The sequence below is a fragment of the Phyllobates terribilis genome, unplaced genomic scaffold (assembly GCF_046119375.1).
Source record: "Phyllobates terribilis strain yellow unplaced genomic scaffold, ASM4611937v1 Scaffold_1__5_contigs__length_1240528914, whole genome shotgun sequence".
NCBI classification, from domain to species: Eukaryota; Metazoa; Chordata; class Amphibia; order Anura; family Dendrobatidae; genus Phyllobates; species Phyllobates terribilis.
The window spans coordinates 145537248-145609336 of record NW_027362761.1 but is presented as its reverse complement, the minus strand read 5'-3'; positions in this window follow the sequence as shown (position 1 = coordinate 145609336).

Sequence of the window (72089 nt, the reverse complement as noted above, 5' to 3'; positions counted from 1 at the left end):
TTCCGAGGCTTCAAACATCTGCCCCAGCCATCTGCTTAACCTCCGCTAGAGACTAAAATTACGGGGAACCCCACGCCAATTTTTTTTTAATAAATCCTTTATTTTAACACGAAATGACAAGTACCGTAGTCAACACTATCACTGTACTTATTATATATGTGACTGACATGTTTCTATCTATCTAATCTATGTGTGATGCTCTATTCTTTCTGTTCTAAATTGTCTGGTATATGCCACTGATGAATTGCCGGCGGCTTTTTTAAAGAGATGGGTGCATGAAAATCGGAGGGCACTAGTGTGTTCCAAGTGCCCTGCTATGTTTTTCATGCACCCTCCTATATACCCTGCCTGCCTGTCTGCCTAGATATTCTGCCTCCCTGACGTTTAATTGAGCACTGTTCCCATCGATTTGGGCAATTTTTGACCTTCTGCAGACCGCCGGGGGGGGACCACCAGAAAAATATTTTCCATTGCGTTTCCCATAGACTTACATTGGGCTCGTTGCTCAGGTCGAGCACCCGAGTATTCCAATGTGCTCGACCCGAGCTTTGAGCACCCGAGCATTTTAGTGCTCTCTCATCACTAATATTGACTTATTAGAGATGGTTCCTACCGAAAAATGTTTTCTTTTCCTTTTCATGAAACATTTTACATAATGCGATGGGGTCCAAAGTCATGCCCCTCTGTGCTAATTATCTTTATGTCTTGGTTTGAAGAGCAATTCATTTACACTAGTCCCCTCTATCATCAATAGCTGGATTTATGGAAGATATAGACTATATTTTTTGTATAAGGAATGGTCCATTGGATGCATTACATGATTTTCGTCATTATTTAAATTTGATCTGGCCTGAACTACAAATCACAATGCATTTCAATAGCAACTGGATTTCTTTCCAGGATACTGTAGTTATCATGGACACCGTTGGGTCCCTGTCAACAGACCTCTTTGAAAATTAAGCAAATTGTTACTGTTGGTATTTTTTTCAAAGTTGTCATCCTATGACCACCAAATGATCCCTGCCCCATTCTCAATTTCAACAAGTCGAACAAATAGTCTCAAACACCATGGTGCACTAGACATGGTTAAAAGATATGTAAAACAAATTCAGAGACAGTGGGTATCCAGATTGCACCCTTGCCCCATTCTACAATCCCGGTCACTGTCAACACAACCGGCTAACCTCTGGTTCTTTTTTACAAATACTTATGGTCCATTTGTATACCGGATACACAAAACAATTAGGCACCATTGGGGTATTCTTCAGGATAGTTATCCTGAAATTCAGGAATTTCAGCAACCATTCTTACTGTGTTTCGGCTGGCCTACTAATCTTAGATATTAACTGATACAGGCATATGAGGGTTCTCTTATTAAACTACCACAACAGCAGTTCCTTTGCACACAGAGACAAGGTACTTTTCCTTGTCTTCAGTGCTATCAGTGTAATAAATGCAGAAGGGTAATACCCTCTACCACCCCCACACAGGTAAAGTTATCCCATCTGGGATTATTTTAGTTGTGATTCATCATATGTTATCTATGAAATTGTGAAAAAGGAGCAAGCAGCTCACCTGTCCAAGTACATAGCAAAATACTCCAGTAATAGCAACAGTCCAAACGATAGCCAGCACTCACATGTTTTTAAAAGTGTTAGTGATGTAGTGTTAGTAATGCAAGTTCGCGTCACTAAGGGGGCTGAGTCGGCTGGTCAGATGATGCATCATATTGGTTACCCAGGTGTCAGGTGAGGCTGGTGAAAGTGTCCTGTCAGTGTAAACAATGGAACAGAGGTAGAAAAGGGATGATGTTTCTGACTTGGGGGGACAATCTGAGGCACACATGGGAGTACAATGAGACAGTGGAGTGGGGGAGGGATGAGATATAGTGGGAAAGAAGTATGTAGGGGATGGTGAGAGAGTCCATAGAAAGCCTTGAGAGAAAAAAAGGAGAAAAAAGGCAAAAAGGGAGAAAAATAGGAGAAAAAAAAGAAAAAAGTAAGAGCAGGAAAAGCATGGAACAGAAAGGATAAGTAGGTAGGATGTAAGCAGTTTAGTGAGAAAACATAAGTGGAGGTAGTTGTGGGGAGTAACTTAACATTTTGGGAAGGAGGGGACCACATAGAAGGGAAGGAGGTCCTAGTGGCTGGTAATTTAGCGGTTGTGTGGAGAATGCAAAAATAAGTTAGTTATATTATTTAACTGCTTTAGGTTAAAATATCCAGTTCTCTGTTAAGGCCCAGAGGGGCCAAGGGTTGGAGTTTGTGGATCCAGAAGGCCTCTCTTTGTTTAAGTATTTTTATGTGAGGTCTGGGAACTTGTTTCAGGATCTGAAAACATAGTTGTGAAATTGTGTGTCTGGCATTGGAAAAATGGAAGTGGGAGAAGTAACCAGGTTTTATCACAGCAAATGGTGGACTTGTGGCTAGCTATATGGTCTCTGACATGTTGTGTGGTTTCCCCAACATAGAGGAGCCCGCAGGGACATTTAATGACGTACACCGTGTGCAGAATTATTAGGCAAGTTGTATTTTAGAGGATTATTTTTATTATTGATCAACAACTATGTTCTCAATCAACCCAAAAGACTCATAAATATCAAAGCTTAATATTTTTGGAAGCTGGAGTGGGTTTTTTTTAGATTTGGCTATCTTAGGAGGATATCTGTTTGTGCAGGTAACTATTACTGTGCAGAATTATTAGGCAACTTAATAAAAGCCAAATAAAAGCCATCTCACTTGTTTATTTTCACCAGGTAAAAGAATATCAGTGCACAAAATTTAGAAATAAACATTTCTGACATGCAAAAACAAAAATAATTAGTGATCAATATAGCCACCTTTCTTTATGATGACATTCAACAGCCTTCCATACATGGATTCTGTCAGTTGCTTGATCTGTTTTCAATCAACATTGCGTGAAGCAGCCACCACAGCCTCCCAGACGCTGTTCTGAGAGGTGTACTGTTTTCCCTCCCTGTAGATCTCACATTTTATGATGGACCACAGGTTCTCTATGAGATTCAGATCAAGTGAACAAGGGGGCCATGTAATTATTTTTTCTTCTTTTAGACCTTTACTGGCCAGCCACACTGTGGAGTAGTTGGATGCATGTGATGGAGCATTGTCCTGCATGAAAATCATGTTTTTCTTGAACGATACCGAATTCTTCCTGTACCACTGCTTGAAGAAGCTGTCTTCCAGAAACTGGCAGTAGGTCTGGGAGTTGAGCTTCACTCCATCCTCAACCAGAAAAGGTCCCACAAGTTCATCTTTGAAGATACCAGCCCATACTAGTACCCCACCTTCACCTTGCTGGCGTCTGAGTCGGAATGGCGCTCTCTGCCCTTTACTGATCCAGCCTCTGGCCCATCCATCTGGCCCATCAAGAGTCACTCTCATTTCATCAGTCGATATAACCTTTGAAAAATCAGTCTTAAGATATTTCTTGGCCCATTCTTGACGTTTTATCTTATGTTTCTTGTTCAAAGGTGGTCATTTTTCAGCCTTCCTTACCTTGGCCATGTCCCTGAGTATCGCACACCTTGTGCTTTTTGATACTCCAGTAACGTTGCAGCTCTGAAATATGGCAAAACTGGTGGCGAATGGCATCTTGGCAGCTTCATGCTTGATTTTCTTCAATTCATGGGCAGTTATTTTGCTCATTTTTTGGCCCACACGCTTCTTGCGACCCTGTTGGCTATTTGCCATGAAACGCTTGATTGTTCGGTGATCACGCTTCAAAAGTTTGGAAATTTCAAGACTGCTGCATCCCTCTGCAAGACATCTCACAATTTTGGACTTTTTAGAGCCCGTCAAATCTCTCCTCTGACCCATTTTGCCAAAGGAAAGGAAGTTGCCTAATAATTAAGCACACCTTATATAAGGTGTTGATGTCAGTAGTCAACACCCCTCCTCATTACAGAGATGCACATCACCAGATTTACTTAATTGGTAGTTGGCTCTCAAGCCTATGCAGCTTGGAGTAGGGCAACATGTATAAAAAGTATCATGTGATCAAAATACTCATTTGCCTAATAATTCTGCACACAGTGTATATAATGAAATTAGAATCACATGTGAAGTCTCCCTTAATTGGGAAAGAGTGACCTGTTCTGGGGTGCAAGATTTCACTGGATTTAATTACATTGGAACAGGCTGCACAGCCAAGACAGGGAAATGTGCCAACTCTTCTGGTGCCCAAGAACTGTTGGGTGGGTAGAAGTCTAGTGCTGCCTATGGCGGCTTTGACTAGGTGGTCCCTGTTGTTGCGGGGTCTTCTGGTACTCAATAGGATGGGTGATGTGAATGACTCAATAGCTAGGTAGGCCCTGTGTAGAAGTGGCCAATGTTTGCGATTTATTGTGTGGATTTTGGGCATAAGACAGTGGTGTGTACAAATGGTACTCGTTCAGATTTAGGATCTTGGGTGTTTGACAGTGATGTGGTTTGTAACCAGTCTTCTTCATTTTTGAGAAGGTCGGGTGGGTAATCTCAGTCCTTGAATTTGTTGCACATGTCATGTGATCTAGTAGAGAGCAATGTTTTGTCCAAAACTATTCTGGAAATCATATGAAATTGTGATTTAGGTAAGCTGTTTTTGCTTGATCTGGGATGACAACTGGAATCATGAAGTAAGATATTGCAATCTTTGGGTTTAGTGTATAAGTCTGTGGAGATGCAATCATCATCCACTACTTGGACAACTTCTTGTCATACCCCATGCTTGGCCTTGATTAAATAAAAAGCCTATATGCCCCTCCTGTGCTTATGCCATTCCAGCGGTGTCGGCACCCATGGCTCCAAGGCTCCCGTGTGGTTGTTTTAATATGTGAGCCAGGCACCTATTCAGTGTCAGCTTAACTGTCCCCGCCTTCATTTGAACATTAACTGAAGAGATCAGCTAAAGCCCGGACTTTCCTCTTCATGTTCAATTCAAAAGAAAGTGGAGACAGTGACGCCAGCGCTGAATGGGCACCTGGCTCACGTGTCACAACAGAACGGGAGCCCAGGGACCGCGAGTGCCAATACCACTGGAATGGCACCGGCCTGGGAGGCGAGTATAAGATTTTTTATTTTATTGGGGCTAAACATTTAGATCAAGAAGGGAATTTCCTATTAACACTAGGACTACTGGACTCGTGACCCCGCCTAGAACTACTGAAAGGAGTCATTTTGACTCCTTGCTTGTTTTCGTTTATTTTTAGAGTTTCATTTGTGGTTATTTATTAATAATTATATTTTTTGTAATGTATTATTATTGTGAGATCCAACAGTAATGCTTTTGATTGTTTTTTTTCTGCTTTTCTTATTTTTCTACAGAAAATAACAATAATTATAATAGACGTTTTTCAAACATTTTTTTTTATTCAAGTGCACACATATAAACAACAACTGAAGAACAAAAAGCAGAGAAAATGTAGGTGGAGGAGCATAAAAATGAAAATATGGCGCAGAATTCACCTTCTAAACATTTGGTGTTTCGCATTTTAGGCATTGCCTTTGATTTATGGCAGTACATTGCCCACACAAAGACTTACCACAAGTCTTACAATTGCCGACAGATCTATTTTTCTTGCACTTTTCTTTGATCTGGCAAAATTTTGTTTGAACCATCACTTCTGAGCATGTAGAAACTTGGGACGTGGAACCCTTTTCCTTATCTGTGACATAAGGACCACTCAACTCTCTCACAAGCGTTTGCAAAAATGCCTTGCGTGACATTTTTTGGTGGGTAATCTCCTTGAATATTATCCATGCATTTATACCCGCAAAGTCTAAGGCATTTTCAAATGCATGAACAGGCCATCTCCTTGTGCATGTTCGTGTGGTATATTTTTGTGCCATCTGATCCACTACATCTACTCCATATTTTGGTTCATTGTAAAAGTTTACCGTTTCTGGAGTTTTTTTAGCGGAATCAGACGCAACAACAACATCTGGATGGACGGAACTCAAAATGACAACATTTTTGTTGGGCTTTCCTTGATATACTGTAAGTGTAAAATTGTCTTAATTTCTAAACACTTTAGTGTTGTACAATTCCTCTTTCATGGATTTTATTTCTTTAGGCACTTCTCGCCTTATCTTGTTCAGTGTTCCCACAATGGTTGTTCCTTTGCTTTTTAGCTGTTTAGCTAATTTTACTGAAGTAAAATAATTATCGGTTGTAAAATTGCGACCTTTTTTCAAAAACGGGTCCAATAACTTCATTACCACATGGTCAGCTAAACGGTCCTCAGCACGGCGTGTGTCATCTTTGCCTAGATAAGGGAAGCCATTTGCCAGATATTTGCTCTCCTTATCAACAGCTAGCCAATATTTGTGGCCATATTTATCTGGTTTGGAAGGCATGTACTGCGTGAATGGACACCTAGTTTTGCTTGGGAAAAGTTGCTCATCCACAGTTATGTATGGGCCAGGTTTGTAACACGCAATACAATTTTCAATAAACCTGTCCCACACAGTAGAAAATAGAGCAAACTTGTCCGTTTGCAGTCTCTCCGATCGAGTAGATTTCTCATCAAATCTGAGAAACCTCATAATTTCAACAAAGCGGTCCCTAGACATTGTCGCTTTGCAAAACGGTATTCCCCAGTCATTACACCAAATACTGCTAATCGAGTGACGGTTCGTGCCAGATATTCCACGAGCATAGAATATCGCAATGAATGCATCTAGCTCTTCATCAGATAGAGTAAACTGTAAATTATTGTTCCTGCATGCTTCTGAAAGCGTACAGTTCTTTATATGTGTCAATATATATGAATCAAAAAATAAACGCCATGCGCTCAAAGGACTATCGATAATGATATTTCTTCTGGCGTATCCTGTAGGGCCAGGTGCTTCTCGAAGAATATTTTGGCTGTCACGCCTACCAGGCAAGTGTTCTCCAATTTCAACAGGTTTCCATTGAATACCATCCGCTGAAACTAGTATTCCTTCAGATTCGCCTTCTCTGGTGTTTGTTGTTGCATTACCTTCGCCGCCATCGTTATCTGTTGTTCTTTCATTTCTGGGACGTTTTGCTGATTTTTTCTGTCCACGACCAGGAGGATGGTCACGAGGCAACATAACTGCATGAGCCCGATCCCCAGTTGATGTGCTTGGAATATCTGGAAAAAAGTTGATGAATATTTAGAATTTTTGTTTTGTAAGGGTCCGTGCACACTGGCTGGATTAGCGGCGGAATATCCGACCGGATATTCTCACCACAATCCGGCCCGTACCTGCCCGCTCAGGTACAGAGCGGAGTTTCATACCTGAAGCTCCGCTCCGAACCCCGGGCTGGAGCCGCTGTCTGGGACGGAGCCGTGCTCGCGCGTAAGCAAGCGCTGCTCTGTCCCTGACAGCGGCTCCAGCCCGGGGTTCGGAGCGGAGCTTCAGGCATGAGCGGGCAGGTACGGCCTGTATTGCGGCAAGAATATCCAGATGGCTATTCAGCCAGAATTCTGCTAGTGTGCACAGGCCCTAACTCAGTGTGTGGAAGAACAAATAAATACACATAACTACTTACCTTCTGGATTTGTTCCTTCTGAGTCTTCAGATTCACTTGATATGTTCTGAGGAATGAAATCTTCATCACTGTCAGAATCAAATACATGTTCCTGCAATTCGGATTCCGATTCATCCTCCGGTATGGATTGCAAAGTAGCCAGAATATCCTGAGGCTTTATCAAACGTCTTCTCTCCATATTCCTCACAAATTCCATGATTCTATATAGTTCCCTGCTGAAAAATAGAAATGAAATGAAAACTAAAAGAAATAATAACTGTTCTGCCACCTTCAAAAGTAGGTGGGCTGAATCAGTTGACAGACAGCTAAACTATTTCATAACAATTCATACCTGTATGAGTCTTCAGAGCTCGTATGTCTGCGTCTGTTCTCTTTGTCTCTTCAGCTGAACTGAAAGTAAAGTTACTATCCAGAATACTGTCTCCTGCTAGGACCTTAGAAAAACACCACCCTTCATTAGCATAAGATAAGAGCCTAGAGTAAACAAGCTATTTTGTTCAGCATTACACAGTAATACAAGCAGGTAAAACACAAGGAAAATGTGAAAAGTTGACATGTAAATTGAACTACATCTATATGAACATCAGGGTAAATAAGACAGAGTGAAAAAATTATGCAAAAAACTTTATAGCAACATTTAGTGACAAAAGGACCTCAAAATATAGTAGGGAGTCAAAATGACTCCCTTCAGTAGTTCTTGGTAAATTTTGAAAAAAACGCGCAAATTTTTCACCAAAATTATTTATTCTCACAAAATCTTTTTCACATCATATTTGAGGAAAAGTCACCGAGTTTCAAGCCGGAATTCTGAAAAATGTAGTCACAGAAGAGAAATAAAAAACGAAAGGAGTCAAAATGACTCCATCAGTAGTTCTAGTGTTAATGCACAACCCCTTTAAGTACAAGGGTGTCCAGAAAATGAATTTGGCTGAGGTCATGATCAAGGGAAAATTTGAGTTCAGGTCTCATGGAGTTCAATGTTGTGATGAAGGAGTTAAGCGTGTCAAGGGTGCCGTGCCATATGCAAAAAATATCTTCAATGTATCTGAACCAGTCCTTGGAATGTTCTTGAAATAGTGTATTGGTGTATACATGCTATTCTTCAAATAGGCTTATGCAAGCATTTGCTTAGGCCGGATCTACATTGGAACCCATGGCGGTCCCACATGACTGTTGGTGGTATGTGTCTTCAAATAGGAAGAAATTCTCATGTAAGACAATAAATAGACAAAACTGAATAGACTCCCTGTTCACGTGTGAACTGGAAAGTAAGTGTACGGCAACCTCCAGGCCTCTGACATGTGCTATGTAAGTGTAAAAACTGTTCAAATCAAGAGTCACCACTGGACTGTCGGGGGAATTGGGGACTGGCTATGTAGGGTCTGCAGGAAGTGTCAAGTGTCCAGAAGGAAGGATCGTGTATTCTTGGTGAGAGGTGTTAGTATCATCTCAAGATAGACAGATAAAGGAGATAAGATAGAATCGGTAGAGGCCACTATGGGTTGCCCTGGTGGATTGAGAAGAGATGTGAATTTTGAGTAGAATGTTGAATACAGGTGTGACTGGGTGTGTATTGGTCAAATAGGTCAATGTTTTCATGTCAATGACATTCTTGCGTAGGTATGAAGTGATAGTATGTTGAATCCTGCTTCTAATGGTGGGGGTTGGGTCCCTGGGAATAATTCTAAATGTGGAAGTATCTGACAGCTGGTGGTGTACTTCGTTTAAGTACTGTGTGCAATCCATCAATATAATGGCCCCTCCCTTGTCAGCAGGTTTTATAATGATGTGTTTATTGTACTTTAGTGATCTAATGGCCTGTTTTTCTATTGTTAAGAGATTCTGATGTGTGGCAAAATGGCCCTGTTTGTGGAGTTCAAGGTTCTATTGGACATCCCTACTGATAAAGTTAATGAGGATTTAAATGGCATGATGGGTGTGTAATGGATTGATAGTGCTGGGGTTCCATAGGTCTAAGCAGATGATGGAGAGGTCTGGAACAGGAGGTCCCTCTGATTGCAGATGTTTTGCCAAGTAGCCCAAAATGCATTCTGAGTCATATTGCGGTAAAATCGCTGTGGGTCCTTCTCAAGTTGGAACGAGTTCCATTTTGGAGTGGGGCAGAATGAGAGTCCCTTTTATAGTACCGTAATTTCTGTAGGGAGAGGGTATATCGGGAAATGTTAACTACCAGGTTTGGTGTCTTACCTGGGAGCGTGTTGTCATCTGCAGAAAACAACAAATGAAGATGCTGCTGAGTACCCTATTCATCGCTGTTTACACACTAGTAATATACCTGTTACTGTGTGACCTGGCTTAGTTTAAACAATGCAATAAATAATTTGTTGTACATTGCTGTCTATATAGCTGTAGATGCTTTTCCTAATTTGGGTCTATGTACATAATGTAAATATTGTTTTCTTGTACATATTGTCTCACTATGTTTTTTTATATGTTATTACTTACGTTATCTTCATCTCCCCCCTCCACCGCGATTGTACGAATTAGACCCGGGATTGGGTTGAAACGTGACTTTTGTCTCCTAAATATCCTGCACCAAATAATTGTCTCTGAACATACATCTGCCTACTCACACGTGGTTTGAAGTAAATGAATTAGCATTTTGGAATAAGAATGTGGGGTGAATTTTCCTGACTTCTTTTCAGAGGTGCACAAAACTGTGCCTGACCGCGCTTTTATGCTTGTTTAAAAAGAGGGACACAGTTGGATCATAGGCCAAAGTCCACAATGCCTCCATCTGCCTCATTATAGGGAATCATCTGCCGAGGATTCCGTGTGAATCACGTATTTCATAGATTTACACGGAAACCCTGATGTAAGCGCTTAGTGTAGAGCACAGAATAAATATAAGCTGAGCCTTACTGCGATCTTTGGGAGGCAGAATGAACATGAACAAATCAACAGCAGGTGAAGAATGGGTTTATTTATTTTTTTACATCATTCCTTGTTCAGTATAAGTGATTAGAAGACTTTATTCTTTGGATCGGTGCGATTATAGCGATACCAGACTTATACCTTTGTCTTCACAGTTCTTCTGTGCAGGCGAGTAACTAACTGGTGCCTGTGCATAACAATAATGAAGCCAAAGCTCGTAGCAGGGCTGAAAAGGTACGCATAATAACGCGAGTGCACAGTGCAGGAGCAGGATTCCGGCCCTACTACTGCAAATCACATGGTACTGTGTTGTGCATGGGAGGGTGGGTGGTTCTCAAATTAACACCAGAGGCAGAATTTTCTTCTAGATATCGCACGCCCTGGAGCCTGGAAGAACTAATTAAAATAAAAGATTAAAAATCTATTTCTCAGCAACAAGACCAAAGCTATGAGGAATACAGGTGGGATTATTTTAACAGTTCTATCACTTGTATGCCCATAGTAATAGTTTAAAACCTTCCCAGGTGGTGACAGGTTCCCTTTAAGTTGTATTTTTTACTATATGTAAGTAAGATATAATATAAATAAAGGGGGTGACTTGGACTTTTATATTGATGGCCTATCTTTAGGATATATCATCAATGGCTGATCGGTGGGGGTGCGAGCCTGGCACCTCCGACGATCAGCTGTTCCCAGCAGCCGTGTTTAAATGTGCTCAGTTGTGGAGCTGCACAGCAATGTGAACTGTTCAGTGGCTGCAGCTAGGCACTACACATCTGCCCCTATTGATTCAAATAGGGGTCAATTGTGCTGTACACAGCCATGGCCACTACATAGCTGACGGAGCTGTGCATCTCCGCAATTGAGCACATCTAGCTGCTGCCGGCATCGGAAACAGCTGATCGGTAGTGGTGTCGGGTATTGCATCCCCAGCAATCAGATATTGATGACCTATTCTTAGGATATATCATGAATATAAAAGGCCCAGACAACCCCTTTAACCAATTTATGTAATGAAAGTGCCCTTGCCTTTTTTACAGTCCACTATTTTACTCTTTTTTGAAAACTATCTCTAAAGTTAACAAGGAAAAAGAACTTTGGAAATGATGAGTAAAGCATATTTATAGAAAAAGCACCTTGTCAGAATTTATGAATGTTCTGAGTTTCAGCACTGTGTAGGTAAATGACCTACTATAGCAGGAAAGCACTGAATCTATTTAATTCACTGCAGTTTGCCATAACATACAGTTTGCTATATATCCCACTTTAGTATAGATCTTCAAAAACTTCTGATAGAAATCTAATGTGTGGAAAGCTGAAACCTGAAAACATAAAATACTTCTAGATTTTATGCATGTACATAAACAATGTACTTCTACAAATGCCAAAATAGCATATAATAAATTGACTTTGTGATTTGGAAAAACAACATACAATGTCTTTTATCCTTCATTTCCAAAATGTAATTATATTTATTTACTGTTTCAGTTAAAAACAGAAGTTTCTTGAAAACAGAAGGGAATATTTGTTTCTGCCAAAACACTATCCCATAGCAGCCATAGAGAGTGCTATTTTTAAGTGCAATGTTAAGATGAGAGCCTGAAACTTAATGAAATTTTCAGAACTGACTGCAGAGATTTCTGTTCCCAGTTACTGATCTTCCTGAAAGATTGCTGACATACAGTAAATAACGAAAGAACATTTTCAGATGTAACAATTCTTAATATGTCTGTACAATGACACAAAACAAAACATTTATACTAAATTGAAAACAACATTTTTAGGAAGGAAAACCATAGTCACTTCACTGAAAGTAAAACATAATTATTCCATTATATTAATAAAAGGGTCTTTCCAAAAAACACAATAATGGCAAAATCATATTTATTTACATAAGTGCTTGCGTTCACTACAAAACAGTTTGAACTTGCATTCATCTGACCACAACAGCTTAGACCAATCTGTCTTTTTCCATTGGCTGTGTTGTTTAGAAAACTCAAGTCGGACCTTCCGGTTCTTTACAGAGATGAAAGGCTTCTTGACTGGAACTCGTGCATTCAACCCTTCTGCTCTTAGCCGTCGCACCACAGTTTGTTTACTGACTTTGACCCCATATTCATTGTTGATATTGTGCAAAGTCTGTACAGCAATTTAATAGACATCAGATACTGACTTTTTCTTAATAATGTGATCAACTTTGGAGAAAGTTTTCCATGGTCGTCCACTTTTAGGTTTGTCAGCTGTTCATTAATCTTCTCTTTCTTTCTTTAATATACGTGACACTTGACTGAGAACAGTTGAATTCCATAGCTTCCTCTTTTTGGCTTTTGCCTGACCTCACTTTCAGAATAATAAGCTTCCTGACATCTGGTGATAAATATGGTTTTATCTTTGCAATGTTTTAACCTCAAAACACACAAAGAAATAAAATAAAAAAAATTAAGCAAAATTTGTCTATCCATGACAAAATATACAAAACATTTGGCCCTGAAAATCTTGTAAACTAACACATAAAGGGATTAAACAATGTCAAACACAATTTTCTTCCTTATAGCTGACAACTAGTGTTGAGCGAGCATGCTCGACACTGCTCGGTACTCGCCCAAGCATCTCACTACTCGGGATGTTCGGCGAGCACCGAGCATTTCCGGGTTACTCGGACGGGAGCTCGGGTCTCCGCCCTGCATGTTTGGCGTTCTTTACAGAGCCAATGAACATGCAGGGATTGCCAGCCAGTCACTGTAATGCTGCAGCCATGTTGGTTGTGGGCATTACAGTGATTGGCTGGCCGCACAACATCACCTCGAATATTGAAAACCGGGCGCCGCCATCTTGGACACAGTTGCTCCGGATAAACAGTGTAGGGTCAGTGCTGCCGAGTTAGGGAGAGATATATAGTGCAAAATAGATAGTGTAGGGTCTCTAAAGCCTGCCAAATCCAACAAACAGTCCTTCTCAGGACTAATATCCATCCCAGATATCAGGCAGGCTGTATAGGAGACGCAGTGGTTATACCAACAAACACTGCATTACAGTCCTGTGTGCTACCGCTGCTCAAATTATTAGACTTAGCCACAGGTCTCAGGGGCCAGGAAAAATCCATTTTTTTTCATCTAAATCTTCTTTTGTTTTTTTCCTCAGTTAGACTGTACAAATACCCGTCTTATTAACCTTTTGGTATTTCCCCCCCCCCCAAAAAAAAATTGAGTGTGTCTGTGAGTGTTCAGACACAAATATATCTGTTTGAAAGAGTCTAGTGTAGGCCAGATAACTAGAACTGTGGTTTTGCAGTTCCACGCTTCAAATCTCTGTATTATCCACTTTTTTGCCTTTTTGGCATAAAAAAAAACATTTTGAGTGTCTCGCTGACTGTTCAGACACAAATATATCTGTTTAAAAGAGTCTGGTGTAGGCCAGATAACTAGAACTGTGGTTTTCCTTTTCCACGGTTTTTGCCATTTATAGTGCGAGTGTAAGCTATTTTACTTCATTTACAATGGGAAAGGCGCGTGGCAAGGGACGTGGAACTGGACGTTCTGGTGAAGGTGCATGCAGAGGACGGGACCATGGCCAAGGTGAAAATGTGCCACAACCAACAGCCACATCATCTCGCTCCCAGTTCTTGACCGAATTACTAGGGAAGCACACAACAGCACCACTATTGCCAACTGATCAGGGTGAACAGGTTATTAATTGGATAGCAGATAATACTTCCAGTCACTTGGGCACCACCACCTCCGGTCTGTCTTCCACACGGTCAAGTGTTAGTAGCCGTGACTCAGTCTCGACTGCATACTCCTCCTCACCCTGATGCTCCTTCCTCCCACCATACCGAATGTCATCAGACAGATGTTGGACACTCTGAAGAGCTGTTCACTGGTCCATTTCCATATTTGGGCACCTCGCCTGCTCCGCTTGAAGTGGTGGAAGAGGAGATCCCATGTAGCGATGGCCAAAAATTTGAACAGCCACGGCCACAGGAAGGCGACCCTGGAAATTTGTCACAAGGTGGACGATGACGAGACACAATTGCCACGAAGTGAGGAGGAGGACCGTGGTGTGGAAGTGGAAGAGGAGGAGGTGGTGGATGACCTAGTAACTGACCCAACGTAGCAGGAGGACATGCAGAGAGAGTCCAGCAGCACACAGGGGGAGGGAGGCAGAGTACCCCAACAGGCAGGAAGAAATAGTGTGGTGGCCGCAGACAGAAGGCGGGCAACCGTTCCCCGTAACACCAACACGAGGGACGTTGCCAGTACAACCGGTAGGTCAACCAGAGTATGGAATTTTTTTAAAGACTCTGCTGATAACCCCAAAAAGGCCATTTGTACCACCTGCCAGGCCAGCATCAGCAGGGGTGACAAAACTACCAGCCTGACCACCACCAGCATGATCAGGCACATGGCAGCAAAGCACCCGACTTTGTGCGGCAAACCCCAGGGTCCACGACCAGTGTCAGCGGGTGTCACCACTGCTTCGTCCTCTGTTGTGCGTGTAAGAGAACTCCTTGTTGGGCATGCAAGACAATCCCCTGTCCATGCTGCATGCAAAGATGCCCCCTCCTCTCAGTCTTCACTTGTTAAGGCAGTTTCTCATGAAACAGCATCAACGTCCACGTCCACGTCCCACCGCAGCGTTCAATTGTCCATATCCCACAGCTTTGAATGAAATCGCAGCTAACGCCCCACAGGCCACAGTCCTAAATTCGCACATTTCATGACTGCTTGCGTTGGAAATGCTGCCTTTTAGTCTGGTGGAGATGGAATCCTTCCGCAACCTTATGGCGGTGGCAGTCCCTCGGTACTCTGTCCCCAGCCGACACTATTTTGCCCGGTGTGCCATCCCCGCACTACACAAGCACGTGTCCCAAAACATCTGCCGTGCCCTCAACAACGCAGTTACTGGGAGAGTCCACCTGACAACTGACACTTGGACAAGTGCTTGAGGCCAGGGACGGTACATCTCCCTGACGACACACTGGGTAAACATAGTGGACGCCGGGACCCAGTCGGACCTTGGAACGGAACACATCCTCCCCACACCGAGGATTGCGGGCCCTATGTCACACACAGTAGCCCCCACAGTGTACAGCTCCTGTGCATCATCCTCCTCCTCCTCCTCATGTTCAGCCTCAATCTCAGATATCACCACATCATTTACAAGCTGGAAGCACTGCAGTACTGCCTCAGCCAAGCGGCAACAGGCTGTGCTGAAACTCATAAGCTTAGGTGGTAAACCTCACACTGCTTGTGAGTTGTGGACAGCTGTGAAAGAGCAGGCAGATCTGTAGCTGAGACCGCTGAACTTACATTCAGGCATGGTCGTGTGTGACAATGGCAGTAAACTGGTGGCGGCTCTGAGGTGAGGCGAGATCACACACGTACCATTGCCTAGCTCATGTGCTTAACCTCGTGGTTCAGCGGTTTCTTAAATCGTACCCCGAGTTGCCAGATCTGCTCGTCAAAGTACGCTGTCTGTCAGCTCATTTTCGGAAGTCGGCTACAGCTTCTGCTGCCCTTGCTGTGTTGCAGCAGTGTTTGCAGCTTCCAGCACACCGACTGGTGTGTGATGTCCCCACACATTGGAACTCTACCCTCCACATGTTGCAAAGGATTTGTGAGCAGAAGAGAGCAGTTGTGGAGTACCTGCTGCAACAAGGCCGTCGATATTCAGGTTAGACTCCACACATAAGACCTCAGGAGAGGACCTGGATGTCTGGCATATGTACCATCCTGACAAACATTGAGGAGTCCGCCAAGATGGTGAGTGGCGATGACGCCATCAATAGCATCAGCATCCCACTTGTCTGTCTTTTGCAACGCTCTCTGCAGAGAATTAAAGAGGAGGCATTGCAGCCAGAGTATGATGAGATGGATCAAGAAGCCGTAGCGGGCGATTACACACAGTCCAGCCTCATCTCATCCCAACATGCACTGGGGTACAATGAGGGAGAGGTGGAGGAGGAAGAGGAAGAACAGGAGCTGGTATCATGCACTGTAGACGGTAGTACCTGTACAACTGTCAAACCGTCGGTTCAGCCTGGGTGGCCTGAGGACATGGGGGAGAAGGAGGAGGAGGAGAGCATGGTCAGTCATCATCTTGGTGACGACACGGAAGTCTTGCCCGTTACCAGTCTGGCACGCATGGCTGACTTTATGTTACGCTGCCTTAACAATGACCTTCGCGTTGTCAAAATGTTGGGTGACAGTCATTACTGGTTGGTGACACTTTTAGACCCCCGCTACAAGGAGAACTTTCACTCTCTTATTCCTGAGGTGGAGAGGTCTACAAAAATGGGGCAGTACCAGAAGGCCCTTGCTGCAGAACTGTTAAAAAAAATTCCCATCTGAACACGCTAGCGGCAGAGGTCACAGTTCGTTGCCCAACCAAGGCTTACAGGCGAGAGAGACGCAACTCCAATCTAGCAGAGGCAGGGGAGCACTGTCAACGTTCTGGGCCAGTTTTCTGGACCCTTCCAGCTTACAGGCTCTGAGGCGCGGGGTACACTCACAAGGAGTGGAAAATTTCAAAAGATGGTGAGGGAGTACCTTGCCGACCGTACCAGCGTCCTTCGTGATTCCTCTGTGCCTTTTAATTATTGGGTATCCAATCTGGACACTTGGAATGAACTCGCTCTGTACGCCTTGGATGTACTGGCCTGCCCTGCCGCTAGCGTGTAATCGGAGCGTGTTTTTAGTGCCGCTGGGGGAATTATAACTGATAAGCGCACTCGCCTGTCAACTGACAATGCTGACAAGTTGACCCTTATCAAAATGAACAAGGCCTGGATTGGGCCAGACTTCTCATCACCACCAATTGACAACAGAGTAACATAAATTCAAATCCACTGTGTTATTTTGGGAGGTGTATTCCCATGCACCGCTTCACACCCACACATGGGTATACTCTTCCTTATTTCGGCTGTTTTTTGCTCTTCTCATTATCCTCAGTCTCCACCACCACTATACCACCAAGGTGATCATGGTCCATGTTGCCAGCATTGCAAGTTCCTTCGTCCTAATTTCTGGCATCTTTTGCTTGGAAGGCATAGGCAAAGACTGTGGGAGACCCACTCCCCAATAATGGGAATAAAGTTTTTAATATGCTGTACTGCATGGCTCTTGTAAAGGGCATTGCAAGTTCCTCCGTCCTAATTTTTGGCAGCTTATGCTTGGAAGGCATAGTCAAAAACTATGGGAGACCCACTCCCCAATAATGGGAATAATGTTTTTAATATGCTGTAGTGTATAGCTCTTGTAAGGTGCATTAAAACCGTCTTGTTAAGCTACGATGACCTCCACGTCTCTTACAAGAGGCATTAAAACCATCTTGTTAAACCACTCTGACCTCCACGTCTCTTCCAAGGGGCATTAAAACCGTCTTGTAAAACCACTCTGACCTTCACGTCTCTTCCAAGGGGCATTAAACCATCTTGTTAAGCTACTGTGACCTCCACGTCTCTTTCAAGGGGCATTAAAACCGTCTTGTTAAACCACTCTGACCTCCACGTCTCTTCCAAGGGGCATTAAAACCGTTTTGTTAAGCTACTGTGACCTCCACGTCTAATCCAAGGGGCATTAAAACCATCCTGTTAAACCACTCTGACCTCCATGTCTCTTCCAAGGGGCATTAAAACCGTCTTGGTAAGCTACTGTGACCTCCACGTCTCCTCCAAGGGGCATTACAACTGTCTTGTTAAACCACTCTGAACTCAACGTCTCTTCCAAGGGTCATTAAAACCATCTTGTTAAACCACTCTGACCTCCACATCTCTTCCAAGGGGCATTAAAACCATCTTGTTAAACCACTCTGACCTCCACGTCTCTTCCAAGGGGCATTAAAACCGTCTTGTTAAACCACTCTGACCTCCACGTCTCTTCCAAGGGGCATTAAAACCATCTTGTTAAACCACTGGGACCTTCACATCTCTTCCAAGGGGCATTAAAACCGTCTTGTTAAACCACTCTGACCTCCACATCTCTTCCAAGGGGCATTAAAACCATCTTGTTAAACCACTCTGACCTCCACGTCTCTCCCAAGGTGCATTAAAACCGTCTTCTTAAACCAATCTGACCTCCACGTCTCTTCCAAATGGCATTAAAACCGTCTTGTTAAGGTATTGTGACCTCCACATCTCTTCCAAGGGGCATTAAAACCATCTTGTTAAGCTACTGTGACCTCCACGTCTCTTCCAAGGAGTATTAAAACCATCTTGTTAAACCACTCTGACCTCCACGTCTCTTCCAAGGGCGTTAAAACCGTCTATTTAAGCTATTGTGACCTCCACGTCACTTCCAAGGGCCATTAAAACCGTCTTGTTAAACCACTCTGACCTCCACATCTCTTCCAAATGGCATTAAAACCGTCTTGTTAAGCTACTGTGACCACCATGTCTCTTCCAAGGGGCATTAAAGCCATCTTGTTAAACAACTCTGATCTCCACGTCTCTTCCAAGGGGCATTAAAACCGTCTTGTTAAGCTACTGTGACCTCCACGTCTCTTCAATGGGGCATTAAAACCGTCTTGTTAAACCACTCTGACGTCCACGTCTCTTCCAATGGGCATTAAAACCGACTTGTTAAACCACTCGGAACTCCACATCTCTTCCAAGGGGCATTAAAACAGTCTTGTTAAGCTACTGTGACCTCCACGTCTCTTCCAAGGGGCATTAAAAAAGTCTTGTTAAACCTCTCTGACCTCCACGTCTCTTCCAAGCGGCTTTAAAACCGTCATGTTAAACCACTCTGACCTCCACCTCTCTTCCAAGGGGCATTAAAACCGTCTTGTTAAACCATTCTGACCTCCACATCTTCTCCAACGGGCATTAAAACTGTCTTGTTAAACCACTTTGACCTCCACATCGCTTCCAAGGGGCATTAAAACCATCTTGTTAAGATACTGTGACCTCCACGTCTCTTCCAAGGGGCATTAAAACCATCTTGTTAAACCACTCTGACCTCCACGTCTCTTCTAAGGGGCATTAAAACCATCTTTTTAAGCTACTGTGACCACCATGTCTCTTCCAAGGGGCATTAAAACCATCCTGTTAAGCTACTGTGACCTCCCCGTCTCTTCTAAGGGGCATTAAAACCGTCTTATTAAACCACTCTGACGTCCACGTGTCTTCCAAGGGGCATTAAAACCATCTTGTTAAGCTACTGTGACCTCCACGTCTCTTCCAAGGGGCATTAAAACCGTCTTGTTAAACCTCTGTGACCTCCACGTCTCTTCCAAGGGGCATTAAAACCGTCTTGTTAAACCACTCTGAACTCAATGTCTCTTCCAAGGGGCATTAAAACCAACTTGATAAACCACTCGGAACTCCACGTCTCTTCCAAGGCTCATTAAAACTGTCTTGTTAAGCTACTGTGACCTCCACGTCTCTTCCAAGGGGCATTAAAACAGTCTTGTTAAACCTCTCTGACCTCCATGTATCTTCCAAGGGGCATTAAAACCGTCTTGTTAAATCACTCTGACCTCCACGTCTCTTACAAGGGGCATTAAATTCATCTTGTTAAACCACTCTGACCTCCACGTCTCTTCTAAGGGGCATTAAAACCGTCTTGTTAAACCACTCTGACCTCCTCATCTCTTCCAAGGGGCATTAAACCGTCTTGTTAATCTACTGTGACCTCCACGTCTCTTCCAAGGGGCATTAAAACCATCTTGTTAAATCACTCTGACCTCCACGTCTCTTCCAAGGGGCATTAAAACCATCTTGTTAAGCTACTCTGACCTCCACGTCTCTTCCAAGGGGCAATAGAACTGTGTTGTTAAACCACTCTGACCTCCACGTCTCTTCCAAATGGCATTAAAACCGTCTTGTTAAGCTACTGTGACCACCACGTTTCTTACAAGGGGCATTAAACCATCTTGTTATACCACACTGGCCTCCACGTCTCTTCCAAGGGGCATTAAAACCATCTTGTTAAGCTACTGTGACCTCCACGTCTTTTTCAAGGGGCATTAAAACCGTCTTTTTAAACCACTCTGACCTCCACATCTCTTCCAAATGGCATTAAAACCGTCTTGTTAAGCTACTGTGACCTCCACGCCTCTTCTAAGGGGCATTAAAACCGTCTTGTTAAACCACTCTGAACTCCACATCTCTTCCAAGGAGAATTTAAACCATCTTGTTAAACCACTCTGTCCTCCACGTCTCTTCCAAGGGGCATTAAACCGTCTTGTTAAGCTACTGTGACCTCCAAGTCTCTTCCAAGGGGCATTAAAACCATCTTGTTAATCCACTCTGTCCTCCACATCTCTTCCAAGGGGCATTAAACCGTCTTGTTAAGCCACTGTGACCTCCACGTCTCTTCCAAGGGGCATTAAAACCGTCTTGTTAAACCACTCTGACCTCCACGTCTCTTCCAAATGGCATTTGCAGCCCCATATCATTAATGACTGTGGAAATTTGCATGTTCTCTTCATGCAGTCATCGTTATAAATCTCATTGGAACGCAGATTCGCGATTCATCACTGAATATGACTTTCATCCAGTCATCCACAGTCCACTATTGCTTTTCCTTCACCCAGTGTAACTTGATTTTTTCTGTTTACGTGTTAATGATGGCTTATGATTAGCTTTTCTGTATGTAAATCCCATTTCCTTTAGGCGGTTTCTTACAGTTCAGTCGCAGACATTGATTCCAGTTTCCTCCCATTCGTTCCTCATTTGTTTTGTTGTGCATTTCCTGTTTTGGAGACGTATTGCTTTAAGTTTCCGGTCTTGACGCTTTGATGTCTTCCTTGATCTACCTTTATGTTTGCCTTTAACAACCTTCCCATGTTGTTTGTATTTGGTCCAGATTTTAGACACAGCTGACTGTGAACAACCAACATCTTTTTCAACATTGCGTGATGATTTACCTTCTTTTAAGAGTTTGATAATCTTCTCCTTTGTTTCAATTGACATTTCTCATGTTGGAGCCATGATTCATGTCAGTCCACTTTGTGCAACAGCTCTCCAAGGTGTGATTACTCCTTTTTAGATGCAGACCAACGAGCTGATTAAATTTGATTCAGGTGTTAGTTTTGGAAATGAAAATTTACAGGGTGATTCCATAATTTGTTCCTCAGAATTGAGTGATTCCATAATTTTTTCCCTCTGCTTGGTCTGGAAAAAATTACCCTTACTGAGTACCACATTTTAATCTTGATTGCTTTAAGTGTTTCTTAAAGCCCTAAAGTTGACATTTGAAATGACTTTAGTTTTGTGCCATGTCTGTGATCTGCTTTTTTTCAACATCATTAAACAACTGAATCAACATCCTCCGAGCCCGGTGATTCCATAATTTTTGCCAGGGGTTGTATAAGATGCTGTTATGCAAACAATAATATGAAGATACTTTACCTTAAAAGCATTGCTTGTAAAGGAAAATACTTTGTCTCATGGGTGCACCACCCAGAAGGAAACAGAATGTAAGTAAAAAGAATGAATCTATGCACAGGATCTTGGTCCACTGGTAATATAAGCAGTCCATGGTTGCGGGACAAGAAGAATCAGTACAAAGTCATTCTTTTCAGGCTCCCCAGGGCCCTTTCTGATTTGTAAGATCAGCTTAATATTAAGCTCTCACTACATCACATCGATACTATTGCACTGTGCCATAGCAGGAGACCCAGGAGGACACCACTGTTGACACAGAGACATAAAAAAGCTAGACTACAGTTTGTGAAAATGTATGTGAGTAAGGCAAAATCCTTCTGGGAAAGTGTTTTGTGAGAGACCAGGATATAGCTTTTTGTTAAAGCACATCATTCTACTATTTACTGAAAATGGAATGAGAAAAGAACACAGTACCAATAATCTAATATTTTGGAGGTTCAAAGACGCTTTTGGGTTGTTTTGCTGCCTCTGGCACTGGAAGTCTTGACTGTGTGCAAGACATCATGAAATCTGGAGATTACAAAAGGATTTTGGGTTGCAATGTAGTACCCAGTGTCAGAAAGCTGGGTTTGCATGCTAGGTCATGGGTCTTCCAACAGGACAATGACCCCAAATACAGTGCAGACCAAAAGTTTGGACACACCTTCTCATTTAAAGATTTTTCTGTATTTTCATGACTATGAAAATTGTACATTCACACTGAAGGCATCAAAACTATGAACAACTGAAAATATGTCTTATATTCTAGGTTCTTCAAAGTAGCCACCTTTTGCTTTGATGACTGCTTTGCACACTCTTGGCATGCTCTTGATGACCTTCAAGAGGTTGTCACCGGAAATGGTTTTCACTTCACAGGTGTGCCCTGTCAGGTTTAATAAGTGGGATTTCTTGCCATATAAATGGGGTTGGGACCATCAGTTGTGTTGTGCAGAAGCCTGGTGAATACACAGCTGATAGTCCTACTGAATAGACTGTTAGAATTTGTGTTATGGCAAGAAAAAAGTAACTAAGTAAAGAAAAACGAGTGGCCATCATTACTTTAAGAAATGAAGGTCAGTCAGTCCGAAAAATTGGGAAAACTTAGAAAGTGTCCCCAAGTGCAGTTACAAAAACCATCAAGCGCTACAAAGAAACTGGCTCACATGAGGACCGCCCCAGGAAAGGAAGACCAAGAGTCACCTCTGCTTCTGAGGATAAGTTTATCCGAGTCACCAGCCTCAGAAATTGCAGGTTAACAGCAGCTCAGATTAGAGACCAGGTCAATGCCACACAGAGTTCTAGCAGTTGACACATCTCTTCAACAACTGTTAAGAGGAGACTTTGTGCAACAGGCCTTCATGGTAAAATAGCTGCTAGGAAACCACTGTTAAGGACAGGCAACAAGCAGAAGAGACTTGTTTGGGCTAAAGAACACAAGGAATGGACATTAGACCAGTGGAAATCTGTGCTTTGGTCTCATGAGTCCAAATTTGAGATCTTTGGTTCCAACCACCGTGTCTTTGTGCGACACAGAAAAGGTGAACGGATGAACTCTACATGCCTAGTTTCCACCATGAAGCATGGAGGAGGAGGTGTAATGGTGTGGGGTGCTTTGCTGGTGACACTGTTGGGGATTTATTCAAAATTGAAGGCATACTGAACCAGCATGGCTACCACAGCATCTTGCAGCGACATGCTATTCCATCCAGTTTGCGTTTAGTTGGACCATCATTTATTTTTCAACAGGACAATGACCCCAAACACACCTCCAGGCTGTGTAAGGGCTATTTGACCAAGGAGGAGAGTGATGGGGTGCTACGCCAGATGACCTGGCCTCCACAGTCACCAGACCTGAACCCAATCGAGATGGTTTGGGGTGAGTTGGACCGCAGAGTGAAGGCAAAAGGGCTAACAAGTGCTAAGCATCTCTGGGAACTCCTTCAAGATTGTTGGAAGACCATTTCCTGTGATTTCCTCTTGAAGCTCATCAAGAGAATGCCAAGAGTGTGCAAAGCAGTCATCAAAGCAAAAGGTGGCTACTTTGAAGAACCTAGAATATAAGACATATTTTCAGTTGTTTCACACTTTTTTGTTAAGTATATAATTCCACATGTGTTAATTCATAGTTTTGATGCCTTCAGTGTGAATGTACAATTTTCAAAGTCATGAAAATACAGAAAAATCTTTAAAAGATAAGGTGTGTCCAAACTTTTGGTCTGTACTGTATACTCCAAGAAGCACTCATAAATGGATGGAAACAAAGTGCATGAAGGTTCTGAAGTAGCCAGCAAGGAGTCCAGATCTAAATCACATTGAACACTTGTGGAGAAATCTTAAAACTGCTGTTGGGAGAAGGCACTCTTCAAATATGAAAGACCTGAAGCAGTTTGAAAAAAGAAGAGTGGACCAAAATTCCAGTTGAGGGGTGTGGGAAGCTTCTTAGGAAGCTTAGGAATTAATGTGATTAAGGGTTTGTGTGTGCAAGGGGATTCTGTTTAATGATTGATTAAAAAGATAAGTCAGATAAGGGAGTAGTTCAGTTTTACTAGTGTTATAATAGAAGGAGGAGAGTCCATCAGGGCCATGGCATTTGTTCTTTGAAGAAGATTGAATTACTTCTAAGATCTCTTTCTCAGATATGAAGGCGCACAGGGGGATAGCTGTTCTTCTGTCAAGGTGGGTAGCACAATAGTTTTGAAAGGCTTGTATTTTTTTCTCTTTAATGTTTAGGGGATTCGGCTGATTGGGTATCGAAGTTATATAAGTTTTCCTATTTTTTTTTAAATTCTAGAGCTATTTCTTCTGTTTTGTGAATTATGGAGGCCTTATTGTCTTTGAGGAGAGTGATAAAGGATTTAGCTTTCTTTTGTTTAATTTGTGCCAGCATACATTTTGTTGGTTTGTCTCCAAGAACATAGTATTTATATTTTCTTAAAAGATAGCTTTTTGCCAACTGCAGATTCAATAGATTACTTAATTCTGTTCTCAGTTTTGTTAATTGGGAGAGATGGTATGTTTATGTATTTTTTCAATACTATGAATTTTATTTTGTAAGCCCGTGATTTCCTTTTCTCTCTTCTTTTTTTGTTGCCTAATAATTGTACTCACCTTGATGACAAGTGTTGATATCCTTAGTCCACACCCTCCCTCATTACTCAAATACACATCACATGATAAGCTTCATCCAATAAGCATTTATATTTTTATTGCTTAGAGTTGGAAAATATTCATAAAAATAATGATATGGTCAAAATACCTTCTTGCCTAATAATTGTACACAGTCTAGCTGGTTACTGTTTATAATCAGGATTTTATACCCAAAACTAAAGGCATTTATGTACAGGCACTTTATTGCTGATCAAATCCTCACCTTGTTGTAGAATTCCATTTTGCTGTTTTAGAGAAATCCATGGTTGAAATTGTAAACTAATGAGTTGCAAGTGCAGTGAATGAGCACTGAACTAAAATCTCTCCTGCTTCTTTGCCTTTTCGCCATCCGCTGCCTGCCTCCTGTCTCTCACAGGTTACTTAAACATGAGTGACCTGTCAGTCAGAGACTGGAGGCAGGCAACTGGCCAGGAATAGGAAGAGAGGCAGGAGATCTGTATGTGCAGGGCCCACCCACTGCATGTGCAGATTATTAGCATACAATTTCTCTAACTGATTTCTCTAAATCAGCAAACACAGATTTGTATGATTTGTATAAGAAAGGTAGAGATTTAATCATCATTGAAGGACATTTAGTTTGGGGTATAAAATCCTACAAGTTCACTAAAAATGCAGTGTAGTACAGTTCCAGCGAATGGATGGGATTTATAGAAATCTCATGACCACAGTGATTTTTTTAATTGAAAATTGACCTATGGTGCATTTTTGAAATCCACAACATGTCAATTTCTCTTGTGGATACGTTGAGTTTTATATGCAGATCATTTCCATAGAATTCCATTAGATACGGAAAATCCACAAGTAAAACATGCATTTTTTTACAGTTAGGGTAAAAGCTAATTTTCTTCCTGCAGCCACTGCTCCAGTAAGGCCAGTAAGTCAGGCAGGCATGAATTTAATTCCATTTACCTGCGGATTAACCCTATATCTGCAAGCTAGTGGCATTTCTAGACATGACAGGTTCCCTTTACGTGGTTACAGTACCCTGCCTCCCTACAGTGGTGGCAAGCTGTGTTGGACTTCATATCACATTCTGCAGAGATCAGAGCAAAAGGGGAATGTTGACAGTTGAGTAGTTTATTTTATTTTATCAATAACTGCTTGTGGGGTGTATACTGTGTGTGAGGAATATACTCTGAGGCAATCATGCTGTGTGTGGGGAATGTGGGCTATCATAAAAAGTGGGTAGCTATAGAAGGCTATCAACTGTATGTGGGGGATTGTGTGTGTGTGTGTGTGTGTGTGATCAAGCTATGTGTGAGGATGATCATACTTTGTATACTTTGTGAAGAGTAATGCTGTGAGACTATTATACTGTATTGTATATTATATTATACTGTATTGGGGCGTTTATGTTGTGTGGGGGCTATTACACTGTATGAAAGGCTATATGAGGGCCATTATATTACATAAAGCACTGTGTGTGGGCCATTATACTATTTGGACAGATGTATATGGCAATTATACTGTGTTGGAGCCATTATACTGCGAGAAAGGCTATGTGGTGGCCATTACATTGTGTGAAGAGCTGTGTGGGGACCATTATACTGTATGGAGGTCTGTGGGAATCATTATACTTTGGGCAATTTGGGCCATAATACTGTGTGGAAGGCTGTGTGGAGGCCATCTTACTGTGTGGAGAGCTGTGGGGACCATCATACTGTGTTCTGGCACCATGGGGGCCATAATTCTGTGTGTGACTCATTGGGAACCATATAATGTATGTAGTAGAACTGTGGGAGTATCACTGTGTTAAGGGAACTATGCAGGCATCGTACTGAGTTGGGACACTGTAGTTGCAGTATAACATGTGCGTAGAGGGTACTGTGGAAGAATTCACTGTGGCGGTATAATACTGTGTTTGAGAGGCATATTTATAGTAGTTATACTTCATGGAGGCTATAAAATTTGTATTGTAGTGGGTGAGAAAACTAAGGGGCTTCTTTCTATTTTTATTAGTTGGGAGAAACACTCTTCTGTGACTAGGTCTATTGGCCATGACCCTGCCTACTCCACCGAATAATGTGCAGCGCTTTTAGAAATATCTATTTATGTCACCCTATCTACATCATATCTCCCAACTTTTACAGATAAAAAAAATAAGTATAAAATATGCGGCGCGCTTTGCTAATCAGGGTAATTTTGAACATGCCCCTAGCTACAAACCCAAGCCACTTTCTTCCCTGGCAAGAGGAGATGTCAAGGAGCAGTGAGGGACATTCTGCAGACCAAATACAGAACTGTCACACTGTATCCAGGATGTTTGGGACCTATGGATTTTGGATCCTGCTGATTTGAATCCTGCTGGGGCTTTGGATCTTGCTGATTTGACCTCTGAGGGTGCTGTATTCTTCTCCTACACTGTAGCTTGCACATGTGTTCTATATGGGGAAGGCCCTGATGCCGGATTCCTGCTGTCCTGTTCAGTCTTTTCTGAACCTTGTCACTCTGCCTGGCTGCTGTCTTCTAGGAGCACTCATAGCCTGTCTCCAGCTTTCTGACACTTATGGGTGGCCTGCTGTCTCCACCAGTGGCTGTGATTCCTCTAGCTGCTTTCTTTTTCTCTCTATTCCCCAGGACACTCACTTTAACTTGTGAAACTTACAAAATCTTCCCTTACAAATTCCTGAAGAAAAGTTCCAGGACTCTTTAGTTAGCACTACTGGGAGGTTTTGGCTCCATCAACTGGTCTCTACAGGTACATCTGTCTTTCATATTCTCAGGTAACCTCTAGATATTGCAACACCTTTACCATGTGTTACAACTTCACTTTCCTGCAACCTGACTCCATATGCATGCATGTTAGACCTCTGTAAGACATCTGTCACTCACGTATGAGTTTTGTTTCTTTTTTTCATGGATAAAACATGCACCCATTACAGTCTATGAGCCTGTTAACATGCCCATGTTTTTTTTTACGGACCAAATGGTACTTAAAAAATCATGGCAACGTATCCTTTTTTGAGCTTAGTCAAGGATCAAAATTACTCATACAACCTATTTGAGTCCATGAAATTCAGGGACAGCAACCGGATGGCATCAGTGATCAGTCCATGTGCTGTCCGTAATTAACATTGTAATGTGTAGGAGAAGCTTTGCAATATATTTATTTTTTCATTAGTGACAATCACTGACAAAACTCTGATGGTAAAAACTAGTACACTTATCAAAGACTGATGAAAATTTGATCTAAAACACTGATGAATATCCATATTTTTACATATGAGAAAAATCATGGAAGTCTAAGTGAGGCTTTATATACACACAGCTGACTGAGAATCAAAATCCTTTGCTACATTTCCTGTTGGATTTCCATCTTGAAAGAGTTTTATAGTCTATAAGGCATATGCAGCGTTTTGCAGAGTTTTTTTCTCTGGAGCCAAAACCTGCAGTTCCAAATATTGGTCAATTTTACCACAAAATCTTGAGGCCTCTTTGTTCAATGTCACAGTGGCACCTACTGTGGCATGTAAAAGTTTGGGCACCCCTGGTCAAAATTACTGTTATTGTGAACAGTTAAGCAAGTTGATGATGAAATGATCTCTAAAAGGGCTAAAGTTAAAGATGACACATTTGCTTTGCATTTTAGGCAAAAAAAAATGTCATCTTTTACATTTTAAAAATGAAAAAAAGGAAAATGGGCCTATGCAAAAGTTTGCGCACGCTACATGGTTAGTACCTAGTAATAACCCTTTTGCAAGTATCACAGCTTCTAAATGCTTTTTGCAGCCAGACAAGAGTCTTTCAATTCTTGTTAAAGGGATTTTCATCTATTCTTCCCTGGAAAATTCTTCCAGTTCTGTGAGATTCCTGGGTCGTCGGCAATAGGAAATGTGTCATCTTAAACTTTAAGGCTTTTAGAGATCATTTCATCTTCAACTTGCTTAACTGTTCACAATAATAGTAATTTTGACCAGGGGTGCTCGAAAAAGTTTCTAATTTGGGCCAAAATGTCGCCTTATTTAAATGGGCCATAAATAATTGATACTTGACTATCTGGAGTGCTGCTTTCATCTTCATCTTAGATAGATGGATAGATAGATAGATAGATAGATAGATAGATAGATAGATGATAGATAGATAGATAGATAGATAGGCAGATAGATGATAGGTAGATAGATAGATAGATAGAGATAGATGATAGATAGATAGATAGATAGATAGATAGATAGATAGATATAGACATGTTTGTCCATTTAACTGTAGACTCATAGCCCGAGAGTGGCATATTTAGTAGGATCGGACCCATCAGAGGGAGGTCACCTTGCCGTGGGTTGATGGGCATATATGAATTGGCCAAGTTATGAGCTAAGAACCTTAATTTTTTGTAAGTAACAAAAAATTATTATTGAGTAACAATGCAGTCTAGATTTAATGTTTCCAGTGTTTTCATTTTTTTGGCCATTACAGAGTGCTGCTGTGTTTTATTTTTGTAGATAGATAGATAGATAGATAGATAGATTTTAAATGGATCGAGACCTGGTGATATCAAAGGGACCCAAAGAACCAGATCATTTAGCAACATGGAGCCCAAAACATTCCTAGACCATACAAGACCAAAAGTCTGTAGTCCATGTGGCCTATTTCCTGCATAGTCATTACTTTAAAATATTTTTTTTAAAGGAAATACATTAAGTATGCTGTAATACACCAGATTAATTTTGAACATTTTTCTTTAATTATTTATTTCTGGTATTGCTTTATAATAATATAATTAATATTTTTCTTATTTTTAAGATGATATTACCAATTTAGAATGGATGTGAATTTCTACTATTCATTTGTAATTTACAGATGAAACAGTTAATCTAAATCAGTATCTGTTTGATTTGTGGAGATTCCAGTTTTCATTAAGTTTAGTTATTAATATTTCCCTAGTATCCCCCAGCAATGCAAGAAAAGAGATTATAGTATCTACCTTATTCAAAATATTACATTAAATATTTAAGTATTTGTAATATAGAATTTCAAGAGCCGAAAGTCATTATGGCCACTTTATTTGTGTCCTGAGGAGGGAAAAGATAGGCAGATGAGAAAAAAAAGAAAGATTTTATCTATATAATTTTGAACTTTTGATTTTCCAACAAATTAATACTTTCTTAAGAGTCTGTCCTTCTCCAAAGGTAAAGAAAAATCTGCTTAAAAAAAAACAAACACTTGATGGTCACTTCCATGAAAATGTCTTTTTGCAGAGATCTTTTAGTGGCCTTATTCCCCAGTTCTGCCTTTTTATGGCACTAAAGAATATGTGTACTATAGCTGTCACCTTGCTGTATCAACCATGCTCAGTGTTAGTACAAATTATGGATTTTTAACCAGCTAGATACATCTGTTAATAGCGACATTGACATTTAGATGGTCAGCAGAGAAAGAGTACTCAGCTCCTGATGGATGTCATTACAACCAAAGGTCAAGTAAAGTATGGTGGCCTGCTTAACACTTCCATAAACAGGATCTTGCAGGCCATGTCTCAGTATAAAACTGACAGGTCTGATGCACTACAGTCCAGAAGTCCTGCAGTGCATCACACCAGTGATCAAAGTGTAAAATATTCAAATTCCTTGCTGGTTGGAGCACTACAAGTTCCACAGTCTCTAAACCAGGGCAGCTGAGTGAAGCTGTTAGAAGAAGTAATAGGGGGAAAAGTGACAGGGAGCCTAGTCCTGATCTGGCACTACATAGTAAATATACTTTTTTGACTGATATTAGGAATGCAAGCAGACACTAAGATCGCTACAGCCGGATATTGCTCCTAGCAACTAGGAAAATGGCTGTAGGAAGGCACGAAATAGATGTGCAGCAAAGGCCAGTCAGATGTTGGTGTTACGGTATTCTATAATCAGGGGGACAGACAGGGTTATTTGATGCTGAGACCGTGAATGCCGAACAGTGTGTTGTCTGCCGGGTGCTCAGGTTCAGAATATTGCTGATCGGATAGACAGATTGCTGGGTGGAACTGGGGAAAACCCAGTGGTCATGGTGCACATTGGTATTAATGATAAAGTTAAAGGGAGGTGGAAGGTCCTTAAAAATGATTACATGGAACTAGGAGAGAAGCTGAAGTACAGAACCTCCAAGGTGGTGTTTTCAAAAATACTGCCGGTGCCACGAGCGTCACTAGAAAGACAGTGGGACCTTAGGGAGATAAATAAGTGGCTTATAAATTGCTGCAGGAAGGAAGGGTTTGGGTTCATGGAGAACTGGGCCAATTTCACGGTTGGCTACAGGCTTTATGGTAGGGACTGGCTGCAGCTCAATGGGGAGGGTGCAGTTGTGCTAGGGGAAAAAATGGTCAGACTGATGTAGGAACTTTTAAATAAGGATCTGGGGGAGGGAGGGTAGTTGTGCAAATAAGGGATTAGATTGAGTGATGAATGCAAGAAGTCTTGCAAACAAAATGAGGGAATTGGAGACTCTTATGTCATCCACAAATTATGATGTGGTGGGTATTACAGAAACCTGGCTGGATGAAAGCCATGACTGGGTGACAAACGTAGAGGTTTACACTAAGTTCAAAAAGGACAGGAAAGGCAAAAAAGGTGGAAGTGTATGTATTTTTGTTAAATCCAACTTAAGACCTATGCTCAATGATGACATTGGGGGGAGTTGCCCCAATGTAGAGTCAATATGGGTAAATTTACATAGGGATGGCAATAATGAAAAGCTGCTAATTAGAGTTTGCTACAAGCCTCCTAATATAGCTAAACAGGTAGAGGAAGAAATGCAACAAATTAAAAAGGCCGCAAATAATAATAGGGTCCTTATTATGAGGGATTTTAACTATCCAGTAGTGATGATCAGGCACTAAAATGCTTGAGTGCTCGAATCGAGCAGGTCAGACACTCATATGGGCTCAACTCCAGCATGAGTATAATGGAATTCAACTGGAAACTCAAGCATTTTTCCAGAAGACCCTAAAAGGAGGGGTGGGGAGGCAGGAAAATCACTTAAATGGATGGAGACGCAGGGACGCATCTCTGTCTCCCAGGTCACTGCTGGGAACAATTTTGTCAGAGTATTACTCCACCTGCATTAGATGTGGTAAATACGCACTTAAAAAAAAAGCTCATGCTTTGTGAGTGCATTTACGCAGGTGTTTTTAGCCTGGTTTAAATAAATAAATAATTAAAAAAAAATGATGTGGGGTCCCCCCTATTTTTTGATAACCACTCAAGGCAAAGCAGACATCTGCAGGCTTATATTATCAGGCTGGTAAAGTCCCTGGTTATTGGGCCCTTCCCAGCCTAAAAATATAAGCCTGCAGCTGCCCAAAAATTGGAGCATTACATTAGATGCGCCAATTCTGGAGCTTTTCCCGATTGCCCTGGTGTGGTGGCAATTGGGGTAATAGTAGTTGAGGTTGATGACAGCTGTGATTTGTCAAAAATCACATCTGCCATCAAGTCCCAGGGTTAGAAATGGAGAGGTGTCTATCAGACTCTCCATTATTAACCAGGTAATAAAAAATAAAAACACACACAACAAAAAAACACTTTATTTGAATAAAGACTCCCACATTCTACCCCTGTTTCACCAATTTATTGAAAAAAAAAATCCCATGCAGGATTAACTACATCTAATGTAAGTCACAGCCACGAAACATGCGGGGCGGGGACTTGAGTATGGCGCTTGAGCACCCACAATACTTGGAGACATACCTCAGGTGCTTTGTCTTCAAAAGTCAGGAGTATTGGGCATCCTACTTACCGCTGGCAGAATTTGCCATTAATAATCATAGTCAAGAATCCATTGGCAGGTCACCGTTCTTCGGTGCATACGGTTATCATCCACAGTTTGGCACCTTCAGTGGGGAAGGAGCTTCAGGAGTTCCTGAGGAGGAACGGTTTGCTTCATCACTCTCCTCAGTATGGTAGGGTGTTCTGTGTAATTTAAAGACCATGGGAAACAGGTATAAACATATGGCTGACAGAAAACGCTTGCCAGGTCCCGACCTGAATGTAAATGACTTTGTGTGGTTGTCTACCAGGAATATAAGATTGAAAGTTCGTTCTTGGAAGCTGGGACCTAGGTTTATTGGTCCCTATAAAATAACCGCCGTCATTAATCCAGCAGTGTTTCGTCTTGAACTTCCTCAGGCCTTTATGATCCACAATGTGTTCCACAGGCCCTTACTCAAAAGGTATGTGGAACCTCTTGAGCCCTCACCTCTACCACTGCCCCCAATAATGGTTGATGGAGTTCCAGATTTAAAGGATTGTAGATTCTCGTCTCCAACGTCGTTCTCTACAATACTTGGTGCACTGGAAAGGCTATGGTCCAGAGGATAGGATGTGGGTTTCAGTGTCAGAGGTGAACGCTCCCAGATTGGTTCGCTCATTCCACACTTCTTTTCCTGAGAAACCCAGTCCTGAGTGTCCGGAGGCCACTCGTAGATGGGGGAGTACTGTCACGGATGTGTCAGAGGTGACAGACAGTCGCCCTACAGTGGGTTGCAGGAGATCTCAATGTTTGGCATTGCAGACAGCTCCTTAGATAAGAGGCTGTCTTTAGGACCGAGTGGCTACCTTGCTCTTGCTAATTAGCTTTCTGGCCTGGGTGTATATATACCTGGTGTGTCTTAGAGGGAGTCGCCGGTTATACTCATTTCTACTTGTGAACCTTAGCAGGAGCAGTACTTCATCCTCTCTGGAGCTTGAGGTCGTGTGCTTATTTGGAGTTCATCTAAAGCTAAGCCATTTCCCCTGTTTTGTCCACCCTTGTTGTCAATAGAGTTTAGCGGAGGTTGACTAGTGCTCATCTCCTCCCATTCCTAGCTGTAGCCATAAGCCAGGGAGAGTAGGGCAAGGCATGCCCAAACTGCAACCCAAAACTCACTTATTTATCGCATAGTGCCAACACGGTCATTTAACCTGAATACTGAGGTTTTAGTTTAGAAAAACAACTCATACAGAGAGCAGGCGAGGTGAACCGGAAGCAGCCACAAACAGGAGCAGGGGTATGAGACTGCAAATATAAAGAATATGCTCCCCCTTCCATCCTGGTATATGTTTGCCCATCCTTGAATATGTGCTGCCCCCCATCCTTGCATATATGCTCCCCCCATCCTTGCATATATGCTCCCCCCCATCCTTGCATATATGTTCCCCCATCCTTGCATATATATTTCCCCCCATCCTTGCATATATGTTCCCCCCCATCCTTGCATATATGTTCCCTCCCATCCTTGGATATATGCTCCCCTGTCCTTGCATATATGTTGCTCCCTCCATCCTTGTATATATGTTGCCCCATCCTTGTATATGCTCCCTCCATCCTTGTAGATATGCTGCTCCCCATCCTTGTATATATAATGCTGCCCCCATCCTTGTATATATAATGCTGCCCCATCCTTGTACATACTGTATGTTGCTCCCCCATCCTTGTATATATGATGCTCCCCCATCCTTGTAGATATGCTGCTCCCCCATACTTGTATGTATGCTGCTACCCCCATCCTTGTATGTATGCTGCTCCCCCATCCTTGTATATATGTTGCTCCCCCATCCTTGTATATATGATGCTCCCCCATCCTTGTATATATGCTACTCCCCCATCCTTGTAGATATGTTGCTCCCCCATCCTTGTAGATATGCTCCTCTCCATCCTTGTATATATGTTGCTCGTATACTGTATATGTTGCTCTGCTCCCCCATCCTTGTATATATGTTGCTCCTCCATCCTTGTATATAAGCTGCTCCCCCATTCTTGTATATATGATGCCCCCCATACTTGTATATATGTTTCTCCCCCATCCTTGTATATATGATGCCCCCCATCCTTGCATATATGCTGCTTCCCCATCCTTGTAGATATGTTGTCGACCCCCATCCTTCATCCTGGTACATGCCCCACCCATGAATATACTCCCCCATACTTGTATTTGCGCTGCTGCTCATCGCATAGTAAAAACAGACAAACATAATAAACATTCCTACTCACCTTCCTTCCTCTCCCGTGCTGCATCCTCTCCTTTAGCCGGCAGCTGATTTCAGCGTCCTAGCGATGGGGCACATGACGTTACTGCCATGCGCCCAGTCGCGTATACGTTGACACCAGCAGCTGGCAGCGTGTATTGCAGCACACGGGCCTGGCAAGTTCGTGCACTGCAATACACTTCAGCTAGATGTGTGTCAGAGAACGCACATCTAGCTGAAGTTGGGGGGCTTCAAGTACTCGCCCACCGGGCCCGGTCCTAGTGCTGAGGCAATAGCGCGCATGCCCTTAGGGAGGGCTCTGCGCGCCCTCTCTGGCATGCGTGCCATAGGTTCACCAGCACTGGACTAGGAGGTCTCCACTTCCCCCTTTCACTTTTGAAGGTTGTAGGCGAGAGTGAGAAATGTTGGGGTAGAGAGTTCCAGAGAAGGGGGGATGCACAGAAAAAATCATGTATGCGATTGTGGGAAGAGGAGATAAGAGGGACGTAGAGAAGGAGATCTTGTGAGGATCGAAGGTTGTGTGCAGGGAATAGCGAGGGGACCGGTGGATTTTTCAGGCAACAGAGTTTAGGATAGATTGGAGAAATGCGAGCGTGTTAGAAGGGAGGCCACAGAGCAGGAGGTTGCAGTTGTCGAGGGTGTGCACTAGTGTTATTGTAGATTTGTGGTTGAGGAATGTGCGGATCCGGGAGATTTTTTTTACTTGGAGTCGGCATACTCCTCACGTTGATCCTCCTTCCTCCCACCATTCAGAGTGCCCTGAGACAACTGATCCCACACTTGGACACTCAGAAGAGCTGTTTTGTTCATCTTTCCATTTATAGCTTCAGGCCTCTCGCTCGGTCAGTTCGTAAGTGGAAAGAGCTTGGATATGTGGTTTGAAAGAGAGTCCAGGATTACCCCAAGAGCTGTTCACTTTTCCATTGATAGATTCGGGCCTCTCGCCCAGCCACCTTCAAACAGGGCAACAGAAGATCGCATGTAGCAATTTGACCAGCCATTGTCACCCGAAGGTGACAGTGGTAAAGTGCAATTACAGTTGCAAGAGGTGGATAATGATGAGACACAATGGACAAAAAGTCAGGAGGAGAACCAGGGTGCAGAAGTGTAAGACAAAGCGGTGGACGATAAAGTCACTGACCCAACCTGGTAAGGGGACATGCACAGCAAGGACAGCAGCACACAGGGGGAAGGAGGCGTAGCACCACAACAGGCAGGAACAAGAAGTGTGGTAGCCGCAGACACAAGGTGGGCAACTGCTCCTGAGAACACCAACACGACGGAAGTTGCCAGTACAACTGTTAGGTCTTCCCGAATCTGGTTCTTTTTTAGAGACTGTTGTTTAGATAACCCCAAAAGGCCATTTGAAACATCTGACAGGCCAGCATCATCAAGAGCACCAAAACTACCAGCCTCACCAACACCAGCATTCTCAGTCACATGTCAGTAAAGCACCTGACTAGCTGGGCCAAACGCCAAGGTCCAGAAACAGTGTCTGCAGGTGACACCACTGCCTCTTCCGCTATTGTGCGTGAAGGCCAATCCCCTGTCCATGGGGCATGTGAATATGCCTCCCGAACTGCACCTGTCATTGCAGACTTGCAACCATCACCATTCATGTCCATGTCCCTTTGCAGCGTTCTGTTGTCCCTACCCCAGTCCTTGGAATGCAAGAGCAAGTATGCAGCCAAAAACCCACTGACCCACAGGCCGCAATAGTAAACTGCCACATTTCTGGACTGCTTGCTTACACTTGAAATGTTGTCTCTTAGGCTCGTGGAGGCAGAACTTTTCCACAACCTCATAGCGGCGGCCGGGTGTCCATTCTTGGTCCCCAGCTGCCACTATTTCTCCCGGTGTCGTATCCGCCTTCCACAAGCGCGGGTCCCAGAACATTACCCGTGTCCTCCCCAGTGCACTTAAGTGGGAAGAACCGCCTAACCACAAACATGTGGACAAGTGAATGTGGCCAGGGATGGTACATCTCACTGACGCATTTCACTGAGTAAATATTGTGCTTGGTTGCCTAGACAACGACCAAATTATTAATGATAATAAAAAGATTATTATTATTATGATGGTCGGATCATCCATCTCCTTAGCTTTGTGCTACTTGGAATGCAAGCGCAAGTATGCAGCCAGCCACCCACTGACCCACCCACAGGTAGCAATACTGAACTGCCACATTTCTGGACAGCTTGCTTGCACTTGAAATGTTGCCTTTGAGGCTCGTGGAGGCAGAAGATTTCCACAACCTCATGGCAGCGGCAGCTGGGTGTCCATACTCAGTCCTTAGCCGCCACTATTTCTCCCTGTGTCATCTCTGCCTTCCACAAGCATGGGTCCCAGAACATTACCCGTGCCCTCCCCAGTGCACATAAGTGGGAAGGACTGCCTAACTACAAACATGTGGACAAGTGAATGTGGCCAGGGACAGTACATCTCACTGACTCATGTCACTGGGTTAATATTGTGCTCGATCTCCTAGACAATGACCAAATTATTAATGATAATAAAAAGATTATTATTATTATTATTATGATGGTCAGATTATCCATCTCCTTAGCTTTGTGCTACTTGGAATGCAAGCGCAAGTATACAACCAGCAATCCACCCACAGGCAGCAATACTTGACTGCCACATTTCTGGCGCCTTTCTTCTAGCACTTTGGTGCTTTTCCTCACAGCGCCATACAGGACTTTCAGATGCATGTATTTTGTTAACAATCACTCGCTCTTTCTTCAGCCATATTTACTCAGCTACAACGTTCTGTTCTGAAGCTGGCCGATAAATAGGCCGAAACATTAGCATATATTGGCAACAAACTGGATTGTTTTGTACAATAAATTCATTTTTTCTGCATGAAATCTTAGAGTGCTAAATCTATTTTCTTACTTCTGGCAAAGGGTAGAGGCATCGGTTAAGTGGCTTGATAGAAATACCACCTTGGCTGCTGCATTCAGAAGGGATTGGAGAGGGGACAGTTTGTTTAGAGGGAGACCGATTAGAAGAGAGTTGCAGTAGCGAATAAGAGCGACAGTAAGAGTTTTTGCAGTATCAAAGGTGAGAAAAGGTCGAATTCTAGAGATGTTTTTAAGGTGCAGGTGACATGAGCGAGTGAGTGATTTTCCACATTGAAGAAATGAAAGTTTGTGTGAAAATATTACTCCAAGAAAGCAGGCTTGCCGAGTGGGAGTTATGGTGGCAATACCTAATGGAAATTGCAAAGTCAGGTATAGGTAGGTTAGTAGAGGGAGGAAACCAAAGGAGTTCATTTTTGGAGATATTAAGTTCAGGCTCTTGTTGAAGAATTATAGCAAAAGAAAAATTCACGTCTGACAACGCTGGCGGCAGAGGTCACAGTCAGACAGTTCATTGGACAACCAAGGAATGCAAGTGAGGGAGACACAAACCTGATGTGGCAGAGGCAGGAGAATGCTGTCAAAGGTCTGGGACAGTTTTCTCAGACCCTCCCAGTGCCCAGGCCCTGATACACGGGGTACTCTGACAAGGAGGGAAACGTTTTGGAAGATGCTGAATGACTACCTTGGCGACCAAACCAGCGTCCTCCATGCTGTACCTTACAACTGTTGGGTATCCAAGCCGGACACACGCCATGAACTATCTCTCTATACCTTGGAGATCCTGGCCGCTAGCGTTTTGTCAGAGATGGTTTTTAGTACCACCGGGGGCATTATAATTGATTAAACTTATAGCCACATCCGCCAGTCAACTGAAAATGCTTACAGGCTGACTCTTATAAAAATGAACAGGGGCTGGATTGGGCCAGACTTCTCAACACCACCAGATGATAGCATCAAACATAAACTCAAATCCTGTGGTTATTTTTTTGGGGGTCTATTCCCATGCACCTATTCACACCCAGACATGGGTATTCACTTCAGGAATTGTTCTATTTTACGTTGCCCTCCTCCTTCTCCTCATCCTCCACCACCATATCACCAGGGTGACCGTGATGCAACACCTACATAATTTTTTAAGGATGTTTCCGAGTAGAGCCCAGCAAATATTTCAATATTCGTTTCGGATTACAATCGCCATTTTTGCAATATTCGCCAATGTAATTGTCGAATATTAGCCGAACATTGACGAACGCCATTGGGTTTCAATGGGTGCCAAAACCAAACGCATACACAATACCATCAAACGGGACCAAAAGCTGCCAAAACACATCAATTTAGGGGCAGACACCATGAAAGTGCCATCAACTGACCCAGAGTACAAGTAGTATAATTATTAATATTTATTATTATAGTGCCATTTATTCCATTGCGCTTTATGTTATGATCTGCTACAAGCACTAAGGAAAGAAAGGAGATCTGTCCCTACAATAGAACTAAGCTAGATCCCTACGATGTAACGGGGAACCTGATCCTGCGATCAGACCCGCTAAAGTCCTCGGCTAGTCTGTACGAAGACCTATAGATGCAAGGGAGGGATCCCTACAAGAACTAGGGACTGGGATAAAGTTGGACACCTCCTAGTAGAAATTGTAGCAGTAAAAGACAAACACACAACATAGAACATAAAGGTCCGAAGACCTAGCTAAACTGACTGAGAAAGGTAACTAAGCACCAAGCTAACTTAAGAGTAGAAATTACAATGAAGTCCAGCAAGGCCAGGAGGGCGGAGCAGGATTAAATAGGCAAAAATGGTCATGTGACCAGCAAGATAGAAAAAACCTAACAGGAGAGTTCTAACAGTACCCCCTCTTCTATGAGGATCCTGCGGATCCCCTAGGCCCAGGCTTATCCGGAAACCTCTTGTGAAACGCTCTGACATGTCTGGAAGCAGAAACATCATCCGCCCTAACCCATGAGTTATCCTCGGGTCCGAAACCCTTCCAAGCGACGAGATACTGCAAACTCCCTCTATACCGTCTAGAATTTAGGATGCGGGAAATTTCGCATTCCCCGTCCTCCACCACCGGAGGAACAGTGGCAGAGGCGTCTCCATCCGACACATAAGCTCTTTTCAACAGAGAAACATGAAACACCGGATTAATCTTCCAGGAGGTAGGAACCTTCAACCTAACAGCAGATTGGTTAACTACCTGAAGCACCTTAAAGGGCCCTACAAACTTGGGACCCAATTTTTTAGAAGGAATCCTCAACCGCAGATTCTGAGAGGACAACCAAACCATGTCACCAATAGCAAACAAAACCTCTTGCCGTTTCCTATCAAAGTACCTCTTAGATTTTTTGTTAGCCTCCTGAAGATTACCACGCACATCCAACCAAACTCTCTCCAAATCACTGGAAAAACTCTCCTCCTCAGGCACAGCCGATACCAATTTGGAGAATGACCCAAAAGACGGATGTCTCCCAGAACAACAAAAAAAAGGCGAACAACCAGCAGAAGAGAATGTATGGTTGTTAAGAGCAAACTCAGCAAGTGGCAGAAACTCAGACCACCCCTCCTGATTGTCTGCCACAAAACAACGCAAGAACTGCTCAACATGCTGATTCTTCCTTTCTGTCTGGCCATTAGACTCATGATGATATCCGGATGAAAACGACAAATGAACTCCCAACCTGTCCCAAAAAGCATGCCAAAAACGAGCCACGAACTGAGGTCCCCTATCCGAAACAATGTCAGTAGGAATGCCATGTAGTCTTACAATTTCCTTGATAAAGGCCTTAGCGAGAGTCTTAGCGCAGGGCAGTTTGAAGAAAGGAACCAAGTGACACATCTTGCTAAAATGGTCCACGACCACCCAGATGACTGTGAAACCCTCAGAGGGGGGAAGGTCAGTAATAAAGTCCATAGCCAGATGTGTCCAAGGTGCACTAGGAACCTCCAGAGGGCAAAGCAACCCCGCTGCAGGAGTATGAGAAGTCTTAGATCTAGCACACACAGTACATTGATGCACCCACTTAATGACTTCCTTCTGCCATCCAGGCCACCAAAAACTGCGACCCACAAGTCTCTTGGTCTCAGAAATTCCTGGATGACCTGCCAACTGAGACTCATGACACTCAACAAACAAATCTCTCCTAAAGGTCCTAGGCACAAACAACCTCCCATGGGGAGTGTTAGATGGGGCATTCTCCTGTGCTTTCAGAATCTCATCTTCCAAAACGGAGTCCAATGCAGCAATCACAACACCTTCTTGTAAAATGCTCCCCTCCTCCTCAGCACCGACCATGGGAGAAAAGCTGCGAGACTAAGCATCAGCTTTAACATTCTTGGTACCCGGGATGTAAGTAACGTAAAAATTAAACCGCGAGAAAAAAAGTGCCCACCTAGCCTGACGGGCATTCAAGCGCTTGGCAGCATCAAGATAGATCAAATTTTTATGATGAGTGAAAACCTGAATGGGAAATTCAGCACCTTCCAAGAGATGACACCAGTGTTCAAATACGAGTTTAATAGCCAGCAATTCCCGATTACCAATATCGTAATTAAGTTCAGTCTCAGAAAATTTTTTTGAAAAAAAGCACAGGGATGTACTCCATCCTTGTTTTTCTGAGACAACACCGCACCGACCCCCACCGAAGAAGCATCAACCTCAACCAAAAACGGCTTAGTCACATCAGGCTGCATAAGGAAGGGAGCAGAGCTGAACCTCTCCTTTAGAAACACAAAAGCTTCAATGGCCTCAGTAGTCCACTGAACCGCATTAGCACCTTTCCTGGTGAGATCGGTCAGTGGTTTGACAATAATAGAAAAATTTTTAATGAATTTTCTGTAATAATTGGCGAAACCCAAAAACCTCTGTATCGATTTCAAACCAATAGGCCTAGGCCATTCCTGAACCGCCTGAACCATCACAGGGTCCATCTTAAAGCCCTCGCTGGAGATAATGTAGCCCAAAAAACTAATTCTCTGTACAGCGAACTCACATTTCTCCAGCTTAGCAAAAAGCGAATTGTCAATTAATAACTGTAATACCTCACGTATGCTCCGCCAATGAGACTCCAGATCCGGTGAATAAATCAAAATGTCATCCAAATACACAACCACATTTTTGCCGATCAAAGGTCTAAGGATGTCATTAATAAGATTCTGAAAAAATGCTGGAGCATTGGTAAGACCAAAAGGCATAACCAGGTTCTCAAAATGACCCACAGGAGTGTTAAAAGCAGTCTTCCATTCATCACCCTCCTTCATGCGCAACAAATTGTATGCCCCCCGGAGATCAATTTTAGAGAACCACTTGGCCCCCATTAACTGGTTAAACAAATCAGGAATCAATGGCAGTGGGTAAGGATTGCGTACAGTAATTTTATTAATCTCACGAAAATCCAGACAAGGACGTAAACCGCCGTCCTTTTTTTTAACAAAAAAAAATCCAACAGCCACAGGAGACTTGGTAGGCCTAATGTGACCGGCGGCCAAGCTTGTCTGTATGTATTCCTCCAAAGCCTTTCTCTCAGGAATAGTAAGATTAAATAAACGACTTTTAGGAAGAGTCGCTCCAGGGACAAATTCAATGGTACAATCATAGTCTCTATGGGGAGGCAAAATTTGTGACTCCTCCTCAGAAAAAACTCTCCAAAAATCCTGAATAGGTACAAGTAATTCCCCTTTTTCCACCGCAGCAGCACGTCCGTTACAACACTTGTCATAACACTTAGGGCTCCAAGACTTAAATTCATTGGTAGACCAATCCAGTACAGGATTGTGCAATTTTAACCAGGGTAACCCCAAAATTACTGGAGAAGGCAAATTATTTAATACCACCAAATCCAAATTTTCTTGGTGAATACCATTAATAGTGAGGGGAAATTCACAGACCTTGTGAGTAACACTCTTCAAGGGGGAGCCATCGACAGAAACCACAGCAATAGGGGATGACAAAGGTTTGGGTTTTAATTTAATTTTTTCCAAGAATCCCCCATCAATCACATTCAGAGTAGAACCACAATCCACAAATATCCGAAATTCAATTAATTCTTCCTGAGCAGCAGTAGTAGCAGAAAGAAATACCCCCTTAGTATTTAAACAGGCAATACGGGCGTAATTGACCTTTTTTTTTTCTTTGTTCATACGAAGCACACAGTTCTTAATAAAATGGTCAGATTTCCCGCAATAAAAGCACAAACCTTCAGAAGATCTGCGGTCTTTTTCCTGAGAGCGGGGTGCCTTCACCCCAATCTCCATCGGCTCTCCAATGTCAGTACAGACCCTCTCAAGACTCGGAGCTGACATGGCAGAGGATTTACTCTCATTAACCCTTGCACACAGTCTCCTGTCCACCCGTATAGCTAATTGCATTGCCTCCTGCAAGTTTCCAGGTGTGGGATAAGCAATCAGCAAATCCTTAACCCTTTCACCTAGCCCCGCAAGAAACAAACTTTTCAAAGCTGTATCGTTCCACCCCACCTGGGCAGACCACCGACGGAAGTGAGAACAATATTTTTCCACATTACCTGATCCCTGCATCAAACGTCTCAATTCAGTCTCAGCTGATGAGACACGATCAGGATCATCATACAACAAGCCCAAAGCAGAAAAAAAAAAATCCACTGATCTAAAGCATAGATCACTAGGTTGGAGAGAAAAGGCCCATCCCTGAGGTTCTTTGCGCAAAAGTGACATTATGAACCCTATGCGCTGTGATTCATCACCAGAGGATCTGGGTCTCAAACGAAAATACAACAAACAAGCATTTTTGAAGGAAAAAAATTCTTCTTGATCACCAAAAAATAAATCAGGCAAACGTACCTTTGGCTCCACAAAATGTGCTCCAGAACAGCTACTCACGTGTTGTTGGAGCTCGGCCACCTCCAGAGAGAGTCCCTGCAGGCGTTGAGCCAAATCCTGAACCGACACCATGATGGAAACTGGAAGTCTTTCCTTAGAGATATTTTTGGGCTGGACTTACTGTTATGATCTGCTACAAGCACTAAGGAAAGAAAGGAGATCTGTCCCTACAATAGAACTAAGCTAGATCCCTACGATGTAACGGGGAACCTGATCCTGCGATCAGACCCGCTAAAGTCCTCGGCTAGTCTGTACGAAGACCTATAGATGCAAGGGAGGGATCCCTACAAGAACTAGGGACTGGGATAAAGTTGGACACCTCCTAGCAGAAATTGTAGCAGTAAAAGACAAACACACAACATAGAACATAAAGGTCCGAAGACCTATATAACTGACTGAGAAAGGTAACTAAGCACCAGGCTAACTTAAGAGTAGAAATTACAATGAAGTCCAGCAAGGCCAGGAGGGCGGAGCAGGATTAAATAGGCAAAAAAGGTCATGTGACCAGCAAGATAGAAAAAACCTAACAGGAGAGTTCTAACACTTTACATGTGAAAAGAGGTCACTCACTGGTGCTAGAGCGGAGAGGACCCTACCCACGAGAGAGCACAAACAGTCTCTAAGGGATGGGTGAGGGTGCGGCTGGTCGTGCAGCAGTATGGTGGAGCGAGGGTTACTGCAGGTTGTAGGCTTGTCGGAAGTGGTGGGTCTTCAGCTTCCTTTTAGAGGTTTTGACATTAGGCAAGATTCTGATATGTTGGGGTACAGAGTTCAAGAGTAGAAGGGATGCACGGGAAAAATCTTGTATGCGATTGTGGAAAGAGGAGATTAGATGGGAGCAAAGAAGGAGGTCTTGGGAGAATCAGTGGGTGCATGCAGGTATGTACCAGGAGACTAGGTCACAGATATATGGAGGAGACAGGTTATGGATGGCTTTGCATGTCATAGTTACGGTTTTGAACTGAAGTCTCTGGCCAATGGGAAGCCAGTGAAGGGATCTTATAGCTTGCAGTCTTATAGATCACTGGAGCCAGTCCACAGTAAAAAAAAGCAGCCATATAGTGTCCGGGAACCATCCCACAGACTTTTCTTATCCAGAGCTGCTTCTCGGCAGGGTTGGACGGGCCGACCAGAGTACCGGAGCCTCCTCCGGTGGGCCCTGGCTTCTCCTTTAGGAGAGTTTATAGCGCAAACTTTTCAGGTCATGATGATCATAGAGGCCACCATCTCCTTAGCTTCCTGCTGGTACTTTTCTGTGGGTATCAGCTTGGCTCCAACCAGCCTGGAATATTTCCAGTGGTTTGGTATTGGCACCCATTACCAGAAGTGAAGCCATCCACAATTTCCTTCTCAGGAATTTTATTTGGTAGACTGAGTGGCTGCCCAAATAGATTAGTTTCTCACAAAGGAGCTGAAGATATTGAGTGGCAGTAGGTGCAAGTTTCTCCAGCATGTTAGATATCAGGGGGATCGGATAACAGAGAGGGCAGCACAGTGGCTTAGTGGTTAGCACTGAAGCCTTGCATCGCTGGGGTCCTGGATTCAAATCCCACCAAGGACTACATCTGCAAGGTTTTTGTATGTTCTCCCTGTGTTTGTGTGGGTTTCCCCCTCAGTAAAAAAGCAGACATAGTGTGTCCAGGAACCTTCACACAGACTTTTCTTAGCCAGGGAAGCTTCTTGGCAGGGTTGGATGGGCCAACCAGAGAATCCTCGGGTGGGCCCTGACTTCTTCATCAGGAGAGTTCATGATAGTGTAAATTTTGCAGCTGCTATGGGGCTCTTGAGTGGGGGGGGGGTTGACCCTCAGAATCAAATCCTCTGGTGGGACAAAATGTTCTTCAGTCTGACATTGCTTCTTGGTGAGAGTTGTATTTCACCACAGCCATATTCTTTAGGTCGGATGAAAGGACTGGTATAGAGGGAAACCGTATCTACTCCGGCTGTCATTTCTCCGCCACCAAGTTCTGGCTATTGTCACACATGACCATGCCTGGTTGTATGTTCAGCGGTGACAGACACAGATCAGGCTGCTGTGTTACAGCTTTCAACCACTCTGCAGCTGTGGGTGGTTTGTCACCTAAGCATTAAGCATATTATCTTCAGCACAGCCTGTTGCCGCTTGGCCAAGGCAGTGCTGCAGTGCTTTCAGCTTGTGACTGATGTGGTCATTTCGGAGGTGGAGGCCGATCAAGAGGAGGAGTAGGAGGCGCAGGAGCTGAACAATGTGATTACATTGAGGTTACATTGGTGAGTCTGTTTTTTATACTAAAGAAATATCCTACTGTGCTTTTATTTATTTAATTTTTTTTACGTCTCTTCAAATGTGTATTGGAGTTTGTCCTAATTTTTGGCAGCCCTTGAAATTGCTGCATATTTAGTAACAGTATAGGAGACCCACTCTTTAATAATGGGAAGAACAATTCAAAAAGTCTATATTCTAGAATATTAAATGTCTTATCTGAAATTCTTTTACGGATGAGGTATCGAAGTATGGATAGCGTATTACACCGATCCAGCCAGGTATTATTGCCTTATACTGTGTTCTGCTGCCCCCCAAAAATGTAAAATCTATTCTATTCCCTATCGATAACGCTGTTAGATTCATTTACAATAGGGACAGGTGCTACTAGGTGGTATCATCACCAGCAACAGATGAGTGTTCATTCTGGTCGCATCAATATCTTCCACAGTCCATAACTTTTTGAATTTTTATTTCTTTGGCCTTACATACAAGTCATTACCCTGGAAAGAATGTTTCTTAACATTCCAGCTTGTTTTTTGTATGTTTTTGGTCAGTCAGTAAAAGTGGCATAATAGTTTGACAATATTGTTCACAGATATGCTATTTGTCAGCGGCCAACTGTGAATAGGTTTGAACCCACAACTGCAATACTTTAAATGGAGTGTAATATTTGACACACTCAGAAAAATTGCTCTATTATTAAGGCAGTCATATGGGATAAGGTCTGATGGCCACGGTTTCAGGCAGTCGCCTAATAGTATGGTATTTGTTAGTGACCAAGTGTCAATTGGTTCAACAAAACACAGGTGGCTGACTTTAAGTGGAGTGGAATATTTGGCACGCTCCACAAAATTTCTGTATTATTATGGCAGTCATATGGATCACGTGCGTCTGATCATTGAAAAAAGTTCCTCTGCTTCCACAATACAGTAATGTGAATAAAAGTAAAAAAAAATCTGGCTGTATTCTGCGAGCAAGCAACTGGAGCAGTAAAATTGTGCACACTGACACACTGCTACAAACTGTAAATGGAGGACAATATTTTCCACGTTCACTACAAATGGCTGGATTTGTACCACAGTTATATGTGATCCGTCTGATAGTTTACTAATACAATTCTTCACAGCGACCTTGTGGGAATAGCTTCGCTGACACATTGCAACAAAATATTAATGTAAGCCAGAAATAGCTGAATTTGCAACTCAGTTATATGTGATACGTCTGACGGATAACCACGTTTTAAATAGTGGGCCTGTAGTTTACTAATACCATTCTTCACAGCGACCCATCCTCTGTGTCTAGCTGTCTTGCCATCTCACTTCTCCCCTATGCCTCCAAACTACTGAAGCAACACGTTCATTTTGAACTGTCCTCCCACCTCTCCTCCTGCTCCCTCTTTGATCGCTTACAATTTGGCTTCCGACCGCACCATTCCACTGAAACTGCCCTGACTAAAGTCAGCACTGACCTACTAACTGCCAAATCCAAGCAACACTAGTTTGTCCTTCTCCTCCTACGCCTGACGTCTGCCTTCGACACAGGGGACCATTCCCTTTTACTATAGACTTTCTGATCTCTTGGAATTACAGACTTGGTTCTTTGTTGGCTCTCCTCATACCTAACAGACAGGACATTCAGTGCCTCCCACTCACACACCACCTCCTCATCTCAGCCCCTATGTTTCTGTGTCCCCCAAGGTTCAGTTCTAGGACCCCTGCTCTTCTCCATCTACACCTTTGGCCTGGGACATCTCATAGAGGCTCACGGCTTTTAGTATCACCTTTATTCTGTTGACACACAGATCTACCTCTCTGGACCTGATATCACCTCCTTATTATCCAGAATCCCAAAATGTGTGTTCGCTATTTCAACTTTCTTCTCTGCTAGATTTCTAAAACTTAACATGGATAAAACTGAATTCATCATCTTTCCACCATCTCCTTCACCCCCCTCAGCTGACCTATCCATCAAAGTCAATGGCTGCCCTCTCTCCCCAGTCCCGCAAGCTTGACTCTGATCTCTCCTTCAAATGTCAGATCCAAGCCCTTTCCATTTGCTGCCGACTCCAACTACAAAATATCTCCGGGATCCGCAAATTACTCAACCATGAATCTACAAAAACACCACTGCACGCCCTCATCATCTCCTGCCTCGACTACTGCAACCCCCTGCTCTGTGGCATCCCTTCTACCACTCTAACACCCCTCCAATCTATCCTAAATTCTGCTGGCCGACTAATCCACCTGTCACCCTGCTATTAGCCGGCTTCTCCCCTCTGTCAATCCCTGCACTGGCTCACGGGTTGCCCAGAGTCTCCAGTTGAAAACCCTAACTTTGGCATACAAAGACATCAAAAACCTGTCCTCCATACATCTGTGACCTAGTTTCCCTGTACTTACCTGCTCGCAACCTCCCTTGCTCTCAAGATTTCCTCATCTACTTCCTCTTATCTCTTCTTGCCACAATCGTATACAAGATTTGTCCAATGCATCTACCCTACTGTGCAACTCTCTACCCCAACACATCAGACTCTCGCCTACCTTGGAAACTTTCAATAAGAACCAGAAGACTCGCCTCTTCCGACAAGCGTACAATCGGCAGTAACCCTCGCTCCTCCATACCGCTGCATGACCGGCTATACCCTCACCTACTGTATCCTCACCCATCCCTTGTAGATTATTTGTGAGCAGGGTCCTCTCTCCTCTTGTACCAGTCGGTGACCCATTTTCACATGGAATAAATAGTAATAATAATTATACTCCATGTACTGTGGGACAATTGATGCCACTTTCCTGGTGTCTGCACCTAATTTGATCTGTTTTGGCAGCTTTGGGCCCATTTGAAGGTGTGTATGCATTTGGTGTTGACTCCCATTGACTCCAATGGGGTCTGGTAAGTTCGGCAAATTATTCGGTGAACATTGGGCAGTTCACCGAACTAGTACGTACCGAACATTGAATGGTTCACTCATCTCTAGATATAACTAGTTTAACACAAGAAGAAGTACGCCTGCGTCTGAGCAAATTAAACATTGACAAATCCTCTGGCCAGATGGCATTCATCAATGGATATTGAGGGAATTAAGCTCAGTAATTGTCAGACCGATGTATCTCATCTTCTTAGATTGTCTTCTAACAGGTTTGTTGCCACAAGATTGGAGGATGGCTGATGTGGTATGGATATTTAGGAAAGGTAAAAAGGTAGATCCAGGAAATTATCCCCCGGTAAGTCTGCGTCACGCAACACAAAGGGAAGAGGGAAAGAGAGCACAGACTCTAGCGAAAGGGGAAAGTGGAGACATCCTAGGCTGGTCTAGTGTCACCCTGTTTCCCCTAACGACCCTATATTGGCTCTTCACAAATAGCCGCACGCATGCCTCGCCCTGTCTTTACCTGTCATTTGGCTAAGGCTAGGGAAGGGAGGAGATGAGCACTATTTAATTCCCACTGAATAATAAAGACAACAAGGGAGGAAAAACAGGGGGAAATTGCTTAGCTTTAGATGACTCCAGACAAATGCGCACACGTCCTCAAGCTCCAGAGAGGTAAAAGTACTGCTCTTTAGTGATGAGCGAGCATACTCGCAATTACTCGGTACTCGCCCTAGCATCTCAGTACTCGAGATGCTCGGAGCTCGCTTGGTACTTGCAAGATGCTCGGGTCCCCTCCCTGCATGTTTGGAGCTCTTTAGAGAGCCAATCAACATGCAGGGATTGCCTGCCACTCATTGTAATGCCGCAGCCATGGCAGTTGTGGCATTACAGTGATTGGCTGGCCGCACAGTATCATCAGGTCTATATCAGACCTGGCGCCGCTGTGCTTTTCAGTCTACTCTGCAATCAGGCAGTGTAGGGAGATGTGCTGCTGACCTAGGGAGAGATTTGGTTGTGTATTAGGAAGTGTAGGGAGAAAACAAGTACATTACACATATCCATCACAACAAACAGTTCTTCTGAGGACTAATCCATCTGCAGAGATATCAGGCAGGCAGTGTATATAGGCAGGCAGACAGTGTATATAGCAGACTGCAGTGCATATAGCACAAGAGGCTCCATTCCAGATCTGCCTTCTGCTGCTGTTAGATATTTCTAGACAAAAGCCCAGGTCTCGGGGGCCAGGAATAATTTTTTTTGGATCTTAATCCTCATTATTTGCTTAAAAAGCAATCCAGAGACACTGTTTTTCTGCGCCATTTGCTTGTTGGCACTGTAGAATACAGCCAGGTCCTTTCCATATTAAAGCGCTAAAAATTCAGCTATTTAAAATTGTGGTTTGTGCGTCACATGGATGACATATAATTGAGCTGAAAATACTGCCATTTTTGGCCTTCATTCAAATTTTTTTCAGTGTGTCAGCAAAGTTTTTGACACCAGTTTGCTGTTCACAATAGTTACCTACAGGCCTGGTACTTAAAACTGTGGTTTCTCCATCACACGGATTACATATAACTTCACTCCAAATTCAGCCATTTGTAGTGAGTGTGAAAGATATTGTCCTCCATTTAAAATGGGCAAGGCGCGTGGCAAGGGACGGAGAACTGGACGTGATGGTGATGGTGCATGCAGAGGCCGAGGCCGTGGGCAAGCCGAAATTGTGCCACAACAAACACCCACATCTTCTCGCCTAACCTCACTGTCCCAATTCCTAGGGGACCGCAGCACACCACTATAGAACCCAAAGTAGTGTCAAAAGGTTGTTGGTTGGATAGAGGATAATGATTCCAGTCACTTAGCCACCACCACCACCACCCTGTCTTCCACACGATCAAGTCTCAGTAGACATGAGTCTGGACCGCAAATTTTTCACCCTGATCCTCCTTCCTCCCACCATGCCGAGTGCCCGGAGACAAATGATCCCACACTCTGAAGAGCTGTTCAGTTTTCCATTTATAGATTCGGGCCTCTCGCCCGGTCCACTTGAAGCGGGGCAAGAGGAGATCGCATGTAGCTATGCCCAAATATTTGAGCAGCCACAGTCACACGAAGACAACGGTGGGAAAGTGACACAAGAGGTGGACGATGATGAGACACAATTGCCAGATAGTCAGGAGGAGGACTAGGGTCCGGAATTGGAAGACAAGGTGGTGGATGCTATAATAACTGACCCAACCTGGCAGGAGGACATGCAGAGTGAGGACAGCAGCACACAGGGGGAGGGAGGCAGAGCACCCCAACTGGCAGGAAGAAGCAATGTGGTGGCCACAGACAGAAGGCAGGCAACCGTTCCCCGTAACACCAACGCGAAAGAAGTTGCCAGTACAACTGTTAGGTCTTCCCGAGTCTGGTTGTTTTTAAAGACTCTGCCGATAACCCCAAAAAGGCCATTTGCACCACCTGCCAGGCCAGCATCAGCAGGGGTGGCAAAACGACCAGCCTGACCACCACTAGCATGATCAGGCTCATGGCAGCAATGCACCCGACTTTGTGGGCTGAACCCCAGGTTCCAGGAACAGTGCCTGCGGGTGGCACCATTGCTTCTACCGCTGTTGTGCATGCAAGCCAATCCCCTGTCCATGGTGCATTCGAAGATGCCTCTTGCCCTGCAGCTGTCGTTGCACACTCTCAAGTAGCAGAATCAGGAAACATGTCCATGTCCTTGTCCCAGCGCAGCGTTCAGTTGTCCATACCCCAGTCCTTGGAACGCAAGCGCAAATATGCAGCCAGCGCCCTACAGGCCACACTACTAAATTCTCACATTTCACGACTGCTTGCGCTCGAAATGTTGCCTTTTAGGCTCGTGGAGACAGAAGCATTCCGCAATCTGATGGCGATGGCCGTCCCTCCGTACGTGGTCCCCAGCCGCCACTATTTCTCCCAGTGTGCCGTCGCCGCATTACACAAGCAGGTGTCCAAAAACATTAGCCGTGCCCTCAACAATGCAGTTACCAAGAAAGTCCACCTAACCACGGACACGTGGCAAGTGCTTGTGGGCAGGGACGGTACATCTCGCTGACGGCACACTGGGTTAACATAGTGGAAGGCGTGACCCAGTCGGACCTTGGGATGGAATACGTCCTCCCGATGCCAAGGATTGCGGGCCCTAGGTCAATCAAGGTTGCCCCCCACAGTCTACAGCTCCACCAGCTCATCCTCCTCAGCCTCCTCCTCCTCTTCAGCCTCCATCTCCGAAATGACCACATAAGTCACAAGCTGGAAGCACTGTCTCGGCCGAGTGGCAACAGGCTGTGCTGAAGCTAATATGCTTCAGTGACAAACCGCACAATATTGAAGAGTTGTGGACAGCTCTGAAAGAGCAGGCAGATCTGTGTCCGGAACCTGGTGGTGGCCCTGAGGCGAGACGAGCCATGCCTGGCCCATGTGCTTAACCTCGTGGTTCAGCGGTTTCTCAAATCTGCCTGATCTGCTTGTTAAAGTACACAGCCTGTGTGCCCATTTCAGAAAGTCACCTACAGCTTCTGCTGCCCTTGCCGTGTTTCAGCAGCGTTTGCAGCTTCCGGCTCACAGACTGGTGTGTGATGTCCCCACGCGTTGGAACTCTACACTGCAGATGTTGGGAATGATTTGTGAGCAGAAGAGGGCAGTTGTTGAGTACCAGTATAAACAAGGCCATCGGTATTCAGTTCAGACTCCACACATATGACCTCAGGAGTGGACATGGATGTCAGACATATGTACCCTCCTCCAAAACTTTGAGGACTCCACCAAGATGGCGAGCGGTGATGCGGTGATGATGCCATAATTAGCGTCACCATCCCGCTTCTCTGTCTTCTTAAATGCTCTCTTGTCACAATCAAAGAGGATGCATTGCAGGCGGAGCACGATGAGATGGGGCAAGGAACCATATAGGGTGATTACACATAGCCCAGCCTCATCTCATCACTGAAAATGCTTACAGGCTGACTCAAAAAAATGAACAAGGGCTGAATTGGGCCAGACTTCTCAACACCACCGAATGATAGCAGTGTAACATAAACTCAAATCCAGTGTCTTTTTTTGGGAGGTGTATTCACATGCACCTCTTCACACCCACTCATGGGTATACGCTTCCTAATTTTGGCTATTTACTCTTGTCCTCCTCCTTCTCCTCATCCTCATCCTCCACCACCATATCACCAGTGTGACCGTGGTCCGTGATGCAACACCCACATAATTTTTTTAAAGGGTGTTTATAATGCCCGTAAAAAAAAGTTTTTATACAGTATGTTAATGTATACCCCCCAAAGGTAAATGTTTGTCAGCCCATACACTTAGTGCATGGGCATAACAAGTAAAGGAGACCCACTCCTTTCTAATGGGAACAATTTTTTATGAGGCCCTCCTCCACGTCTCTTCCAAGGGGCATTGTAGTGCCTCCCAATTTTTGGCAGCCCTTGCATTCACTGCATAGGCAAACACAATGGGAGACCCACTTCATAATAATGGGGACATTTTTATTCAGGAGGCCCTCCTCTACTTCTCTTCCAAGGGGTATTGGAGTGCCTCCAAATTTTTGGCAACCCTTGCATTCACGGCATAGGCAAACACAATGGGAGACCCACTTCCTAATAATGGGAACATTGTTTTTCAGGGAGGTCCTCTGACCTCCACGTCTCTTCCAAGGGGCATTGGAGTGCCTCCAAATTTTTGGCAGCCCTTTCTTTCACTGCATAGGCAAACGCAATGGGAGACCTACTTCCTAATAATGGGGACATTTTTTTTCAGGAAGCCCTCCTCTACTTCTCTTCCAAGGGGCATTGGAGTGCCTCCAAATTTTTGGCAAGCCTTGCATTCACTGCATAGGCAAACACAATGGGAGACCTACTTCCTAATAATGGGAACATTGTTTTTCAGGAGGCCCGCCTCTAAGTATCTTCAAAGGGGTATTGGGGTGCATCCAAATTCTCAAAGTGGTATTGGGGTGCGTCCAAATTTTGGGCAGCCCTGCCACTCACTGCATATGCAATAACAGTATAGGAGACCCACTCTTTAGTAATGGGAACAATAAAACATAGCCGGCTGATGGCTCTCTAACAATAGTGAGAGCCCACTGCTGGCCCTTTAAGAATAGTAAAGGTGGCCTGATGGCCCTATAAAAATAGGCTTTGTGACTTTCAGAGTCCCTCCTTCATAAATGAAACACGATGTGTCTGATATCTCACACACCACATGGCCAGATAAGGTTGTAAAATGTTAAAATGACATTTCCTGGTGAATGCTTTTGTCATGGCATCAAAAAACGCTACGTGTGAACATAGCCCAAGGTGTGGAGGAGCATTTTTGTTTTTGGTTATTTATTTTGCTTTAAATACAAGTCATTACCCTAGAAAGGATGTTCCTTAACATATTCCCCAGGAAAGTCCATTTTGGTTTAGTTTTTGTATGTTTTATTGTGAGTCCGTAAAAGTGGCGTAATAACTCTGACAACGTTGTTGACAGAAGTAACCTGGAAGTCAGAAATGCTTCCAGGGGTCTTCCCCATGCTGTCCCATGTCATTTGAGCACTGTTCCCATCAATTTGGGCAATTTTTAGGCCCTCTGCAGACTGCCGGGGGGAGCTGTCTTAAAAATGCTCTAGTTTCCCATAGACTTACATTGGGCTCATTGCTCAGGTCGAGCACCCGAGTATTCCAATTTGCTCGACTCGAGCAACGATTACCCGAGCATTTTAGTGCTCGCTCATCACTACTGCTCTTGCTAAAACCTTCACAAGGAGTAATGAATATCGCTGGCACCTCCCTCTGAAACACAGCAGGCATTTATACACCCAGGCCAGGGTGTTAATTATCCAGAGGAAAGTAGCCGCTGGGTCTTAGAGACAGCCTCAAAGAAGGTGTCTGCAATGCCAAATGTAGAGATCTCCTGCAACCCACTGCAGGGCGACTGTCTGTCACTTCTGACACACCCGTGACAGTAGCCCCCCCCTCTATGAGTGGCCTTTGGACACTCTGAAATGGGTTTCTCAGGATAAGAGGTGTGGGATGAATGAACCAACCTGGGAGCATTAACCTCTGATGCTGAAACCCACATCCTTTCCTCTCGACCATAGCCTTTCCAGTGCACAAACTATTGTAGAGATCGACTTTGGAGAAGAGAAGCTACAATCCTTGAAATCTGGAACTCCAGATTGCCATCAACCATTACTGGAGGCCGTGCTAGAGGTGAGGGCTCAAGAGGTTCCACATACTTCTTGAGTAAGGACTAGTGTTGAGCGAGCACTAAAATGCTCGGGTGCTCAAAGCTCGGGCCGAGCTTGCCGTGATACTCGGGTGCTCGACCCGAGCAACGAGCCCAATGTTAGTCTATGGGAGACTCGAGCATTTTTGTGGTGGCACCCCCGGCAGTCTTTTAAAAGCCTAACAAGTGCCCAAAACGATAGTGACAGTGCTCAAATGACATGGGGACAGCATGGGGATCGCCCCAGGAAGCATTTCTGACCCCCAGGTCACTGCTGTCAACAACGTGGTCAGAGGTATTAAGCCACTTTTACAGGCTCACAATAAAACGAAAGTGAAACTTTTTTCCTGTGAAATATGTTAAGGAACATCCTTTCCAGGGAAAAGACTTGTGTATAAGTTAAAATAAATGACCAAAAGCAAAAATACTCCTCCACACCTTCGGCTTTGTTCACAAGTAGCATTTTTTATGCGTTTTTGCACTTTTGTATTGCTTTCAACTATGACAAATGCATTCACCGGGAAATGTCATTTTAACATTTTACAACCTTATCTGGCCATGTGCTGTGTGACACATGCATAAAGTGCTGAAAAGACATGGGAACAGCATGGGGAAGACCCCTGGAAGCATCTCTGACTCCCAGGTCACTGTCTAAAAGTGTGCCCATCATAAGTGATCCTTGCCGCATCAGAAGATGCAGACTTGCAACTATCCCCATGCAAGTTCTAGTCCCAGGGCAGTGTTCAATTGTACCTCCCCCATTCCTTGCAATACAAGCTCAAGTATGCAGCCTGCCACCCACCCACCCCCAGGCTGCAATACCATACTGCTTGCTTGCTTGAACTTGAAATTGGGCCTTTTAGGCATGTGGAGGCGGAATCTGGCCACCACGTCATGGCTCTGTTGGCGGCCTGGATTCCATACTCAGTCCCCAGCCGCCTGGCGGCCGGGTGTCCATACTCGGTCCCCAGCCGCCCCGCGGCCGGGTGTCCACACACGGTCCCCAGCCACCTGGGGGCAGCCGGGTGTCCATAAACGGTCCCCAGCCGCCCCTATTTCTCCTTGGAACATCCCCCCACACACTTTTCTTAGCCCGGCCTGCTTTAGGCAGCATTGGACGAGCCCACCAGAGAACCAGACTCCTCCGGTGGGCCCTGACTTCTCCATCGGTGGAGTTGAGAGTGCCAAGGTGAGGAGCATGATGTTGATGACAGAAGTTAGCATCTGCTATGTTTTCTTTTAATGCAAGTGTAAGTGTGCAGCCTGCCACCCACCCACCCCCAGACTGCAATTCCATACTGCTAGCTTGCACTTGAAATGGGGCCTTTTAGTTTGGAAGAGGCCGAAGCTGGCCACTACCTCATGGCTGCTTCGGCAGCGAGGTATCCATACTCAGTCCCCAGCCGCCCATATTTGTCCTGGTGTGCCTTATACATAAGATTAAGCGCGTATACCAAAACATTACCTGTGCCCTCCCCAGTGCATTTAGTGGGAAGGAGAGCCTATTCCGCTGTAGTATGTGCATGCCAAACCCCTGTTCATGGTACATGCGAAGATGCCTCCCACCTTGCACCTGTCGTTGCAGACTTGCAACTATCCCCATTCAAGTCCTTGTCCCAGGGCAGTGTACAATTGTACCTCTCCCATTCCTTGCAATGCAAGCGCAAGTATGCAGCCTGCCACCCACCCACCCCCAGGCTGCAATACCATACTGCTTGCTTGCTTGCACTTTAAATTGGGCCTTTTTGGCATTTGGAGGCAGAATCTGGCCACCACGCCATGGCTGTGTCGGCGGCCTGGTATCCATACTCAGTCCCCAGCCGCCTGGTGGCCGGGTGTCCCCGCTTGCTCCCCAGCCTCCAGGGGGTGGCCGGGTGTCCATACTCAGCCACCCCTATTTGTCCCGGTAACCTTTCCCACACTTTTCGTAGCCTGGCCTGCTTTAGGGCAGCATTGGCCGAGCCCACCGGACTATCAGACTCCTCCGGTGGGCCCTGGCTTCTCCATCAGGGGAGTTGAGTGTGCCAAGGTGAGGAGCATGATGAGGATGATAGAAGTTAGCATCTGCTTTGTTTTGTTGTAATGCAAGCACATGTATATAGTAGCGGCTAGGCCTGAGGTGGTCAGCATTTTGGCGCATATCCTACCTCCTCCGAGGATTGCTGGATGTTTTCCTGCTACTATCCAAGTTCTATGACTCCCGTTAAAACAAAGCTTCAGGTGATAAATGATGGATGAGGTAGTGGCAAAGGAGAAAGAGCAGGAGGAACAGGGACCATTCACATCAATATCAGGCCAGTCAACCAGATATGTCTTGTAGGATATGTTTCTGTAACAAAAGGAGCGGTTCGGCTACACAGTTATAGGGCATACAGTGAGTGCAATGCCTACCAAAAATTTCGAGCCACTCCAATGCCCCTTGGAAATGATATGGAGGTCAGAGGGCGTTAACTAAACCTTTTTTTCCATTTATAGCAACTGGGTCTCCCGTGCACTGTTGGCCTAAGCAGTGAAAGGAAGGCTTTCCAAAAATTATGAGGAACTGCAATGCCCCTTACAAGAGCCATGTGTGGCACCTCAGGGGTCTGGTCACCACAGTAATAGAGATATTACGTCGGAGAGCAAGTGGGAGGTTTCCTGGTCAGGATCCCTTAAACATGCAACATCCTCCTGCCCCAATCCTGGGAGGGGAGAATTCTGCCCTTATAAACTGGATCTGGGGTGGGGTTGAGTGAGTGAGAGTACAGTCAGAGTCAGAGTGAGAGCAAGGGAAAGTAACAGCAAGGAGCTCTGTAGGAGCTAGGAGCTAAAGACCAGGGGCTGGAAGCTGAGCAGAGCTCGCCCTGGCAGAAGACAATAGGAACCGGACACAGGAGTCCGAAGCTGTGAGGACTTATATATCCAGCAGCAGAAACCAGCCGGCAGGGGATTTCAGGTCCTCTGGCCATAGAAGCCCGGAGGCTCAGTCACAAGCAAGGGACCAGCACCGCCGTCGTGGAGCGGAGGCTAACAGAAGGCCCCAAGTCACCAGCCATATGGGTGAGCACTACACGGTACACTCAGGGACGTGGGCTACTTCTACCCGCTTACAGCAAGGTAGCCAGGAAGAGTGCAGACAGACGGGGAGGCCTACAACTCCACCTGGCCAGGGGAACTCCTGCTTGCTCACAGACTGACCAGGCCTCTTATGCTAGCCCGTACTCCCGGGAGGGTCTACCTTATAATCATCAGTAAAGACCCTGAACTGCACTGCAAAGACTCTGAGTCAATCCTGCTGCGCTCGTGCACCATCACCCCCATCATCCACACTCACTGCCCTGAGGCTATACTCCTCCCGAGGGGAGTTATCCCATTCAATGCTGCGCACACAACACCAGCCTCAGCGGTCTGCCTCGCAGCGGTGGTACTCCCTGACCGCAATCCACGGGTGGCGCAGTCAGACAATTAACCTCAAAACCTAAGAAAGACTGCCACTGGTTTGACCAGCCTGAGCCACGGCACCGGGTCACCGCCACGGAGACTACAGACCCCAGAGACCCGGCACCGGGTATCCCACACATGTGGCCCAGGGGGCGCGTCACATGCAGTACAGTATATTACAAACATAAGTCCCATTATTGGGGAGTGGGTGTCCCATAGTATTTGCTCATGCTTTCCCAGCAAAAGCTGCCAAAAATTAGGACGGAGGAACTTGCAATGCTGGCATCCTGGTGGTATAGTGGTGGTGGAGGCTGAGGATAAGGAGAAGAAGATTAAACAGCTGAAACGAGGAAGCGTATACCCATGTGTGGGTGTGAAGCGGTGCATGTGAATAAACCTCCCGAAATAACACAGTGGATTTGACTTTATGCTACTCTGCTGTCATTTGGTGGTGATGAGTAGAGATGAGCGTTGTTCTACTCAAATTCGAGCTGTTTTGGGCGGTGTTCGAGCCGTTCGGCAAACACGAACGATTTGAGAAAAATTCGGCTGTTCGAGGTTATGTTCGATAACTGTTCGTGCACCAAAATCATAACTGGATTTTTTCTCAGTAATGATGAAAATTAATGTTAATACGCAGTTTGAGTGTACAGCGGGGTGGGGGGAGGGGCAGGGGATGGATCTCTGCAGGAACAATGAAGATCTCCATTTTTTTTTCTCTTTCCCGCATTTACAGTGGGGAGGTGCAATCTGTCAGCCTATCAGCAGCGCACACACGGAGCGAAGTGCTTTTTTTCACACAAGCAAGGGCATGTGTCATTGGCAGTGTATGTCACATGTCCTTGCCCTATAAGACCAAGCCATTTTCCCCGTCGCCACCATTTTCTCACTGCTGCAGCTGAGTGTTAGACGGCACCGCTGTTGCTGTGTGCGCTATACCTTGTTAATTTCAAGCCAATTTTCGCACAAATCTACAGATAGCTTGGGAGTAGGGAATAGTTGTGATTGCAGTCCTTTTAAGGACTAGGTTACAGCATTTCCTATGACCTTTATCAGGCAGGTCTGTGCTCTTAAATAGATAGATTGTGGGAGTAAAGACTAATTGTAATTGCAGTCCTTTTCAGGACTAGGTTACATCAGTTCCTATCAGTTTTTGCCAGGCAGGTCTGTGCCAGTGCTGTGCAAGTTTTTTTCACAGCATTTGGCTGAATCTAGCAAAGCTAATCCTTTTTGGCCTATTGCAGAGTGTGTTAGTCAGTGGAGTAGCCTATCTGTGTTGCAAGATATACCACCTGTGTATAGAATATCATTTTTTTTACTGCACCTAGTGAAGTAAAATCTTTTGGGCATAGCATCATTCTATTAGTCCATCTATACTGACCTCCATCAGGTTGCAAATTGAATATAATTTTTTTCTGCATCTAGCTCTGAAAAAATATTTGGGCTTCTAGCAGTGTGTGGGACTTGTTCTATTAGTCCATCTATACTGACCTCCATCAGGTTGCAAACTGAATATAATTTTTTTCTGCATCTAGCTCTGAAAAAATATTTGGCCTTCTAGCAGTGTGTGGGACTTGTTCTATTAGTCCATCTATACTGACCTCCATCACGCTGCAAATTCAAAATAATTTTTTGTCTGCATCTAGCTCTGAAAAAATATTTGGCCTTCTAGCAGTGTGTGGGACTTTCTCTATTAGTCCATCTATACTGACCTCCATCAGGTTGCAAATTCAAAATAATTTTTATCTGCATCTACCTCTGAAAAAATATTTGGGCTTCTAGCTGTGTGTGGGACTTGTTCTATTACTCCATCTATACTGACCTCCATCAGGTTGCAAACTGAATATAATTTTTTTCTGCATCTAGCTCTGAAAAAATATTTGGCCTTCTAGCAGTGTGTGGGACTTTCTCTATTAGTCCATCTATACTGACCTCCATCAGGTTGCAAATTAAAAATAATTTTTATCTGCATCTAGCTCTGAAAAAATATTTGGCCTTCTAGCAGTGTGTGGGACTTTCTCTATTAGTCCATCTTTACTGACCTCCATCAGGTTGCAAATTCAAAATAATTTTTTGTCTGCATCTAGCTCTGAAAAAATATTTGGCCTTCTAGCAGTGTGTGGGACTTTCTCTATTAGTCCATCTATACTGACCTCCATCAGGTTGCAAATTAAAAAATAATTTTTTGTCTGCATCTAGCTCTGAAAAAATATTTGGCCTTCTAGCAGTGTGTGGGACTTTCTCTATTAGTCCATCTATACTGACCTCCATCAGGTTGCAAACTGAATATATATTTTTTCTGCATCTACCTCTGAAAAAATATTGGGCTTCTAGCTGTGTGTGGGACTTGTTCTATGAATCCATCTATACAGACCTCCATCAGGTTGCAAACTGAATATAATTTTTTTCTGCATCTACCTCGGAAAAAATATTTGGGCTTCTAGCTGTGTGTGGGACTTGTTCTATTAGTCCATCTATACTGACCTCCATCAGGTTGCAAACTGAATATAATTTTTTTCTGCATCTAGCTCTGAAAAAATATTTGGCCTTCTAGCAGTGTGTGGGACTTTCTCTATTAGTCCATCTATACTGACCTCCATCAGGTTGCAAATTAAAAATAATTTTTATCTGCATCTAGCTCTGAAAAAATATTTGGCCTTCTAGCAGTGTGTGGGACTTTCTCTATTAGTCCATCTATACTGACCTCCATCAGGTTGCAAATTAAAAATAATTTTTTGTCTGCATCTAGCTCTGAAAAAATATTTGGCCTTCTAGCAGTGTGTGGGAATTTCTCTATTAGTCCATCTATACTGACCTCCATCAGGTTGCAAATTCAAAATAATTTTTTGTCTGCATCTAGCTCTGAAAAAATATTTGGCCTTCTAGCAGTGTGTGGGACTTTCTCTATTAGTCCATCTATACTGACCTCCATCAGGCTGCAAATTAAAAATAATTTTTATCTGCATCTACCTCTGAAAAAATATTTGGCCTTCTAGCTGTGTGTGGGACTTGTTCTATTAGTCCATCTATACTGACCTCCATCAGGTTGCAAATTGAATATAATTTTTTTCTGCATCTAACCCAGCCAATAGTTTTGGCCTAATACCACAGTTTGGCCACTCAGCTCTGCTCGGTTCCCATCCATTGTTTTTTTGTGCAAACAACTCCAGAGTTGTGAATTAGTTAACCACCAAAATGAGTGGAAAAAGGCCTGCTGCTGGTGGAAAGGGGAATAGGCGTGTTGGGAAGGGGAAAAAAGGTTGTGTTCGTGGGGTAGGTGTTAAAGCAACAGTAACATCTGCAGAAGAAAGACCATCTTCCAGCCAAACTAAAATGTCTACTTCTTTTAGCGGACAATGTGATAAGATCCCTTTCTTACGGCCACGCCAATCGCTACAAATTCCAGATGAGGCACAAAAACAGCAGGTGCTTCAACGGATATCAAGTGCTCCTTTAAGTGGGCTCTCCTCCACATCAACTTCAACATCACAAATACTCCAGTCCTCAAAGGTGTCACCCCAATCGCACTTGCTTCCTCACAGCTCCCAAATCTCCAGCTGCCCGTCTGAGTATGAGGTAGAACAGATGGTTGAGTCTGCAGAGCTGTTTACTCATACTATAGCCTGGGAATCAGAGGTCGACTCCAGCGCTTCTGTGAATCCAGACGAGGAAATGATCTGCACTGATGCCCAGAATCTTTATGAGTCGGATCCAGGACCAGACGCAGAAGATTCTGACCATAATGTAGACCCTCATTCCCAAACTGTAACTACTGTTGGTGGAGACAATGAGGAAGATGATGATGAGACTCAAATACCTGATTGGAGCGACAACTTTAGTTTTTTGTCAGGGCAGGAACAGGTTGGCTCTGAGGACGACGGGTGTGATAACGCACAGGGTGATGATGATGAGGTTGGAGATCCCACTTACTCTCAACCCACAGTCAGCCAAGAGATGAGGTCAGCAGAGGAGGTGGAGGAAGATGGTAGTGATGACGAGGTCAGGTTGCGCCTTCCTGGACAGAGACGTAGTACTGTATGCACGTCAACAACTGCATCCTCAAACACAACTCTGCCTCTCACCACAAGTCGTGGTGGCTCTTCAGGTCGCATGGGTGCTAAGCCTTGCATAGCCTGGGCATTTTTTCAGATCGATAAGGATGACCCAACTCGTGTTATCTGTAACATTTGTCAGCAAAAGCTAAGTAGAGGCCAAAAAATACATAGTTTGAGTACTTCATGCATGAACCGGCACATGGACATGAAGCATAAGTTGCAGTGGGAAGCTCAGTGTGCTACAATGCGGCCTAGCCGGCCGGGCCAACCACCGTCTGCCATATCTTGTGCATCCGCGGCCTCTTCATCCTCTGTGACTGGGGGGACAGCAGTCACACCTGTTTTGGAGCGCAGACCTGCCACCTCTTTACCCGCAACAGCCAGCGTGATTGGCAGGTCATCATTTTCTTTGGAGGTGGTAAAACCAGCTGGTGTTGAGCGCTGTCCGACATCGATAGCACCACCTTTGGATCAAGGCAACCTAACATGTCCGCCTGCATCTTCCTCATAGACCGGCAGTTTGCCGGGGACACCCTTATCAACCCCGTCTAAGCACAATAGCCAGCCCTCGGTCCCTCAGATGTGGACAAGTAAAAGACCATTTCCTCCTAGCCATGAGAAAGCTAAGAGGTTGAATTTCACCATCTGCAAGCTCTTGGCTACAGAAATGCTGCCTTTCCGCCTGGTGGACACAGAGGATTTTCGAGACCTTATGTCCGTCGCAGTGCCCCAGTACCAGATGCCCAGTCGGCACTACTTCTCAAAGAAAGGTGTGCCTGCGCTCCACCAGCATGTCGCACACAACATCACCGCTTCTTTGAGAAACTATGTGTGTGACAGGGTGCATTTCACCACAGACACTTCGACGAGTAAGCATGGACAGGGGCGTTACATGTCGCTGACTGGGCACTGGGTAACTATGGTGACAGCAGGACAAGGGGCTGCTGTCCAAGTCTTGCCGTCCCCACGAGTTGTGCGTCAATCCTCTTTATGTCAAAGTTCCTCCAGTGCTTCTGCCTCCTCAACCTCCTCTCGGTCTTCCACCTGCACCCAAAGCCTGTCTGGTCATGCCACAAGCTTTCTAACTGCGCAGAAGGGATCCTGCACACCTCCTTACTATGCTGGCAGTAGGGCTCAACGTCATCAGGCGGTTTTTACTTTGAAATGTCTGGGAAATGTGAGTCACACAGCTGAGGAGTTGTGGTCAGCTCTGGAGAACCAATTTCATGAATGGTTGTCTGCACTGAACCTGAAACCAGGGAAGGCCGTGTGCGACAATGCTGCAAACCTGGGTGCGGCCCTTCGCCGGGGCAATGTCACACACGTGCCTTGTATGGCTCACGTGTTGAACCTGGTTGTCCAGCAATTTTTAGCCCACTATCCCAGACTAGATGGCCTTCTGCAGAGGGCACGGTCGCTGTGTGCTCACTTCCGCCGTTCGCATCCCGCAGCTCAGCGACTTACATCTCTACAGAAGTCGTTGGGCCTGCCACTTCACCGGCTAATTTGCGATGTGCCTACCCGGTGGAATTCAACTCTGCACATGTTGCAGCGACTGTGGCAGCACCGACAAGCCCTGGTGCAATACGTTCTGACGTTAGCCTGGGCCAACGAGATCCAAAGGTGGGGCAAATCACGCTGGAGGAGTGGTCTCAGATCAGGGACCTATGCACCCTTCTGCACAGTTTTGAAATGGCGACGAAGATGTTTAGTGCTGACGATGCCATTATCAGCATGACTATTCCAGTGATTTACATGCTGGAGCACATGTTAAACAGAATTCGGAGTCAGGTGGTGGCACAAGAGGAGGTGGAGGAAGTAGAGGAGGAGGTGTTGTATGCGGAAGGGCTAACATCTGCAAGGTCTAGACGGTCGGCAGCACCAAGGCGGCAGGCATGTGGGGGTGGGGGAGATGGTTTTACCAGGGCGCATGGTAGCAGCCAAACTAGTGAGGAAGGTGCAGGAGCCCAGGAAGAAGTGGAGGACGAACTGAAGGAAGACTCATCAGATGAGGGAGACTTGGTGCTCCTGGATGCGCAACACACATGAGTGCCTTCTTGCCTACCTGCAACATGACCCTCGAATTGTGAGAATTAGAAATAATCCTGACTACTGGGTTGCCACACTGTTAGATCCCAGGTACAAAAGTAAATTTGCAGAAATTATTCCTGCCATAGAAAGGGATGCACGCATGCAGGAGTATCAGCAGAGACTGTTGCAGAATCTTACATGTGCTTTTCCACAAAACACCAGTGGTGCACGTAGTGAATCTCACAGTTCCAATTTGCCAACCGTGGGACCGTCAAGTGTTCAGCACTCAAACCGTAACAGAACCACAGTATCTGCTGGTAACATCAATTTTGCGGAATCATTTCACCACTTTTTTAGCCCATCCTTTGCATGGCCACAGGAGACAAGAAGTCTGACACATAGTCAACGCCTAGAGACGATGGTACAGGAGTATCTCCAAGTAAACATTGAAGCCATGACTGTGTCACTGGACCCTTGCTCTTTTTGGGCTTCCAATCTGGATAAATGGCCGGAGCTAGCCACTTACGCCTTGGAGATCTTGTCATGCCCCGCAGCCAGCGTTCTGTCTGAACGTGTGTTCAGCGCTGCTGGTGGTGTGTTTACAGATAAGCGCACGCGGCTCTCCACTGATAATGTAGACAGACTCACGTTCATAAAGATGAACAAATCATGGATCCGAAACGACTTTTCTACCCCTGTGTCATCCTGGGGAGAGTAAAAACTTGATGATTGGTTAAAATCACCTCACCAACCGTTTTAAGCTTTCAAATTACTAATCATGTTTATCTGTATCTTGGCTGGAAAATAATTTGGGCTTTGTAGCAGTGTGCAGCACTGATTCTATTAGGCCATCTATAATAAGCTCCACCAGATTTAAAATTACTAAACATGTTTATCTGTATCTTGGCTGGAAAATAATTTGGGCTTTGTAGCAGTGTGCAGCACTGATCCTATTAGGCCATCTATACTAAGCTCCACCAGATTTAAAATTAATAATAATTTTTAGCTGCATCTAGCCCGGAAAATAATTTTGGGGCTCCGAGATGCGCAAGACACATAAGTGCCTTCTTGCTGCACTACCTGCAACATGACCCTCATATTGTCAGAATTCGAAGTAATCATGACTACTGGGTTGCCACACTCTTAGATCCCCCAAACTTTTCGATCAACCTTTTCATTTTAATAAAGACCAAAAAAATGGTCATATTTGAAATTATAAGCATTAGCAGGTTATTAGAAACTGAAATCAAACAGTTTTCAACTCAAAACTTTATTCTAGGTGATGTTACATTTTCACATAGGACCACTTGTTCGAAAGGAGCTTCTGAACTCTCTCGTCCATTGAATTTGTCAGATTTTGGATGGTTTCTGCTTCAATTGTTTTGCATGAGGACAGAATACCCTCCCAGAGCTGTTGCTTAGATGTGAACTGCCTCCCGCCATCATAGACACTCCTTTTGATGATGCTCCAGAGGTTCTGAATGGGGTAGAGGTCAGGGGAGCATGGGGGTCACACCATAAGTTTGTCCCCTTTTATGCCCATATAAGCCAGAGATGAAGATGTGTTATGTGCAGCATGAGATGGTGCATTATCATGCATAAAAATGATCTTGCTGTGGAATACACGGTTCTTCTTCTTGAACCATGGCAGGAAGTGCTGTTTGAGAAAATCCACATACATTATGGAGTTCATCTTTACCCCTTCAGGGATCCTAAAGGGGCCGACAATCTCTCTCCCCATGATTCTAGCCCAAAACATTACTCCACCTCCTCCTTGTTGGCGCTGTAGCCATGTTTGCGTGGGGTGTCCATCAACCAGCCATCCTCCACTCCATCCATCTGGACCATCGAGCGCTGCACGGCACTCATCCGTGAACAAAACAGTTTTGAAATCAGTCTTCATGTAATGTTTGGCCCACTGGAGCCGTTTCTGCTTGTGTGAAGTGGATAGAGGAGGTCGATAGGGTGGCGTATGCACAGCTGCAAACCTCTGAAGGACCCTGCATCTTGTTGTTCGGGGGACGTTGGAGGCACAAGCAGCTTCAAAAACTTGTCTGCTGCTATGACAAGGCTTTTTTGCCACTGCTCTTTTAACCTGACGTAATTGCCTGTAGGAAAGAGTCCTCAATTTGCCCTTATCAGCACGCACACGTGTGTACTGTGAATCAGCTACATACTTCTTGATTGCCAAGACACTTCATCCTGATCATCGCACAATGTTGATTGTAGTCATGCCTTGACCTAAACACTCCACAATTTGTTGCTTCTCAGCAGCCGACACATCCTTTTTCTTTCCCATTTTGGCAGAAAATGTAGGCTGCTTAATAATGTGAGACAGCCTTCTTAAGTAGTCTTGCCTTTCATTGGACACACCTGCCAAACTAATTAGCACAGGTGTCTGCAATTGCTTACAGTGATATAAAGAGCCCTGACACACATCACCATCAATGAGTTTAACTGACAAACAAACAAATTCTTCCCTTATCACTCCTAAACACTTTTTGCATAATAATTTGGAACACAGTGTACATGTGCTTTTCCACAAAACACCAGAGGTTCACGTAGTGAATCTTACAGTTCTAACTTGCCATCCGTGGTCTGTATGGAGTTGTTCAATAAAGGGCCCAAAATTAAGATAACAAAGATGGGAGAGGTCTCTATGAATAGGAATTCCTAAGTATTTGATACCCTGTGAGGGCCAGACAAAGGGAAAGTTGGACTGGATGGAATCCTGTATGGATTTGGGGAGGGAGACATCGAGGGCCTCAGACTTCGCTGCATTGATTCTAAAATTTGACCATGTAACAAAGTGATCTATTTCAGCCATAACAGCATGGATGGATATATGTGATTGAGTGATATATACTAGGACATCATCAGCAAATAGAGAGCACTTGTACTCGGTGCCTCCCACCTCAATCCACCTAATATTGGGGTTATGGCGAATTGATGAGAGCAGGTGCTCCGTCACTAGGATGTATAAGAGAGGGGACAGAGGACATCCCTGCCTTGTCCCATTGGTGATTGTGAAAGGTGATGAAAATGTTCTGATGCACCCCCTGGGCCTTGGGACACCCGGAGCGGGACCCTTTTTGATGGATGCTGGTGGTTGTAGTCTCCATGGCAGCGACCCGGTTCCGTGGCTCAGGGTGGTCAAACCAGTGGCGGAACTATTTATGTGGTTTTGATGTTTAAATGTCCGACTACGCCACCCATGGATTGCGGTCAGAATGAACCGCCGCTGCAGGGCAGACCGCTGAGGCTGGTGTTGTGGGTGCAGCAGAGCGTAGCATAACTCCCCACGGGAGGAGCATAGCCTCAGGGCAGTGTATGCGGAGGATGGGGGTGATGGTGCTGGGCAGCAGCAGTAATGACACGGAGTCAGTGATGCAGTCCAGGGCCTTTACTCACAGTTCTTATTATCCAGACCAGGTCTGCAGGTAACGGCTGCCCACGTCGTACTGTGCTCACCAGGTGAGGGGCTCAGACAACTCCCAGATAACTTTGGAGCGCTTCACAGGACACCCTTTGTGTGTCCTTTGTCTTGCCTTTCTTACCAACCCTTCTGTCCGACTGCCTCGGGCCTCCTCTTGGTAAACTTGGCGCCAGTTTCCCTGACCCTATGTGGTGCCTTCCTAGCGGGTGTAGCGAGGGGCTGCGCCACATAAAATGTCACAGCCTCCAGTTTCTAGCTGAGGGTCGTTTCCTGCCTCCACTAGTTTCGGGGACCGGTCTCCCCCTTTGGCCTGACCCCTCCACGCAGGTGGATTCGGGCGTGCGATGGCGTCTCGCCCGTCCGCACCCCTGGGATCCCTTCGTTCCTCGTTCCTGGAGCCTTCTCCGCTCCTCTTCCTTCCTTCTCCCTCTTCCAGGACTGGGCCTCGGTTACTAGGCCCGCCTCCGGAGCAGAGCTCATGCAGAGCTCCTGCTCCCTGCCACTTCTGCTCAGACTTCTCTGCACTGAACTAAGATGGTGCCCACCTTTTATACTCCCTTCTCAATGCACCCAGGAACTGCTTCCTCCCTGCTCCTGCACTACAGGGTTCCCTTTCCTCAGTGTTCCCTCCCCCCACTCCAGCCAGAGACAGGGACTGTCGTGCCCAACTCAGGGGCATATTGGTCACCCTGCCCCACGGCAATGTGGTGTAATGCATGCAGGTTTCGGGTCCTGATCCACACTCCATCCTTACCTGAGAGTGAGATATCACACCTCTGGGTGAGGTGCAATACCTCTGTAGCAACCGAGCCCTCAGGGTGCTACAGTTCCATTTATCTTCAGCCTAGGTGACGTATTGCGATACAGGGCCGTGATTTTGGCTATAAAAGGGACCCCTAGACCCCTACCCCAAGCTTTTTAAGAGAATAATATATGGCGTGCCAGGAGACTCTATGGAATGCTTTCTCAGCATCCAACGAGAGTATCTAATTACAAATTTTTATCTGCATCTAGCCCAGGAAATACTTTGTGCCTAGTAGCAGTGTCTGCTAGTCAGCGGATTATCCCGGCTGTTAAGCAAGCTACACCACCTGTAGTTTGGACACTTAATTTTTTCAAAGGAAATGCTTCGGGACCACGGGATACTCAGTGAAGAGCATCAGGAGGCACCCCAAGGCATAGGGGCTGGGACTGGCAGTAGGATGCCTTGCGGTGGACAGCCGAGCTCGATCCTTATAAAAGCTTTTTAACTGCAGCAGCTTTAGTGGACGCTACTGGAGCTGGAATTACGCGGCTGCTGGCATGAGACTTGCCCTCCAATAGATTCTTGTAAATGGATTTAAAGTGTATTCATTCAAATTAGAGAGACAATTTAAATTAAAAAGCTTAGAGGTGCCTCCACCACAGGGGGGCTCGCTCGACCCACCAGCGGACAGGCACCAGTATTGGGAGAGGGGGGCTGGCCGTCAGGGTTCACCGCTGCTCTGGCACAAACCCGGCGACACGGAGGTGGCACGGGCAGGAGCGGACTGAACGTGTCGGCTTCTCACTTTTTGGATTTTAGAAGGGCAGGACATACCTATATCTGTGTCTCCCCCTCCTTTTACTCCTCCACCTCTTTTCTTTTTGCATGACTATATGTACTTGTCACTTTTCCATGAGTTAGTTGTGTCTTCTGAGGAGTTTGTCAGCTTTTGGACACCTTTGAAGGTGTTTTCTATGTGTTTTTGTTTGCCTGCCATTGGTTTTAACGGTGTTCGAAGGTGTTCGACGAACAGTTCGACGAACAGTTCGGCGAACACATGGGTGTTCGACGAACCGAACCGAACTCGAACACTACGGGGGTGGCTCAACACTAGTGATGAGAAGTCTGGCCCAATCCAGCCCTTGTTCATTTTGATAAGGGTCAGCTTGTCAGCATTGTCAGTTGACAGGCGAGTGCGCTTATCAGTTATAATTCCCCCAGCGGCACTAAAAACACGCTCCGATAACACGCTAGCGGCAGGGCAGGCCAGGACCTCCAAGGCGTACAGAGCGAATTCATTCCAAGTGTCCTGCTTGGATTCCCAATAATTAAAAGGCACAGAGGAATCACGGAGGACGCTGGTACGATCGGCAAGGTACTCCCTCACCATCTTTTGAAACTTTCCACTCCTTGTGAGAGTACCCCACGCCTCAGGGCCTGTAAGCTGGGCGGGTGTCAGAAAACTGTCCCAGAATGTTGACAGTGTTCCCCTGCCTCTGCTGGATTGGAGTTGCCTCTCTCTCGCCTCTACGCCTTGGTTGGGCAACGAACTGTGACCTCTGCCGCTAGCGTGTTCAGATGGGAATTTTTTTAAGAGTTCTGCAGCAAGGGCCTTCTGGTATTGCCCCATTTTTGTAGACCTCTCCACCTCAGGAAAAAGAGAGTGAAAGTTCTACTTGTAGTGGGGGTCTACAAGTGCCACCAACCAGTAATTACTGTCACCCAACATTTTGACAACACGAGGGTCACGGTTAAGGCAGCGTAACATAAAGTCAGCCATGCGTGCCAGACTGGTAACGGGCAAGATTTCCGTGTCCTCACCAAGATGACGACTGACCATGCTCTCCTCCTCCTCTTCCTCCTCCCCCATGTCCTCAGGCCACCCACGCTGTACCGACGGTATGACACTTGTACAGGTACTACCGTCTACAACGCATGATAGCAGCTCCTGTTCTTCCTCCTCCTCCTCCTCCTCCTCCTCCTCCTCCTCTCCCTCTCCCTCATTGTCCCCCAATGCACGTTGGGATGAGATGAGGCTGGGCTGTGTGTAATCGCCCACTACGGCTTCTTGATCCATCTCATCATACTCTGGCTGCAATGCCTCCTCTTTAATTCTCTGCAGAGAGCGTTGCAAAAGACAGACAAGTGGGATGCTGACACTAATGATGGCGTCATCGCCACTCACCATCTTGGTGGCCTCCTCAAAGTTTGTCAGGATGGTACATATGTCAGACATCCAGGTCCACTCCTGAGGTCTTATGTGTGGAGTTTGACCTGAATATCGACGGCCTTGTTGCAGCTGGTACTCCACAACTGCTCTCTTCTGCTCACAAAACCTTTGCAACATGTGGAGGGTAGAGATCCAACATGTGGGGACATCACACACCAGTCGGTGTGACGGAAGCTGCAAACGCTGCTGCAACACAGCAAGGGCGGCGGAAGCTGTAGCCGACTTGCGAAAATGAGCTGACAGGCGGCGTACTTTCACGAGCAGATCTGGCAACTCGGGGTACGAATTAAGAAACCGCTGAACCACGAGGTTAAGCACATGTGCCAGGCATGGTACGTGTGTGATCTCACCTCGCCTCAGAGCCGCCACCAGGTTATGGCCATTGTCACACACGACCATGCCGGGATGTAGGTTCAGCGGTCTCAGCCACAGATCTGCCTGCTCTTTCACAGCTGTCCACAACTCACAAGCAGTGTGAGGTTTATCACCTAAGCTTATGAGTTTCAGCACAGCCTGTTGCTGCTTGGCGGAGGCAGTACTGCAATGCTTCCAGCTTGTAACTGATGTAGTGATATCTGAGATGGAGGCTGAACATGAGGAGGAGGAGGAGGAGGATGCGCAGGAGCTGTACACTGTGGGGGCAACTCTGACTGACATAGGGCCCGCAATCCTCTGTGTGGGGAGGATGTGTTCCGTCCCAAGGTCCGACTGGGTCCCGGCTTCCACTATGTTTACCCAGTGTGCCGTCAGAGAGATGTACCGTCCCTGGCCACAAGCACTTGTCCACGTGTCCGTTGTCAGGTGGACTCTCCCAGTAACTGCATTGTTGAGGGCACGGCAGATGCTTTGGGACACGTGCTTGTGTAGTGCGGGGATGGCACACCGGGCAAAATAGTGTCGGCTGGGGACCGAGTACCGAGGGACAGCCACCGCCATAAGATTGCGGAAGGATTCCGTCTCCACCAGCCTAAAAGGCAGCATTTCCAATGCAAGCAGTCATGAAATGTGCGAATTTAGGACTGTGGCCTGTCGGGCGTTAGCTGCGAATTTCCGCTTTCGTTCAAAGGTCTGGGATATGGACAATTGAACGCTGCGGTGGGACGTGGACGTTGATGCTGTTTCTTGAGAAACTGCCATAACAAGTGAAGACTGAGCGGAGGGGGCATCTTTACATGCAGTATGGACAGGGGATTGCCTTGCACAC